We start from the raw sequence: 66316 nt of genomic DNA, 5'->3' as shown, positions 1-66316 counted from the left end.
TGTGACTCACTGTTACTGGGGCACAGTGTATGTGACTCACTGTTACTGGGGCACAGTGTATGTGATTCACTGTTGCTGAGGTACAGTGTATGTGACTCATTGTTGCTGGGGTACACTGTATGTGATTCACTGTTACTGGGGTACACTGTATGTGACTCACTGTTACTGGGGCACAGTGTATGTGATTCACTGTTGCTGGGGTATACTGTATGTGATTCACTGTTGCTGGGGTACACTGTACGTGACTCACTGTTACTGGGGCACAGTGTATGTGATTCACTGTTATTGTGGTATACTATTTGAGGCAGTCCTAGTGCGTTCTGCTTATTAGTCTATGAGTGGGAATTACCTTTTCTACTCTGCAAATGAAATGAAAACAGGAACCATTAAGTAGCATGTTACTGGCTTCCCAGTGAGAGATGGCATGGGACTCGTCCCCAGGCCTTCTGGACCCAGAGCCACTTCTGTCTCCACAGTAACCCATTTTCCTTTCATTTTTATTAGTTTTGACTTTGGACACTTTCAAGTGGACACAGTGCACAGAGATAGACTATTGTGACTTCATGTGTGACCACTAAGCCTCTGCTTGCTAAAAACAGTGAGTGAGGAGAGGCCGGGAGGGGCTAGAGGGCATGGGAGTGTAAAGAAACTTCCCCTGTGGCCACTAATTCAGAGCCAACCTTGGTTCCTCTATTTGCAGCCGCTCCTCAACCTGCAGAGACAGCCCAGGCATCTGTCACCCCACAGATGCGACATTAGTGTCTATTTTCAGATAAAAACTCTTTTCTGAGACACTGTCTCCTGTAGCTCATTGTAGTCTCACAACTCATTCCGTAGCTGAGGATGAACTTGAACTTCTGATTCTCCCACCCCTACCTCCTGATGCTGGGATTGCAGGAGCATACCTCCACACCTAGGGATAGAACCTAAGGTTTCATACATGGTGGGTAATCCTATTACCTGAGCTACAATTTCTAGGCCCATAAACACCAAGGCATTTTCACACCTAATGACTTGACAATAAATCGCTTCTTATCCCTACTATATCCCACCTGAGGCTGACTAACCGTCCTGATTTTTCTGGGACTTTTGACGTTGGCACTATAAGTCCCATGTGCCAGGCAAACATGGATGGTTGGTCACCCCACAAGGAGCCGGAAACCCGGAGCCCACCCCAGCCTTCCCTACCCCTCCTAGCTCCAGTGTGGGGTCCACTGAGAGAAGACGGAGCCTACCATTGAATTTCAAGGACCCTTGAAATACCAAATAATTTACCGAAACCTTTGAGGGGCCCTGATGTGCCCAGCTCAGCAAAGAGAGCCCTGAGCATCCCCCCACCCCCTCCCACACCACCGCCAGCCGCCAACACCAGTGGTATATCAGGGTCTTTTCACACCCAGGAGGCCAGATTCAGCGGACTCCTCCCTCTGGCTTTGGCCGTCTCCAGATCTAATGACAATCCAAAGAGTTCCTGATAGGGTTTTAAAAGATGCTCCCCCATTCACCGTCCACCAAGCATGAAAATCCAGCTCATTTGTGTCCATTCTTCATTGCTAAAGGCCTAGCCGGCCCAGGGCCTGCAGCTCCAAGCTTGTCACTCAACTTTTTACTTGCTTTTGTTGGATTCGCCTTTATTTCATTCTTCTGTCTCCTCAGCACACCCTCTTCTCCCCTCCCTCCTCACTCCATCCCTGTCCGTCCGTCCCCCCCACCCCGCCACCGCCCAGGACTTCCCCAGTCCCTCTCTGCACACAAAGCAATAAGGCCAGTCTGGGAATTTTTTTTTTTTTTTACAGACCTAGTGTTCCCGCCCCCACCTCTTCTCACTCCGTGCTTTTTGGAACATTGGTAGCTAAAAGTCAGCAGTGGCTAAAAGGGACTCAGGGCCCAGTCACAAAACAGCCTTGTGGCCTGGCTGGGAAATGGCCTTGGGGGGTCTTAGAGTCCCCAATGTTGACTTCAGGGCTGTGCAAAGTGAAGGCCAGGAAGGGGAAGGGACTGGTCTAAGGTGACAATGGAGTTAGTGGCGTAGCAGGGTCCAGCGCTAAGTATGCAATCTCTCAGCCTAGACTCTGCCATTGGGAATTAATGGCCACTCAGTCCCACTGCAGAGAATTCCTTAGTCTGGCCTCTGTGACTGGTGTGGTAATAGCACAAGTTAGTAGCCATCCTAAACTAGATGGGTATTACCTTCACTAGACCTAGTGGACTCTGCCTTGAAGTTCCTGTAGAGGTTGCACAGTCTTCCTCTCCCGCACAGTCTTCTCCATTGACTCTCGACTGCAAATGATCCCCACCAGAGAAAGCCCTGCATGGAAACCCCTGCTGCCTCTTCTTCCTGTATAGCATGCACAATAGAGCCCAACCTGTAAGCTCATGTCTTCCCTCTGTACAGATGGTTCCAAAGCAATTTACTTTTGTTTTTAAACGACTGTAATGGCCAAGGACAGGGGATTTGGAGTAAGGAGACAGACCTGCTCTCTACCCACTTGGTGGTCTCAGATAACACCTTTTAGCATACTGCTATTGTAAGCCATTAGTACTTCTCTCATAAAATGAAGGCTGAATATGGAATGTATAGTAAAAATACTGGACAGTCATCCTCCAGTAAGCCCCATGGATATCAAAATCCAAAGACACTCAAGTCCCGCATACAAAATACACAGTGATGATCTTGAAAAATGGGCTATGGAGATGGCTCAGTCTGTAAAGTGCTTGCTAGGCAACCATGGGGATCTGAGTTGGGACCCTCAGCACTTCTGTGAATGCATGCACCTGTCACCTTAGTGCTAGGAGTGTGGGGAGGGCTGAGACAGGAGGATCCCTAAAGCTTGAGGGAGTCAGTCTAGCTAATCGGAGAGCTCGAGGTGGATAAGAAACCTTGTCTCAAAAAGTAAGGTGAGGAGTGGCAGGGGAAGATGTCATACATCCATCTCTGGCCTTGACACACATGTGATCACACACACCACCGACATAGTCTCCTCCCGCCTCTCGCTCTCCCTTAGGGTTGGGGAGATATCTCAGTATGTAAAGAGCTTGTGCACACTCATGAGAACCTGAATTTAAACCCCCAGAAAGACAGGACTACTAAATTACTACTATAGTTTCTTTGGCTCAACACCAAGGTGGTACTTTTTGTTTTTTTAATTTATAGCTATTCTAGTTTAGAGCCCTTGTGGGGCTAGAGAGAGAGCTCGGTGGGCAAAGCACTTTGTTGTGCTGCTGGAGACATAGGAGGGATTCTCCCTTACAGCCTTTGGAGTTCGCCCTACCTGCTGCTCTCAGTTTCAAGAGTTTAGAGCACTGGTTCTTAACCTTCCAAATCTGTGACCCTTTAGTACAATTCCCCTCAGGCTGTGGTGACCGCCCCCAGCCATAAAATTATTTTCATTCCTACTTAATAACTGCAATCTTGTTACTGTAATGAATCATAATGTAAATATCTGTGTTTTCCGATGGGTTTGGAGGTCATGAGCCACAGGTTGAGAACCACTGGTTTAGACGCACAGACAACAGTGTGAACTCAGCACAGGTTGAGAACCACTGGTTTAGACTCACAGACAATGGTGTGAACTCAGCACAGGTTGAGAACCACTGGTTTAGATGCACTGACAATGGTGTGAACTCAGCACAGGTTGAGAACCACTGGTTTAGACGCACTGACAACGGTGTGAACTCAGCACAGGTTGAGAACCACTGGTTTAGATGCACTGACAACAGTGTGAACTCAGCACAGGTTGAGAACCACTGGTGTAGACGCACTGACAACAGTGTGAACTCAGCACAGGTTGAGAACCACTGGTGTAGACGCACTGACAACGGTGTGAACTCAGCACAGGTTGAGAACCACTGGTGTAGACGCACTGACAACGGTGTGAACTCAGCACAGGTTGAGAACCACTGGTTTAGACTCACAGACAACGGTGTGAACTCAGCAGAGGTTGAGAACCACTGCTTTAGACTCACAGACAACGGTGTGAACTCAGCACAGGTTGAGAACCACTGGTTTAGACGCACTGACAACGGTGTGAATTCAGCAGAGGTTGAGAATCACTGCATTAGACGCACAGACAACGGTGTGAACTAAGCACAGGGCACAGAGCCACACGATTCCAAAAATGGTTCCCGTGTGGGACACAAGCTTGATGTCTGAGGTGTGGGGCCCTTGGGAGACGAGACAGTTTCTAGAACAACTGAAGTGACATAATCCAGGATAGGGGACAAGCAGGCTGTTTGAAAGAGGTTAACACTTTCAAGGTGAGAAGAGTTAGTGACACACGGTGACATGAACACAAATGTGAGCCAAAGGCTGGTAAACTCCCAGCTCATCACTGTAAACAGCGGCCACCTCATCTTCCCAGCTTTGCACATAGAAGAAAAGAATTCAAACCCCAGTGTGCTTTGGTGACAATACGCTTATTCCATTTCACTTTTTACATATGAACATCTATCTGTCAATCTCAATGAAACACAGGTCATTGATCTGCTTTGTCTTTTTGTTGTTGTTGAGACAGTGTCTCATGTAACCCAGGCTGACTTTGAACTCCTGACCTTTCTGCCTCCATTTCCCAAGTGCTGAGATTACTTGTACACCTCATCAACCACATCTACCTTGTAACTTATCATTTTAAAAAGGTACCTTTTTTGGCATTTTATGTGTATGGGTGTTTTGCCAGTGTGTACATCTGTGTACCAAATGCAGAAGAGAGTGTCAAATCCTCTGGAACTGAACTTACAGATGGTTGTGAGCTGCCATGAGGGTGCTGGGAACTAAGCCCGGATCTTCTGTGAGAGCAGTCAGTGCTCCTAACCACTGAGCCGCCTCTTCAGCCTTTAATGTGGCATTTTAATTGCTAGACTTTTACTTTCCCACTAATAAAAAAGTGCAATGGGTTCTCCATGTCCCACGGTTCCATGTGCAGATTCCATCAACTACCGACTAAAAATATTCACAACAGTAAACCGCCTCTTTGCAGATCCTGTAGGGACTTTTGGGGGGGGGGCTGTTGTTCCCTAAATGATATAATGGAAGAACTATTAATGCATAGGTAGCATTGAATATCCCCTTCCACTTTCAGGAGCCTTTTCTCTTTTTCTTAACGCACCTATTTCCATCCTGCACTAAAGCTATGTACATGGTGTGGCAGACCATGTCATCTAGAGACGGTTATGACTGCGTGGGAGGATGCATAGACATGGCATGCAAACATTACTCCACCTTAGGTTAGGAACTCAGATTGGTGCCTCGGGGAAGCCATAGCACCAGTCTCTGATGGCTAGATACTGAGAGATGGCTCTATCTGGTTCTCTGGGTTGGGGCGAGGTTAAAGAGAGAGAGGCTGTAGTGCTTACTGCAGATGTATGTTAGGTACCAGGTCATTGTGCAGTTTACTGATCATGACTGCAAGAAGAACGTGGCTTGGGCCCTGGTAGTGCATGCCTGTTATCTCCGAACCTGGGAGGCAGAGGCAGGTGTGTCTCTGTGGGTTCGAGGCTAGCCTGGTCTACAGAGTGAGTTCAAGCCAGCAAGGGCAACATGCTGATATTCGGTCTCCAATTAAGAAAAGAAGGATGTGGCTCCTTTGGTCAACTATCCTTTCTAGGGACTGATGCTGGACCAGGGAAGTAGGGAGCTGGGGGCAGGAGAGAGCCTCCTGCCTGTAGCTCCTAATCCATCAGCTGCTGACAATCAAGGCCCCCCACAAGGGCTCCAGCCCCAGCTGCTGGGCAACAGCAGGCACTAAACAGGAGCTGCTCCCTGGGCCTCCACCCTCGTGCTCCCCTCCTAGGTCAACAGACAGAAGGGGCTCTGTCAGCCAGGTTAGGACAGGAAAGATTAATGGAGCAGGTGCAGCTTGCGGTAGGACAACCACCTGGCCTGACAAAGTCCCTCATAGAGATTGAGAGCCTGACCCAGGCCAAGAACCCGGCCAGATATCATCCAGCTGGTCTTGATCTTGGCAGAGATGGCCTCTGCTGTCCACTGTTTCCTGTCCTCACCTGGCCACACCTGGTCACATCTGGCTGCACCTGCCCTCCCATAGGAGGCCTCAGAGAAGTCCCTGTAACACTCAGCTTTGAAATAAATATCTTTCTTGTTTTACCAAGGTCCCAAGTAACTCACTACTGAAAAGTGAGATTTTTTTTTTGAGACAGGGTCTATGTAGCTCAAGCTGACCTGAAAGTTACCAACCTCCTGTCTCAGCCTTCTGAGTTCGAATGATCAGCTTGGCAAAAATAGTTACAGTCACCAAGTGAAGCCACCATTCCTCTTCGGTGGATTTTAACTGTGAGCAGCGGTACAGCGAGAGATACAGACCAGCACTGTCACCAACCTGTGGAGTCTTCTTTTTCTTTAGGATCCCCTCTCAAGAAAAGCTAGACCCTTGACTTTTCTGTGAAAAAAGTTTCGCGGGGTTGGAGAGATGGCTCAGCGGTTAAGCTCTCGCGCCGTTCTTATATAGCATCCATGTTCTGTTCCCAGCACCCATGTCAAGTGGCTCATGGCCACCTCTAACTTCTCTGGCCTTCCCAGGCATCTGCCCACCCTGTCTGTGTGTGTGTGCATGCCTTCAGAGGCCAAAAGAGTGCATCAGATCCTCTGGAACTAGAGTTAGAGTTGGTTGTAAGCTGCTACGTGGGTGCTGGGTATGAACTGAGATCTTCTGGAAGTGTAGACAGTGTTCTAACCCCTGAGAAATCTCTCCAGCCCCTAAACAGACATTTTTTAAAAGATGCAGATTTGTACACAGAGGTTAATAGAACGATAGGTGCTCAAGGAAAGAATAAGACACGTCTGAGAGTGTGGGTGTGGCCTTCTTAGAGCAGGCTCCGTTGTTCTTTACAACAGCTATGTGTGTGCACGCGTGTGCGTGTGTGTATGTGTGTGTTGCAGAGAGAGGAGCTGCTTGTTCGTCCCAGCCGCCTGGCTAGTTTAGCCCCGAAATAATTACACAGAAATTGTATTCATTAAAACACTCCTTGGCTCATTAGCTCTAGTTTTTACACTCATGGAGACACACCTACGTCTGCAAGAAATGTCTTTATGCCAACAACCTTCACAGCAAATGCTATTAACTGTGCTATTATTTATTTACTTATTTATATATCTATCCATTTATCTATTTAGATACAAGGTCTCACTATGCAGCCTGAGCTTGCTTGGAATGTGCTATGGAGACCAGGTTTGCCTTAAACTCACAGAGATCCATCAGCCTCTATCGCCTATGAGCAGGAGGTTAAAGGTGTGTGCCTTCCACCTGGCTGTGCAAAAAATCTTGTTTCTCCAATGGCAAAAATTTGACCACACTCCAGAGCATGAGGCAGTGTTTCTTCCCATAATTTTTTTTCTTTCTACCCTGCCTCAGTGGCCTGAAATGCGCCATCCTCCTGACTCCACCTTCTGAGTGCTAGGATAATACGTGTGGGCCACCATGCTCAGTTTGGCAAAGTTGTCTTTTGTTTGTCTTAAGACTTACTTATTTTTCTTTTGTGTGTCATCCTGAGAGTCTGCGTATTTACTACAAGATGTACAGTGTCTGAGGAGCCAGGAGCCAGGCAGTGGCTTTAATCCCTGCACTTAGGAGGCAGAGGCAGGCGAATCTCTGTGAGTTCAAAGCCAGCCTGGTCTACAACAATAGTTCCAGAATGGAACCAAAGAAACCAAGTCTTAAAAATAATAGAATTATCGTAGGGGACCGGAAGAGAATTGGCTCCCTGGGAACTGGAGTTACAGATAGTGGTACATTACCCATGTGGATGCTGGAACTCAAACCCACATCCTCTGCAGGAATAGCCAGTGCCCTTAAACACTGAGTCAGCCCCATAAATACTATATACACAAAGATGAGCTCTTGGGAGTTTTGGTTTTGGTTCAGGTTTTGGTTTTGAGACAGGGATTCAAGCAGCACCTGTAAGAATGGTCAAGATCAAAACTCTGATGACAACTTATGCTGGAGAGGTTGTGGGGTAAAGGGAACACTTCTGCATTTCTGGTGGGAGTGCAAACTGGTACAGTCACTTTGGAAATCAGTAGAATGATTTCTCAGAAATTTAGGAAACAACCTACCTCAGACCTAGCAATACAACTTTTGGGTATATACCCAAAGGATGCTCAATCATACCACAAGGACATGTGCTCAACTATGTTCATAGCAGCATTATTTGTCATAACCAGAACCTGGAAGCAACCTAAATGCCCCTCAACCAAAAAATGGATAAAGAAGATGTGGTCCATTTACACAATGGAGTACTACACAGCAGAAAAAAATAGTGACATCTTGAAATTTGCAGGCAAATGCATGGATCTAGAAAATGTCATATTGACTGAGATAACTCAGACCCAGAAAGACAAATATAATATGCACTCATTCGTAAGTGGCTTTTAGACATAAAGAAAAAATTCAGCCTACAGAGAACCCAGACAACAAAGAGGACCCTAAGATATACATACATGGATCTACTCCATGTATGTAGAAAAAGACAAGATTTCCTGAGTAAATTGGGAGCGTGGGGATCATGGGAGAGGGCAGAATGGGAGGGGGGAGGGGAGCAGAGAAAAATATATAGCTCAATAAAAACAATTTTTTAAAAAAGAAATGCCTCATCATGGAATTTCTGGGTCAGACTATATTCTGAATGGCTTGTAACAGACTAAACCTGTGTTTCTTGGGGCCTGAAAGTCAGCTGTTCTCTCTATGCTAGAGCCCAGGGTCTGTTGGAATAGGTCTGTGCATTCATGCCCAGAGATTGGAGTACAGGCCAATAGAAAATAAACCTCAGCCTCTGGGCACGAGTCACCCAGCTTGGGAGAGACAGATCTGAGACCGTGGAGATAGAAGGCAAGGACTCCCAAGGTCCCCTGCCTCTGCCCTTCCCCTGGCCTCCTCTGCATGGGGCGGCCAGCTGGTCCCTGACCTTGTGCCTCTGACAATGATTTAACCACAAGGTGGGGGTGGGGAGGGATCTGTGGGGTTGTCAGTAGTGGAGGGGACTCAGCCTGGCTCCTCTGCTTGGGCCCCTAGTGAGTTACAAGTGAATTAGGACCCAGGAAGAGGCCAGAGGGCCCTCTGGGAGTGTCTGCTGGCTCTGCCTCCCCGCCATTCCCCAGCAACATCCTAGGAACGCACTAAACCTACCATATCCTACATCCATTCTCCTTCCCTTGGTGCAAACTCAGGCAACTGAAATATCGTCATCCTTCTCTTGCCCTGTGATGAGGAGGCACTGGTCACAGCCTATAGGAGAAATAGTGCTTCCTAGAAGTCCAGGAACCTTGGTTCATACTGAGACTGCCCTGTGTCTGTGCAGAGATGCCAGTGCAAGGAGGACGGGAGAGCAAACACGCTTGAAGAAAGCAGCCATGTCAGGGACAGTGGCCACCTGAAGATCACGTACTGCTAAGTCACACTATTTCTATGCAAGAATAAAGATAAAACCTCTCTCTCTCTCTCTCTTTCTGTTGCTTGGCTTAATTTTGGTTTGATGAGACAGAGTCTTATGCCACACTACATAGCCCTGGATGACCTGCTTCTACCTCCCATGCCAGAATGGCAAGTCCACATCACCATGCTGGGCAAGACAGAATCTTCCAAGGGAAGCTGGAGGCTCAGATTTGTAGGTGATATCTCCCCAGTGTTAGCAACTAATTGGAGCAACAGCAAACTAGGCAGAGTAGCCTGCACCCGCAGTTTGCAGTTCCACCACCTGAGGAGGAGAGGCAGGAGGGTCAGCAGTTCAAACTCAACTCTGGTTACACAGGACGTTTGAAGCCAGCCCATGCAATTTGAGACTTTGTCTAAAAGGGGGCTGGGTAGCTGGGAGAGATGACTCGGTTAGTAAGGTCAAGCACGTGCACGTTTGAGGACCTGGGTTTGGATTCTTAGCACCCATTTCACAAATTAAAAACCCAGGGACAGCAGCATATGCCTGTGGCCCCAGCACTGGGGGCTGCAGTGACAGATTCCCTAAGGCTCATTGGCTGGCAGACTGATCAAAGCAGAGAACCCCGAAGTTCAATAAGAGACACTTTCTCAAGAAATAAGACAGAGAAAGTCATCAAGACAGATTTCCCCCCCCCCATCAACCTCTGGCCTACACACACACACACACACACATGCACACATATACATGCATACACATGCATGCACACATGCACAAGCACCCACTCACACACATATGTGCACACACATATACACACAAACAAGTGTATGCAAACAAACGCACACAGAGAATTCAAATGCAAAAAATAAATAAATAAAAATTAAAAAGCTGGGTGTGGTGGTACATGCCTTTAATCCCAGAACTCAGGAAGCAGAGGCAGGCAGGAGGATCTAAAGAATTAAAATTCAATCTAGGCCAAACCAAACAAGTCCGTATGCAACTTTGGGCTGCAATCTAGAACCAGAAGCCACTATGGCTACAAGGGACAAGTGTGGGGGATTACTTAGCAGAATCCCTTTGGCTTGGTTGTGGAAACTGAGTCTGGAAAGCAGGTAAGGAAAGGCACACTCTGGTTAGTGGCCCGCCTGGGCCCAGAACCCACCTCTCCTGCACTAGCCTGTGCCTTTACCCAGCTTTCCAGGCCGAGGGGCTCAGTGGGCAGACTTTGACCATCCTGAGGAGGGACCCTGACACTGGGCTCACTTGAGGCACCTGGAGTCCTCTTCGCACACAGAGGCCCTCATGCCTTCGTTCAGAGAGCACCCTCAAATCGTTCACTTGTACCACCAATGCCCCCTCTTCTAGGATCCCATGATCAGGCTTCTATAGTCAGCCACACAAGACAGAGGGGGCAGGACTCTGGTGTCCTGCTTCCATCTAAAACTCAACAGAGAAGTCACCACCCATCACTGTGTACGGCTGCCAACGTGGTGGTGGGCGCACGGGCACGGGGAGGGCAAATGTGCTGGCAAACACTGAGTCTCAATTTATTCTTTCCTTTTTGCCATGATGAAAATTAAATCCCAAGCCCCATGCATGTCAGGCGAGAGCTCACTAATCAACACCATCATCTTCATAAATGCTAATTTAAAATATTTTATTACATTGTGCGTGTGTGTGTGTACCCAAACCCAGAGAGGTCCCTAAGTGTCCATGTTTTGATGGGTATGGCTTGATCTGAGCTCCGCCCCCAACAAACCCCACCCCTTCTTTACGTTGCCTGAATGGACCAGTTGGTGGGGCAGGGTCACACAAACACACACACACACACACACACACACACACACACACACACACACCGTTACCCCCGACCAAGCACTCAGTACTCGGTCTCTCAGTTCCTGTGCCCTGTAAGAGTCCCATTTAGTCTCCTCTGGACAGGAGAGTTCAGGCAGGGGAGAGGGAGGTGCTGGCGGGCCACAAAGGAGCTCGCTGTGTGGCCTGAAGGCTCAGAGCTTTTGAAGACCGATTTGCTCTGGCTGGGCCAGAGGAAGCCGGAGCTAATTTCCTCCCGAGGGGGTCTGTAGCCCTTCCTTTCTAGGAGGGGAAGGAAAGCGGGAGGGGGGGGGCGGCTAGGCTAGCAGGTCCGGTGCCCCGGCAACTGTCAGTCCTCTGTCTCCTCAAGCTCTTGACTCCTCCTGGGAGCCCCGTGGCTCCTTCACGGAGAACAAAGTAGTTCCACAGAATAACACAGAGAACCCCAGTTTGTCGCTGTGTTATGGAGCACTTAGCTACAGATAAGCAAAGCTAAGAGCAACCTTGAGGCAGAGACACCCGCTGTCCTGGGGAGGAGGACTGAAGCCTCCTTGCTTGGTGCAGCTGTTTGGACCTCTGGAGAAATGCTCTTCATTCTGTCCTCTCTGCAAGGAATGAGGGTAAAGAGATGCCCGGGTCTGCTAACCACTCCAGAGAATCCCAGATTCCACTCAGGTTCTTGACCACCCCAACACCTGCTGAAGCTTCCAAGTGTTGGGCAAGTCAAGTTATCTCTTTTTAGATTTAGTTTCTACTTTTTTCTTACTGCAGCTAGGATGTAAACTTAAAAAAAATCTTTATTACATTTAATCAATTAATTTAGTGTGTGTGTGTTTCTTCACACACATATAGAGGTCAGAGGACAACCTGTTCATTCCTTCTACTATGTGGGTCTTTATCCCAGGATGGGACTCAGGCAGCTAGACGCGAGATAACGTGCCTTTACCCACTGAGCCCTCTACCTGGCCTTTTTATTTTTATTTTGCATGCCAAGTTCAAATAGTAGACTTTCAATAAAGACAAAGAAAGGGCAAAGGCCAGATGTGAGGAGCTGTGGGCTGGCACTTGGTGACAGAGGTGGTGACAGAAAGTGATGACGAGGAGTGCCCTCAGCAGCCTGGAGTCATGTCTGCTCTGCTTAGATGACTCTGGAGGGAGGGGCCTTGGGTCCTGAGCTTTGGCAGATGGCACAAGTTTCACCTCCCTGCCCACATACAGGTCCCCAAATCCCCATAGGGGCTTTGTTCCCTTTCAGTTCCCTACACACACACACACACACACACACACACACACACACTGAAACACAGGCTCATATACTTTCAACACAAGCTCACACTCTCTTACACATACATACACACTCACACACAATTCATTCACAAATACAGTCATACACGCTCTCACACACACGCACACATTCACTCGTGTGCACACATTTTACACACTTGTACACAAGCTCATACACACTTTTACACACCCACTCTCTCACACACACATAATTCACACACATACACACTCAGTCACATACACACTCACAGGTTTGTTCTCTCTGTCTCTGTCTCTCTCTCTCTCTCTCTCTCTCACACACACACACACACACACACACACTAGGTTCCTTTCTCCTTCTCCCTCTTCCCCTCCCCTCCCTCTTTCTGCAGGCCCCTCAGGAGCCCCTTTGTGAGGTAATTGGATTTCTCCCCTTGTTAGCTTGCAATGAAAATGTCATCTATTCCAGGCCACCGCCAGGGAGGGGCCAAGCCCCCATTCAACAACCAAGCCCAGAGCTGTGAAGCTATTCAGGCCTCCCAGCCTTCCAGTGGGGCAGCTGCAGGCTGTCTTCCCTGACAATGCCCCTCTTCCTCTCTGGCCTACCAGCGTACCAGCCTGAGAGGAGCCCTGGCAGGGCCGGACCTGGGTGCCTGGATTCTGGGACTTCTGGGACTCACTTTGGTCAGGAAAGAAATTTGATTTTAAGCACAGCCCCCGATACCACCACCAACGTAGGGCACAAGGGATGGAGAAGGAGGGGAATGATAATTCGGTGACACTGGGTGCGCTAGAAAAGCTGAGAGACTGCAAAGGACAGCTGCCGTTTGGGGAAGACGGGGATCGGAATAGTCAGTCATTGTCAACTTCACTGGATTTTGAATCACCATGGAGATGCATGTCCGAGTGATTGTGAGCTTTCCAGAGGTTTAACTGAGAAGGGAAGAGCTACAGTGGTTGGAGGTGGAACCATCTCTACAGTGGATGTAGTTGGCACCATCCCTACAGTGGATGTAGGTGGCGCCATCCCTACAGTGGGTGTAGTTGGCACCATCCCTACAGTGGATGGAGGTGGCACTATCTCTACAGTGGGTGTAGTTGGCACCACCCTACAGTGGATGGAGGTGGCGCCATCCCTACAGTGGATGGAGGTGGCGCCATCCCTACAGTGGGTGTAGTTGGAACCATCCCTACAGTGGGTGTAGGTGGCACCATCCCTACAGTGGGTGTAGGTGGCACCATCCCTACAGTGGGTGTAGGTGGAACCATCCCTACAGTGGGTGTAGTTGGCACCATCCCTACAGTGGATGGAGGTGGCGACATCCCTACAGTGGGTGTAGTTGGCACCATCCCTACAGTGGATGGAGGTGGCACTATCCCTACAGTGGGTGTAGTTGGCACCACCCTACAGTGGGTGTAGGTGGTACCATCCCTACAGTGGGTGTAGATGGTACCATCCAGTGAACAGGGGTCCTACACTGAATAAAAAGGAAGGTGGGGCTTTAGTTGATGACTCGGTCTGCAAAGAGCTTGCTGTGAATGCAGAGCTGACCTGGGCACGACCCAGATCACTCTCCGCTTCCTGACTGTGGGTATGCTGTGACCAAGTGCTGTGCCCTCCTGCCAGCTTCCCTTCCCAGCCAGGATGCACTGTAACTTAGAAATCTGAGCCAGAACTAACCCTTTCTCCTTTAAACTGCCTTTGTCGGGGTATTTTATCAAAGCAACAGGGAGAGCAGCTAAGACGGTCTCCTGGTGGAGCTGAGCCTTCTGCCTGTCAGGAGGGCAAGGATGTTTCTAGCAGACTTTGCAGCTGGGGCTCAGGTCAGGGGGTGGGGGAAGACTGCAGTCAAGCAGCAGGCAGACCCTGTTTGCTGAGTCCCCTTGACTTAGTCAGCACCTGGTGATACCGCGTCAGGCTTTTTCCTTTCCTGGTGGTGATGAGGCTAGGGGATGGACTCAGTCTCTGGCCTTCCCTCCTACAAAGTGTGCCCAGGTTCTGAGAGGCTTCAACGCTGACCATCTTGGACCTTCCACTGGGCTTGGTCCAGCACACAGGACAGGTTTGCCCCCTGGGTTCCAGAGCTATGTTTTGTTTCTTAATATATTTTGTTTTTTAATTGTAAGTTTCTTGTCTTTTCTTAGGTATGTCTTTCTGGCATAGTTTTATTGTCTGTCACAATATTTTTCTTTCTGTTCCTTAATCTTATTAAGCATCTATTTGTGTGTGTGTGTGTGTGTGTGTGTGTGTGTGTGTGTGTGTGTACATAAGAGCACTTGTGGAGGTCGGAGGACAGCTTGTGTGAAATCAGCTCTTCCCTCCCATCCTGTGGGTCCTAGGGATTGAACACAGAACCTCAGGCTCAATGGCAGGCCCCTTTACCTACTGGGCCATCTTGTTGGTTCCTAGTCTTAGTTAGCTTTCTATTTCTATTACTGGAATAAAACTCCATGACCAAAAGCAACTTGGAGAGGAAATTATTTGTTTCAACTTATAATTTAGAGTTCAGGTGAATCAGGACAGAAACTCAAGGGGGGAACCTAGAGGCAGGAACTGAACTAAAGCTGAAGCCATGGAGGAATACTTCTTACTGGCTTGCTCCCCATGACATGCTCAGTCTGCTTTCTTAAAGAGCCCAGGATCACCTACCTAGAGATATCACTGCCCACAGTGACTGAGCCTTTCTACATCAATCATCAATCAAGAAAATGCCCCACTGGCTTGCCCACAGACCATCTGGTTGGGGGCATATTCTCAGTTGGGGTTCCCTCTTCCCAGATGACTCTAGTGTGGTGAGAAATGGTAAAGACTGATTTGCCCACCCCTATTCCCCGAAAGAATTCCACTTCCAGAGGCTCCCATTGGACCTGCTTTTTCTGTATTCTCTATTCTTTATTTTCCTGGTGATTTCCTCCTCTCGTTCTTGATGTTTTCCTTCTCCTCTCTCTCTGTTTTCCCTTACAACTTACAGACCCCAGCAAAATCTTTCAAGCAATATAAAAATTACAGTATGGTTGCATTTTATATTTCAAGCGAATGATTATAAAGAATACAGTCAGGAAACAGCATGTTTTCCATATCATTTACATGATTAAACATTTTACGAATTATAGGTGAAAAACAAATTATCCCAAGAACCCACATATATTCATACCCAAGCAACTTGTTATAGATTAATGGTATAGGCAAGCAAGGTATTCTTCTCAGTCAGGTCTTTTATTGGCAGGCTGTGTTTTGGCTGTTACAAAGAAAGGACCAATCACTTTATTGTTTATCTTGAAAGGTAATCTTATAAGGAATCTTAAAATAATCACAAACCTATTTTACACAGATGGAAGCAATTCTCAGAAACAAAACTTCTATTAAATAAGGATGGAAGAGAAGACAGAGACGGAACGGAATGTTACCGACCAGATAGGGTCTTCGTTTTGCCTTATGATATAGGCAGCAAATAGGACTTTTAAACACACTTATCCATACTCAGGGATCCCCAAAGAAAATGGACTGGAATGTCAATAAGAGAAGGCTGTCATCGATAGAGCTTAACAACAGAACAGTTGTGGGTTAGAAGACGCTCGGCTGGTAAAGTACCTGCCATGCAAGCCTGGGGACCAGAGTTCAATCCCCAGAAATGACATTAACAAAGTTGTCCTCTGACCTCCACACATGCTACGTGGTGTGAACGCCCCCTACCCCACACCATGCACACCGTATAATAATAAAGTTTTATAAACACAATAAAATAGTCAACAAAACAAAAGCAAAAGAACCGCGTAATACAAATGAATAGAAAGCCATTGGGGAAATTCTCATTTCTAAGTAGTTCAAACGGGCCAGAATTCACATTTAAACATCTTGTTTTTCTTTCCTGTTTTTAATTTTTATTTATTTATGAATTTTGGCTTTTTGGACTCATGCAACCCTGGCTATCCTTGAAATGACTATGTAGCTGATAGGATGACCTTGACTTTCTCGTCCCCCCCCCACCTCCATGCCCTGCATGCTGGGATTGTAAGCACAGGCCACCACACCTGACTTATGCAGGGATAGGGATCAAAGCCAGAGCTTCACGTGTCTGAGACGAACATTCTATCAGCTGAACCATCCCAAGCTCTGTCTCCAATATTAAAATAAAATAAAGAGTTGGAGCCACTGGAGAAGCTGCTCAGCGTTTAAGAGCACATAATGCTCTTCCAAAGGACCTGAGTTCTGTTCCCCATGCCCATGTCAAGTGACACAGAGCCACCTGTGACTCCAGCTCCAGGGCTGACCTCACACCATCTTCTGACCTCTGCAGACAACCGTGTACGGACACAGACACTCATACATAAAAATCATTCTTAAAAGAAAGAAAAAGGAGACTCAGGAGTTAAGAACACAAGCTGCTCCCCCCAAAGTACCTGGGTTCAATTCCCAGCACCCACATGGCAGCTAACAACTGTCTGTAACTGCCCTCATATCCTCACCCTTTAGATCCTGGGAATGTTTCTTCAGCCAGCCCTCTACTAGATTTGCAAACATTTAGGTCTACTGTTTTTATATCCAATTGTATTTCATTGGGGGTGGGGGAGGGTTCACTGTGCACATGCCCATGCATGTGAGTGTAGGTGCAGGAGGAGGCCAGAGGAGGGCAGCAGATCCCCTGGAGCTGGTGTTACAGACTGAGGTGGACTGCCTGCCATGGGCACCAGGAACTGAACTCGGGTCCTCTGCAACAGCAGCATATGTCTTAACCACTGAGCCACCTCCCCAGCCCTTATCCAATTTTAAGTGAGATATTATACTTTTGTTGACTATTGTGCCCTATGATGAATTATCTCTGTGTGCTCATGCATGCATAAGTGCACATGAACACTCATGCTGTGTTCATGCGTGTATGTTAATGTATATGAGGGTGCATGAGTATGTACAGATGCATGTGCGCACAGAGGTGCGCGGGCACACACACACACACACACACACACACACACACACACACACGGCACATAAAAATCCTGCTGTAGGTGGGGGATACGGAGCCTGGCAAGCAATGCGGTAGCAATGTTAGTGCCAGTGTGCTATGGTGTGTGTGTGTGTGTGTGTGTGTGTGTGCCCGTGCACGCGCGTGTGTTGCACCCTGCCATAGGCAGGAGTGTGAAGAGAGTAGGTACTTAGCGCCCTCTCAAGAGCCCTTCCACGGCTAGTCTCCTGTCATCCTGGCAAGGTAAGGGTGGCTACCCTCCTGTCTGTAGGTGAACAAGTGGGCCCACAGGCTCATTCTGGCATAGGCTCCTGTCCCTCTCCTCAGTTTCCTCTGGCCTTCATGGATGCCCAAGGCCCAGACTTCCCTCTGGTGGCTACGTAATGATGGGGGAAGGGCTGTGCCAGGGAGAGGAATTTCACTCATGAGGAGAGAGAGCCTGAGAGATAAATAGGTGGCCTTAGTCCTTCCGTGTCAGTGAGACACAGGCACAAGGCCTTCAAGTCCTCATCCTTCTGCTTATTCTCCCCACTGTGTGATTTTGGTGAGTCACCCGGTCTCCCTAAGCCCCCAGTGTCCCGGCTGACACACTGTCCCGTAACAGCAACCAACCACAATAACCTTAGTTTCTACTGCCTCCCTCCCCTCGTCTGTGCCATCCATTCACTCAACGATTTGTTTGAAACAGGCTCTCATCTAGCCAAGGCTTGTTTCAGACTCAATGTGCAGCTGAGGCAAGCCTTGAATTCCTGGTCCTCCAGCCTCCGTTTATTTCCCAGTGCTGGGATTACAGGCCCGTGCCAACACACGGGGTTTGAACAGTTATTTATTAGGAGAAGCCCTTACACGCCAGTGGCTGTGGTGATTTTAGCCTACCTCACCTGTGGCTGCCCTTCTGGGTGAGGAGGTGGAGCCCAGAGCTCGCCCCACCTGATTCCCAGGTGAGGTTTAGCTTCTGGGGAAGCAGAGTTGCAGAGCGCTGGGCTTTGAGGCGTGCGGGGACAGCGCCACCTAATGGCTATATGCTTTCATTGCTGCTGTTTGCCTTCCTGGGCTCTCAAGACTGCAACTCTGGCTCCCCCTATGGGCTTCTAGGCATGATTGTAGGATACTGTTAGGTACAGGAGAATTCACCGCCTGGCAGCATGAAGGCTCTCTCTAAAATTCCTCCCCAGAAGGAGACATAAATAACATCTAACCCTTCTCCTAAAACGGCAAGAACAAACCAAGGCTCAGTTCTACCAAAGTTCAGTCCGGGAAACCAATGAATTTACCGGGCGTTCTTACAGAGGAGTTCCTTACAGGAGTGTGGGTGCTCCTCCCACAAAGGGCTGCACCTGGAAAGCCTTCACCCTGAAGGAATGATGGCGCACCCATAGCTGCATAAATGGAGCGCCAGTGCCCAGCCTGTATACCCTAGCCACTTCCAGAGGCCTTTGCAATTAAGGCAGTGCTGCGTATAGCAGGTGGTCGGGAGTGGCTGGATTCTCAGGTGAGATTCTCCTGCCCCTTCCCCACCCCTCCATTAGGGGACATAAACAGTCAACAAGCCCAACTCGGATAATTGTTCTGCAAGGAGGCACGGCAGAACTTCCCCAGACCACGGTTGATTGGCTGGGAGGACAGTCACTCACAAGGGTACTCTTCTTTTTCTTAAGAGGCAGGGCCTCAATATTACCCAGGCTGGTCCTAAAGTTCTAGGCTTCAACACTCCTCCTGCCTCAGGCTTCCAAGTGCAGGCATGTGCCACGTGGAGAGACTCGTTATTTTTATGTAGGTGTATGTGTATGTGCCTACGCACCACATATGTGGAGGTGCCTGTGGAGACAGAGAATGTTAGATCCCTGAAACTGGAGTTACAGACAGCTAGCTATAAGCCAGTAGGTGGGTACAGGGATTGAAGTTGATTCTTCTGCCAGAACAGCCAGTGCTCCTAAATACTAATATTGGGGAGAAAAAACATTTGCATATTATACATGTGCAATAAAAGGCTTACATAGAATATAAAGTTCTCCAAATTTAGTAATATGAAAACAAAAGGTCCAGTTTAATTATTATTAATTATTATTGTGTGTGTATGCGCACATGTGCGCATGATGTATATGTATGGACGTTTGTGCCATAAAACAAGTATAGAGGTTTGAGTGCAAATTGAAAGAACTGGCTCTCTCCTGCTATGTGGATTCCAGTGACTGAACTCAGGACATCAAGCTTGAAATCAAGTGCCCTTAACTACAGAGCATTCTTGCCTCACCAGTTACATGTTTTTGCAAAGACGTGCAAATGTTCACAGCCTTGCAACAACAAAATAAAGTTGTTGCTGAACATAGCAGCACACACCTTTAATCTCAGGAGCATCTCTGTGAATTTGAGGCCAACCTAATCTCCACAGTGAGTTCCAAACCAGCCGGGGCTTTATAAGACTGTCTCAAAAAAAAAAAAAAAAAGTAAACAACAAAGTCCATTGATTGGTAAATGCATAAATTAACTATGGCATGTCGGTACCATGGAGTACAACTCAATCACAGAAATGAATGACTTTCAAAATAATATTATAGGAATGTATCCAGATCCCAAAAAGAGTGCATGTGAGCCTAGTCTTGTAAACGCTTTAGAAAAGACAGACTGATACAGAAATCTTTTCTTTAGAAAAGACGGGCAGAAAGCAGATAGGGGTTGCCTACGTGGGGAGCAGGCAGTGCCGAGGAGTGAAGATCGACGCTAAAAAGAAATCCCACACCATCTCAGAATTGTGTATAATAAAGGGTTATTTATTTAGGGGTAGACTCACAGATCACAGTCCTCTGCTCAAACGGGGAGCAACCTAATCCAGCAACCCCAAGAGAGAGCTAGCATGCACACGCACGTTACATCAGCATTTTATAGTATAAGAGGCCACGCCCAAATGGGCTGGTATATTAAAGACTACTGGCTGAAGGATTTCCTACAGCAGGGGAGGGCTAGGAAGAAGGGATTAGGAGAAAACTGTAAGCAGAGACCCACGTTGGGCACTGATGATCAATGAAGTCAAATGATTACCATTTATTATCGGCAAAATCCGAGCACAATTATCACAAGACAGAACGGAGAATGAGCTGAGTCACCAGACGCTCCACTGCTGCTTTTCCTCGTTCCAAAGGGCGCACAGGGCCCATGCATCCCTCAGCTCCACCTGTCCATTCCCAATGCTAACCCCGCCTCTTAGACCAAAATGCTCCATACAATTGGTTAGCGGACCAGTGACAGAATTCCTGTAACAGAACGTTCTTTAGAGCAATGAATGTGTTTATTATCTTAAATTGCACGGATGCTTCCATCTGCCCCTTTAAACACTGGAGTCCCGTCTCAGTTACTTTTCTCATTGCTATGACAGCATACCTGAGAGAAGAAATTTAAGAAAAGGTTTATTTTGACCCACAGAAGGAAAGGCAAAAGGTGGCAGGGATACAGGACAAAACTACAGAGGTGTTTTATTTTGAATACAATCCTCCTGCCTCAATCTTCTGAGTGCTGGATTTCAGGCATGTATCCCCCATGTCTGGCAAATTTGTATCCTCTTGTGTATACTTTAAAAGGAAGTTTCCAGACAGTTTTTGGAATTTTCACATGAAGTCAGTGCCCTGGGCTTGAGAAGTTTAGAGTAGGAGGCTGAGTTTGCGAGCCAGGAGGACCCTGTAACAGGTAGGGGCTGAGGGATGCTGGGAGAACCTGGCAGCCAGCAGCCGCTTTGATAGGTCAAGTAGGCACCTCAGCCATTGTCCCAGGTTTGAAACCTAATTGTCAGCATTCCCAAATGTATTCTCCTTGTAACAATAAACTGTCAGACAGTGGTGGTGCCTCCCAGCACTCGGGATGCAGAGGCGGGCGAATCTCTGAGTTCGAAGCTAACCTAGTGTACAGAGTGAGTTCCAGGATGACCAGAGCTACACAGAGAAATCGTGTATCCAAAACAAAACCAAAATCTTCAAAACTGTAGCCCACGTGGGTGGGTTAGGGTCTAGTCTTGGGAGATAAGGTGACATTGGGATCCTTGACATAGAGTCACAGAAGGGGGCCGTGGCAGAGGAGTCCCCTGAAACTGGCTGGCAAAGTTCTCTTCGTGTGCTTTTCCTTGAGAGGGACGAGACAGGTTTGGAGGTCTGAGGGCACATGGGGAACTCAGGCTTGGGAGGGCAACAACTTCCAGCCCTGGTGGTGGAAAGAGTCACCAGGCTCGGGGCTGTGGAGTAGCAGGTTTTTATAAGCAGGCTCCAGAGTAGTCCCAACGCCCCCTCCCCCCGCGTGTCCTGGCCATGTTGCTGTGCCACAGGTGTATAGTGGCATTTCAATTGTATTTTAATAAATAAAGCCTGTCTGAAGATCTGATAGTAAAACAGCCCCACTGGTCAGCCTTACAGACCAGGTAACAGTAACACATCTTTAATCCCAGCAGACACACTAGTTGCCATAGAAACCAGATGGTGCATGTCTTTAATCATCATGGTACACGCCTTTAGTCCCAGCTGTAGAGAGGATTATAAAACAGGATGAGACAGCTCTCAACACAGTCCCACTCTCAGATTCCTGGAGGCAGGATCGCCATTTCGGACTGAGGTCAAGGGAAGAGCCAGTAGCTGGCTGCTTTGCTTTCCGGATCTTCAGGTTGAACCTTAGTTTCTCTCCCTGAGTTTTTTAATTAGTCGTGCCTCACAGGTGTCTGCCCTCTCCTCTGGGCACAGAAGAATTCTGAGAGCAACCAGAGCTAGAAGGCTCAACAGTCAGCCCTGTGCCCAAGTCAAAGGGGCTCAGGATATAAAGAGCCTCCAGCCCCAGCATTCCATAACCAGGGTGTGGCGGTGCCAGCCTATGATCCCAGCATTCATGAGGATGAAGCAGGAGAGTCTAAAGTTTAAGGCCATCCTCGGCTACACAGCCTGGACTACATGAGACTATCTCAGCAACTAAAGGGGGATGGGCAGAAGCATCCATAGCGAGCATGGGAGCCACAGCCCTGGTCAAGTCTGGTTTCGCACACCGAGGAGAATCTATGGACAGACACAATTCAAGCAGAGATGCTCCATAAGCAGTCCCGTGCATCCGCAAGTTACTTAACCACTCTGCCTGTTTCCCATCAACAAAACTGAGATAACAGGAAGGACTAAAAACAGCTATGAGCATTAGCTGCCTTATCATTTATGCCAGATGGTTAGGCCTGGCCTCATGTGGCCTTTGATGTCCTTGTTGTCATAGCGCTCTTTTTAAAGCCCTGTGCCTACCCTTCCCCATACCACTGGTATTCTCATTTTATTTCTACTGACCCATCTACTGAGAACGTCCCGAAAACCTAGAACCCAGGTGGGGATGGGAGTGACACGTTTGTGTTGACGCTTCCTGCAAGACCTGCCATTTCCAGCAGGGGGCGACCAGCACCAAGCTTTGCTTGGCGTGAGTCCCTGGATACAACCTGCGGATTCCTACTAAGGTTTTTCAATGTAACTCGGGTAGATTTGCCGTCGCAGATCTCCTTCCCGAGCCCTGGGCTCAGCTACTTCTCCGTGTGACCATTTCTCCACCTATGGCGTTCTATGCCTTACCATTCAGCCTCAGTTTCCCCCAGTGTGTGAAATACTAGCGTTGTCCATGCTGCCCCATGCCTCAGTTATACCAATCTTCGCTCCAGAGCAGCTTCTCCTTCAACCCCTGCACCAACGAGAGACTTTCAAATAATACAAATGAAAGACCACCATCCCCCCAAAAATCACATCTTTATTGTTTGATTAATGAGCTGACTCAGAGGGAAGAGTGAACTGGGGAGGGAGAGTGGGGGTGGCCAGTTTTGAGTAGCCAGAAACTTTTGTTAATTGTGTACAAAACATGAATGTTATAAAAAACCACGTAGAAAATAGGTGGGCAATGCAGGAGCCTTACAGAGGGCTCAAGGCACCTGGAAATTTGAGACATGGTCCAACCGCACATCTGGCTCAGGGACTGGGGCTGAACCCAGCACTTCCTGCCCTGCGGAACAAACACATCCTCCTCTCTCCTGAAAACCACCACAGAACTGCTCCTGAAGGGGCGGGGCGTAATGACCACTGTCAGAGGCACTGCAAGAAACAAACTGAGCCCATCCTGAGCCCTGAACTTCCTTCTTTGGGGCCCAGAACTGGAGCTGGGTCATTCCTATCCCCTGGGGTTCTGCAGGGTTCAGCCATTCCCTGGGAGGAGTGGCCATTGGACACTGTACACGGACACATACACCCTGGGCTTTGGTCGGCGCCTCAAGTGGGCAGGGGAGCTGGAGCTCCTCTGTCCGGCTTGTGTAGACTGGGATGTGCCGTGCAGTACAGTCCTGCTGAGGCTGCTGTGCCCAACCAGGTCCTAACTGGGATAGCACAGACAGCACCCAGTGCCCGCCGTGTCCACGCTGGACTTGGCACCAGGTCCCAGCAATCCATCGGTGACCGAGTGCTCCAAGATAATGTCCTCCACTCGGGTGATGTACAGCAACGTCAGCAACACACCAAAGAACTGAGGATGGAGAGGGGGCTGGTGAGAGCCTGCTGACACACGGGCATCCCTTCCAGATAGTTCCCCCATGACACTGGGTAGCCGGGGAAATTGAAGCATCCTCGCACCCACTGCTCAGGCAGCTCCAGGCTAGACCTCTTCTGTCCCTCCCAGGAACATGGAGACTTCCCTGTGCCTCACTATCTGGGCCTTCTGCCTCCAGCCCAGCTCTGTCACACTTTATTCAGGACCTTGGAAAGTCTTGCCACCTCTGTTAAGTGGATGTGGTAACCATACAACCTCACTGGTGGGCTGAAGCCAGAGCCAATACTAAGTGAGCAGTTGAGGCTATTCCATTTGTCTCTCCTTGCAGACTCTAGCCCTCTCTCAGGGGCTCTAGACTTCCACCTTCATCACCCAGCCTTGCTTCATCTGACCCACAGACTACCTACCTGAGGAAGCAGGATGCCCAGTAAGAGACCCGCCATGATCGTGTAGTTGTCCATGAACCATATCAACACGGCGTTGGTGCAGCCCCGCACGTGAATGACGTTCTGGGCACTCAGGCGCTGTGCAGGAAGAGGGTGGTGTCAGCACGGGACCCTGGGTTTCCTAGTACTGCTCCTGAGACAGCACTGGGGACACTGGGGTCAGTACTGCTGGGAACTGGGGGATGGCAGAGTATACCCACATGCCTCTCAGATGAAACCCAGCACTGCACACTATCTCCTCAGCCAAAAGTTAAATCCAGGTATATGTGGAAAAACAACAACAAAACTCTATAACTACGTGGTTTTAATGTACAGGGAAGCTTCTAGAATTACTGTTAGATTTTTTTCCACAAGTGAAACATTCCTCACCATGAAACTTTGCTTCATCCCATAATTATTAAACAACATCATTTGGGGGTGTGGCTGCTGGCAGGCTGCCCCTCTTCCAGTGGATGGTCCCACCCTCACGCATATATGGGCAAAACTAATTGGACCCCGTGGGTTATTTAAAAAAAGAAAAAGACTGGGCACGGTGGTGTACACCTTTAATCCTAGCACTCAGGATTAAAGTGTACAAGAGACCCTCCATCAGCTGGGGGGGGGGTGGACAAGAGACCCTCCATCAGCTGGGGGGGGGGACAAGAGGAACACCATTTCTGGGGACGGAAGGTTTTCAAGCCCTTACCTCCTTGTCAATTGTTTTGTAGCCGCACATGGTGTTGACGACATCTGTCTGAAACAGAAACATCACAAATCACGACTCTAAGGGCTGTAATCCGAACGACATGCCTTTTACAGGTGAAAGAGCCGAGTCTGGTGTGGAGGGAGCTGAGATTTCCCGCCTCCAGCAGCCGGCTCCAGCCTGTTTCTTAGTTCCCTCCTCAAGAAATGCCCAGTGGAGAGCCAAGGGCAGACTCGCCGCCCTCCCTGGGGGTCCCTGTGGGAGATAACCCCTCCGCCAACTGCAGTCCAGCTCTTTAGCTAGAAGCACTCCTGAGGCACCCCCGCCCCTCTGCTTGACCCATCTGTATTTCCCAGTCCAGCTAGGCTGTTCCTACTTGACTGACTCTCAGAAAGGAAGGAACTGCTCAAACCACAACAGGGCCCCCTGCCAGCTGCGGTTTACCTGAGGGCAAGGCTAGGCCACTGGCCACGCTTCCCTGCCCTTTCAACACTGAGTTCACCACCAGGGTCATAGAAGTTCCTCTCTGAAAAAAGGGCCATGCTCCAGGGCTCCCTGCTGACTGATTTACACACGGCAACCCTATGGCTGGGCTCTAGCCCCCATCAAATTCCTTTCCAAGTAGGCTCCATGACACTTCCCATCATTGCCTGTGCCCTGTTTGGTCACATCTTCAGTCATAAGGGGAGAGGTGGAGTCCCAGGTCCAGCCTGGATCCAGTTTGGGTCCCTGCATATGTAAGTGAGGCATCGCTTCCGGGATCCAACCCCAAGAGGATGGAGAGGAGGCGGCACTTGATAGAGTCAGGGGTGGGGTGGGGAGTGGATGAGACGGTTCCCCGGGCAATTCTGGAAAGTCAGGGGACTGTGACCTGGGAACCTGATGTCACAGGGACAAGTGCATGGAAGGGCTCTGGCCAGGGTGACACTGCTTACAACCCCAGTCCCAGATGTCATCAGATCATTCAAAGCGGCAGGACCTGGTGTGGGCACAGAATAACCTTTCTCAGTTATGACACTCCCCCGGGTGCCCTCAGACCCAGCAGTGCCCAGCGCTCACATGGCACCGACCCCGGAGGGAAGGGCCAGCCATTCACTTAATGAACAAAGGTTAGCTGGTATTTGTTGCTATCAGTCTCCATTTTAGGGGCTTGGCGCACAGTGGACAAAACGAAGCCCCCGCCTCGGCACTGGTAGCCTAGAGAGAAGGCGATGGATGCGACTAGGGAATGACGTAGCTGAGAAAGAGGCGGCAAGAGAGACCTCGCTGGGCAGCTGGAGGTGGGGTTGCATGACGCCAGAGGACATGGTAGTGTGAGAGCCTGACTCCCTTGCCTCGGTGCGAGTCAACTTGGAGGGATCATATGTATAGATTCAGTGGAGACTCCCACCCAAAGGGCACCGAACCTCCGCCACTGCTCACACCCCCACTCTCCCCCTCCCACTTGGTGTTTGCTTGCTTATGTGTGCCCTGCAGTCTGCCCTCCTGCTGCGGCTGCTCCACTCCCACTTGCTGCCAGCACCTCAGCGCTGACTTCTGTCACTCATGAGAACACCACCTTGTGGTCTTCAGGGTACCACCTTGAATCTCCCCTACTCCCTGCTGATCTCAGTCTGATATCTGGTCACACAGGCCTTCCTGCTGGTTCTCAAACACACCAGGGCAATTCCTACCCCAGGACCTTTGCACCCGACACTCTCTCTGCTGGGGGTTCCCCTCGCCAAGAACACTTGTGAAGCTTACTCCCCCACTCCTTCGGGTTTTCCTCACAATCCACCTCTGTATCTAAAACTGCCGCCTCCCTGAATGTTCCTTAGTGTCTCCTTCAATCCTCTGTCACTTACGTTGTCAGTTTCTCTCACTAAGTCGTCCCCATTTGGGAGAGACTTCTACGTGTGCCCGCAGTCCCTCCAGAGCCTAGCAATATGTCTGGCACACAGTAGGTCTTCAGTCAATGGTTGCTAAATGAATAAGCAAATGAAGGAAGACACACTGGGCTTCCACAATTCATCTTGGACACCCAAAGTGCACTCATGGGCGATGAAGTTCAGGGTCACCTTCCGCAGTTCTCTGCAAACCCGGGGAACCTTCCACAGCACTCATCAGCCGCAGAGGCCTGGGGTTTCCAAAGTCCCTCCACCCCGCCTTTCACAGGGCAAGTTCATTTGGCACTGGTCCAGACTTTGGGCAGAAGCCCCGCCCACAGCCACTCTGTTCCCATGGTGACTGGCTGGGGTGGTAAGCACAGCTGTTGGAACCATCAACAAGAGACTTTGCACGAGGGTGTGTGCATGGGGGGTGGGGGAGTAATTGTGCGGCTTTTGTTTCAGGCTCGGTCCAGAAACGGGGCAGTGCCTGATAGACTTGTCATACATCAGGACTGATGTCGTGGTGACGGCACAGCTCAGCATCCCAGATGGCTGGGGAAACAGCTGAGAGGCTCCTGCCAGGGAAAGGTGGAGGCTGGCGTTTACATCACCACGTCCCTGCTGGCCACAGCACTGCTCACCACGCCTGCACTGTACGGGGTGGAGCTGGCTGCCCCTGCCGGGCGCCTGGCCTGACACAGCTGCATTCCATGCCAGCCCTGCCAACCTTGGGCAAGTCTTCTAGAGGGGGTTTGTAACAGTGCCTCTGGTCTCCCCAGGTCTCCCTTTGCATCCCTGCTGTGGATACAAAGAGCCTGGGCCGGGCCATGCACATGCTCCAGCGATGCTCACTGACACACCCACAGAGGAGGCTGCCCACCCAGCTCCCCTCTGCCAGAGCCCAACCAGCTGGGGGATCCTGCACCCAGCACCCCTGCGGTTACCGTGTTCCTGATGCAGCAGGTGTAGGGTACCCCGCAGGCCAGGGGCCCGGGGGCGCTGCAGTCATGGTACTGGTTTTTGCTCCAGTCTCTGTAGTCCTCCCCGCCGCAGCACTTGAACTGAGGAGGAAAGCACACTGATCTGAGTCATTGGCAAAGCCAGGGTCAGTGTGTGTCAGGGGTGGGGAGGGGGGAGTACCAGGGAGGGGGCAGGAGGGCCAGGGTGGGGGTGGGAGGGCCAGGGTGGGGGTGGGAGTGTCAGGGTGGAGGTCTGAGTGCCAGAGTGGGGGTGGGGGCCAGGGTGGGAGTGGGGGGCCAGGGAGGGGGCGGGAGGGCCAGGGTGGGGGCGGGAGGGCCAGGGTGGGGGTGGGAGTGTCAGGGTGGAGGTCTGAATGCCAGAGTGGGGGTGGGGGGCCAGGGTAGAGGTGGGGGGCCAGGGTGGGGGCAGGAGGGCCAGGGTGGAGGTCCGAGTGCCAGGGCCTCATGAAGCCATCTTCTATTAGGCCAGAGGAATCAAGAGTGGCATGGCCATACAAAAAGGGGTGAACTCTCTACCCTGGAAAGCCATGCACGGTAAGGCAGGACTACTTCAATTGGACACCAGGTGCTGACTAGACACTAGAAAGGGAGTCTCCCTGGCAACCGATCTGCATCCTTCTCCATCTTCAAGCCCCTGGGGTAGGGGTCTTGCCGGAGAAGACAGCCTCAGAGGCCAGGTCCTATGGAATCCCTGCTCCATCCTGACCTTGGAGACCAGAATAAACTGCCATAGTCTCCCCCTCCCACCCACCTCTCCCTTCTGTACCAGGGCCAGCTTGGGGTGGGGGGTGGAGTGCAGCAGAAGGACCAGCTGGATGACTTCCTCCTGGACAAGGTAAAATCACCCTGGGAGATAGACCTACTGGCTAAGTGGTGAGAGCCACGGTCAAGCATACAGGCAAGCCTGGACTCCCAGCAGGAGGAATGGTACAGTGTGGAGCCAACCTGGGCTACATAGTGAGTTCTAGGATAGCCTAGGCTACAGGATAAGACTCTCTCAAAAGCAAAAACAAAAAACAAACAAAACTATCCCAAAACTACCTGGGGGAGGGTGTGACCAGGAAGGGGTGCTGTATACCTGGGCACAGGGAAGGCAGGGGAGGGGGGTGACTTTATGTTGGGAGGACAGGAAAGACTGCTCAAAGGAGAGGACATGTCATCTGAAACATGAACAAGGAAGAGACAGTCAACACGTATGTGTAAAGGCCCTGTACATCAGCAGCGAGTGGGAAAGTTCGTGAGTGGAGGGGATAAGGTTCAGGGAACAGAGGCCAATGTGGAAAGATCCATTATCCAGAGTAAACAGAGGTCTGGGACTGTTCCAGGAGCAGGAAGCTGAAGGAGCGTGTGGTGGGAGTCCAGGTAGACAGCATCTGGACACCCTTCAGCTGTCTCCACGGTGCCCTGGCAGCCACCAGGCCTTCCTTGGGATCCACGAGTGCCTATCTGCAGTGTTGTACAAGGGCCATGTGTTCTGTTGCTGGACAAGATACATTCAAATCCTCCCATCGACACCCCGGGTGTGTGACCGAGGGCAAGGGGATCAGCCTCTCTGGGTCTCGGATGCTTGTCTGCAATGCCGGCTCCGTGGGGCCGAGCTGGACTGTAGGAGAGGCCCTGAGGGAAGCGTTCTGCGCAAGGCCCAGTGAGCATTAGTCACCTCCTGCCCCCACCCACCGAGAAATGACATCTCTGAGCCAGCTAAGGGCTGGTTCCAACAAAAGCATCTACCAGGAGAATGACTCGGCCCTCCCAGCCTGGGATGCCAGGCACATGGATGGCAGGAAGCAATCTCCCAGAAGCTGCACCTGTTTCTCCCACAGAGAAACACAGAGCCACAGGCCCCAGGATGTGGTGAAGCTGGCCTCCACTGTAGGCTCAGGGGACCAGAAACACCCACTGCCAGGCTCGGGAAGGGCCTGTGACCCTCCAACATCACCGTCCCCACCCAGTGAGTGAGGGTGACCCCCACTGTACTGGCTCTGCTCTGAGCATTTCAGAAAGAAGTTGAGCAAGTCACAGCCACTGTGAAACGAGAGACAACGAGAAACCTGCGCCTCAGGACAAAGAAAAGGCAGCCCAGCCCCAGGGAAGGGTGACCTCACTTCCACCCACAAACTGGGCTGGGCCTCGGGGAGAGGGATAGTGTCCCAAAAGGACACACAATCATCATCACATTCAAAGGTGTGTGAGAGGGGTGGGAGGGGCCTTGTCCCATGTCCAACGGGGAGAGCTGGGATTGGGAGAGAGTTTTCTCCCCACCTTTGCTGAAGTAAACTCTCCACACCTGAGGATGGACCCTGGGGAAGGCCAGCCAGTCCCGAGAGAAGGAGATCCCTGTCTTCCAGGGGCTGGGCCCTACAAAATAGCCAGAGAGACATCTGGCCTTGTGAGTTGTTCCCCGTGTTTGAAGGACCACCCACAGTCAGCCACCTGCATTGGGACTGTATAGGTCAGCTGGCCCTTCGCCCCACTCTCTGGAACAGAGGGTCAGGACAGGGACAAGGGTCCTGGAGGTGCCCCTCAGACCCCCTGCTCCCCATGTCACCTTCTTCTGAACAAAGTCCATGATGTTCTTGAAGTCCAGGTCGTCGTAATAGTTCTCAATTCCTCTCCGAATGTTGTCATTCAGGAAGTCAATGGTCTATACAGAAGGAAACAATACCGCCAAGGAGAAGGAGCATACATCAGGGGCTAGGCCCAGATTATTCTAGAAGTCTAGGATAGCACAGCAGTGTAGCCAACGGTTCCCACCTACCTGAGTAGGTCTCCCCCACGCCCCACCCTGAACACCAGAGACTACCCAGCTCACAGATATTCCCTAGGTTTCCAAAGCCCAGGTCCTGAGAGCCCGGCTTGCCAGGCTCCAACTCTGAAGAGCAGTGTGCTAGAGCTGGGCCTCAACCCTCCTGATTCCTGGCAGGTATTCTCTCCTCTGCCCAGCAACAGGCCTGAGCTAGAATCTTCCTTTGATGCTCCAGCCCCTCAGCCACACTCTCATCACCCAATCTCTTGCTTTATGAAGAAGGAAACTGAGGCCCCAGGGGAAGAGTACTATGGAGCTGGGAGAAAGGGGAGATAGAGGACAGACTGCCCTGGGTCACAGAGCGGGCTAGTCAGGACTGGAATCCAGGTCCCCTGACCCGCCCTACATAGGCCTCTCTCTTCATCACTCTGTGCTCTGACCCTCAGGCCACACAGTCTCCTCCCAGTTTGGGCACAGTCAATCTCTACCCGGAAGGGCACTGGAAAGACACCCTCTCCCAGTCACGCTGGGCTCTCGGGATCAACAGCCGGTTGTTGTGCTGAGGTCTCCGGAATACAAAGGCTCCACAGCAGGCAGGGCTGGGGTGGGAGAGTGGGCAGCTCAGTCACAGGCTTGTTGTGACAATCGGAGCTTTCAGAGCAGAGGCAGAGTACCAGCAGAGACTGGGGACAAAAGGCATTCTTGGCTCTGGTACAGGACAGAGGAGCCAGACAATTCCTGGGGGAGGCACCATGAGGTACGCTGGGATGGCAGGGGCCAGCTTCCAGGCCCTGTTAGGGCTGAGTTTCCCATTGGTGATCAACCCTGGGGACCTTCCAGACCTAAGCATTAGCGATAAAGCTAAAAGGGCCATCAAGTCTCATGGTTAAGGCCATAGTCCCTGCTGCCACTAGGCCCCAGGTACTTCTTTTAATCTCCAAGCCTCCTTCTCTCATCCACAAAATAGGGAGACAAAGACAGTCAGCCTTCTGGGGGGTGACAGGAGTTTGAACCCCTGAAAGTGCTCATTCACGGATGCTGGGTACATGGTTGGTCCCAATAACACAGACATCTCTGCAAGTGGGAAACAGATCCTTGGGGGGGGGGTGACTTCATACGGCCACAGAGGAAGCTCAGTCCCCAGGGGAGCTAAGGCCTACCCCTTGCCCAAAGGCCCTCCTGCCAGAGCGGTAGCCCCTAGTATGAGCATCCTGGAGCTTATATGAGACACTTGCAGCCCTGAGATCAGTATGCCTTATCCAAGGTCCCCCAGCTGACCAAAATGCCAGCCCGCCAGCCCACTACACTCCAGGTTACAGGCTAAGAAGCCCGGGTTCAGGCTAAGAGAGGGCAGGGCCTGACTTGAGAGCCTGGAGGCCTTCCCCTCCCCTCCCCCACACCTCTGCTGGTGACCAGCGGCAGCATAGACCCTAAGAGAAAAGAGAAGCCACAGGCTTCTACAAGAGTTTCTGAGGTCATCAGCACACAGCCCTTCGTGGGTCTGGCACCGGATGCCAGGGTAGGGGTTGAGTGGCCCACCTGCCTGCCAGCCACACTGCATAGGCAGAAGTAGGACCAACCAAATCCTAGCCTGACGTCCCATCTAACCTTGCCTGCCTGGTCCTCTGGAGGATGTGGTGACAGGCCAGCTGGCCGGGGTGGGGTGGGGATGAATAAGAAACAGGACATGAGGGTGAGGTCTGTCTGCCACCCGAGGGGGTGAGGGAATGAGCTCACAGCCCTGACCGATGCACTGCAGGGCTTCACTGGTTGAGCTAGGGCATGTGGGTAACACCAGGGTCAGGGACTTGCCTCGGCCACGAGGGTGGAAATGTGATGTGACGGCCTCTTTCCACTCTGGGCACACTGGGGACACAGAGCTCACTCACCATGGTCCTTCCTTTCCACCTCAGCCATTCTAGATCTCCATGGAGGCCCTTCCCTCAGGGCAGGTCATGGCGAAGATGAGGGCAGGGGGCACAGTGGCCAGGGTAGACTGGTAGCCTGTGGGGTCAGTCGGTATGCCACCTATCTATCTATCTATCTATCTATCTATCTATCTATCTATCTATCTATCTATCTATCTATCTATCTATCCTCTCTCTCTCTTGCGTTCTCCCTCCCCTGCTAAGGATCTCCCTCCCCTGCTAGGATCTGAGGTATGTGCTGGCCCCACCAAGACAGACCAACAGACCAGGAAATTCCATATACCCATATGAGGACCATCTTCCCATCCAGGAAGCTGTACTGCTCCTGTTATGGGGGAAGGCCCTGCAGGAAACCTCCCTGACCAGACATGGGGGAACAGATAGTCCTGGCCCAGCCAGCTCAATGAGATGGTTGTTGGCATTGTTTTGGCTGCTGCAAACCTGCACTGCTCCTGGAATTGTGCATGTGGTGTATTTCCTGGGAACATGAACAAGACACCAAGGTGGTCCCTTGGCTGTGGCCATTGAAAAGATGTAACAAATTCCCATGGTGCACTCGGGTTGTGCAGTTTCCAAATCATAAAGTGTTTGCTAGTGTCCACAACACCTATCACGCACGATTCAAGGGAGCTGGGGTCAATCAGAAGAGGGACAAGGCACAGAAGAGGAAACTCTAGCTTCTGCAGCTGCTGCCGGCGGCCAGCCACACCACACCCAACTCTCAACCAGGTCACACCAACAGGAGCTACTTCAGCCCGCAAGCTGCCTTTCACCAGGGCTGGCACATACCACAACGGGCACATGACCTGGAGCAGGCAAACATCAAAGGCCACGTGACTTCTCGAAGTGTGTGTTGCCACCAGAGGAAGCTGTGCAGACCTGTCCTTTCCATAATTCTCCTTTAAATCTGGATTTCTAGCCTTGGATGCCCCCGCCACACCCCAGGGAAGTCTTAGACTATTTTAAACGGATGGAGGTGTGTGTGGTACAGCTCCCTGTGCAGGAGCCAAGTATGAAGGAGTCCAAGAGCATCTCGCAGGCTGGCTGCTCCAGGATACAGCCCCTCTAGGGATAAAAAAAAATGTTCTGGGCCTCTCTGCAGGCTGTCCAAAGCTCCTATCACTTTCTGGACAGTGCTTGAGACCTCAGGCAGTTGTATATATGTCCAGGTGCTTAGCCAAGGGGACCATAGAGCCACCAGCTTTCTCCTGCCCCTGACTTCAAGATATTCTAAGTGCCAGCTAGTATGCTATGCCAGGATGAGATAACCAAGGGGATGCTGCCTGCCAATCTCTGACCTGGCATCAGGAATGACCAAGGCATACTCTGATCAAGACAGAAAGCCATCTGAAGTCATCTTGTTCTGCTGGGAGAGATGGCAGGGGGCCTGGGAGATGAGTACAGACCTACCAGATATAGTCCAAGACCCTCCAGTGTTTATGCTCCGTTTTGCCATCTCTGACACCCCGATGCCGTCTTGATGAAACCCAGAGCAAGCTAGGCCAACAGTTAATGGAGACTATAGCTCAGGTTGTGGGGTCACCAAGTCCCCTTACTATGCTCAGGGTCAAAGCACCGGACATTTTTCTGCTGGCCCCTACTTGACTCCCCAGCACACACCACACACATGCACAGACGAGGAGACCCTGCACTCTGCTTGCTGGGTCCCCCTGTGTGCAGATACCTCACCTAGCACAGGGGCAGTTTCTTCTCATATCTAAGTATCCAACACTGAACTTCTTGTACAATGGCTAAAGAAATTTGCCTTCTCCTGAGGAAGCAGGACTTGGGTGACTTGGGCACCCCCTCCTCCTCTTCTCCATCCCCTCCTCATCACTGGCCCCTCCCCGACCCAGCAGCATCTTCTTCTCCCATGCTCAGCACTGGCCTGGCTCCTCTCTGACAAAATCATTCGCAGAGAGCCAGAAGGGGTGCACTGGTTGTTTTTTTGTTGCTGCTGTTTTTGTTGCTTAATGTAGCATTCCCCACCAGCACCACAAAAAACGAGAAAGAAAACTTTAGGAGCTAGAAAAAAAATAGAGAAAAATCAACTCACCCCACCCCTCTGGTTCCAGCAGTTTCTCCAGCTTTTTTTTTTTTTAATTTTTGAAATAAGAAATTACTGTGTAACCTACATATGCCTCAAAGTTGCAATTCTCCAGCTTCAGCCTCCAGAAGTTCAGGGATTACTGGTGTGAGCCGCCATGTCTGCTGTGTTCAAACAACCTTAAATATTATATATCGTGATTTTTTTTTTGTAATTTTGAGGCAGGGTCTTGCTATATACCCCTGGCTAGTCTGGAACTCACTATGCAGCTCAGGTTGGCCTCAAAGCCTCAGCCATCCTCCTCCTGTTTCAGTCTCTCCGGTAATGGTCCCATGGATATAGGCATGTGTCACTATTTTATATGTTTATTTTCTTTTGTTCCTGGTTCCTTGCTCATGACCCCATTTCCCAAGGCAGGCAAAACAAACAAACAGAAACAAACCTAGAAGCTCTGTTCCCCAAGGAGGGTCACAGAAGTGGTCACCTGCCCCACTTTCGGGGCCACAGAGACCAGCTCTGAGCCATTCTCATCTGGTAAGGTCATTCCAGAGGGATCCATGGCAAACCCACAAGAAAATGCTGAAGACTCTTCACACAGGCTTCCCCGCCTGCTTTGACAGTCCTACCTACACAATGGTCTTCATAGCCACCCACAGGGACAGTTTGGGGAACTGAACACAGGGTGGTCCTACAGGGTAGAGCATTGGGAAAGGCGCTGACCAAGAGAACATCTCTTCTCGTCCTTTAGAATGGTTTTGACATGGTTGGTTGTTGTTATTTGTTTGTTTTGTTTTTTGAGACAGGGTCTCTCTAGCTTTGTAGCCCTGGCTGTTCTGGAACTTATTATGTAAACCAGGCTGGCCTTGAACTCACAGAGATCCACCTGCTATGTGCCCTGGGTGCTGGGATTAAAGGTATGTGCTACCATACCTGGCCTTTGGCATGTTTTGTTTAGTTTTGAGACGGGGTTTCAAGTAGCTGAGGTTAGCCTCAAATTTACCAAGTCGTTGAGGGAGAGCCCTGAACTTCCTCACAAACTATGAAGCACACATTTTGTGGTCATGGAGCCCATAGGGTGTGGGGATAACTAGAAAATCATTCCTGACCCAGGCCTTGGCTTCCTAAGCTGTGAGGACTGAAGGTCCCAAGAGGCTCCCAAGGCAGTGGCCTTCACTCAGCTCAGTTCCCTCATTTAAAAGAAGGAAGTGATGTCACAGCCATGACTGACCTTTAAAGCACTGGGAAATGACAAACCTGACAGACAGCCTTGGAGAGGCATGCTGGAACCAGGACTAGCTCTCTTGGAAAGGACAGGTTTATCAAAGCCACGAATGGCCCTGACGATGAGTTGGCCCTGGGACTCATCCAGGAAAGTGCTAACCTAGACCCCTGCAAGACCACTGGCCAACTGAGAGACCTGCTGACCACACAGGAAAGCATAGACAACTATCAACAGCTGGAATAAACACCTCTCTCTACTCAAGACTGCTGGGGCATGAACTAGTACCAGCTCAGAAGACATGCTTTGAAAAGCAGAAAGAAGAAACAGCTCAAGGGGCCTGGGGTGTGGTGGCACATGTCTGCAGCTCTGGGGAGATGCAGGCAGTAGGCTCAAGGTCATCCTTCCTACACAGCTAGTTTGAGGCCACCAGATTATGGAGACCCTGTCTCAGAAAACAAAACACACACACACATACACACACACACAAAATATATACACATACCTTTCTGTTCTTGGAAGGGCTTCTTAACCTCTCTGGGCATGGATGACTCTCAGGGTCAAGAAAGCCATGTGACCTGACCAAGGCCCCCAGATAGTATGAGGCACCTGAGTGTAGACTGTGAAGGCACCTGGGGCCCGGAACTATGAAACTTGTGCACCTGTGGACACTGCTGGGCTTGGGTATCAGGCATCACTCACTCAACCTGTCCCTTCCCTCAGTCCTATATGCAGTACAATGGCCCAAAACACACAAACATCAAATCCCACTGTGTCAGACCTGGGCACATTTGCCTCCACTTCCATCTGAGCCACCGTCCCTTTGCCTCTGGATGACTGTCACAGTCTCTGGGCTAGACTCCTATGTTGTCCTTACTTCTCTACTGCCCGTTCTCCACTTGGCCAATAGCCTCTGAGCACCTATGTACCCCCCACGCCAGCCTGCCAACTTCACCTTCCATCCTTCTCCCTACACCTTACTTACCCCACGAGTCAAGCAGACTCCAGTCCAGACTGTTCTCTCAGTGTGCCCAGCGGTTCCTCCCACCTCTGCTCACCCAGCCCCTTGCCATGATACGGTGCTGTATGGCCTGGCCTATCCCAGGTCACCCAGCTTCATAGAAACCATATGTCTATCCTGTCCACAGCAGCACCCTGGGTAAAGCCCAGGACACACACAGTGGGTGTCCAATACACACATAGCTGACGGCGAACCCACAGGCCTACCTGGTTCCGGAAGATCAAAGCCACTATGCCGCCGATAAGCTCCATTATGAGGCAGATCCCCAGGATGTACATAAACTGGAAGACAAGATTCAGAGATTCATCGGGGGAGTCAAGGGAAGGCTCAGAGAACTCCACACCTGCACTAAGATCAAGCACAATAAGGTGGGGGTCCTCCCTGACGGGGCCCTGCTGTCCTCCTAGAGAACACAGGGCACTGCTCAGGAAGGCTTGACTCTAGAGAGTGAATGAGATGCCCCAGGCAGATACTCCTCATGTTTGCCCCAAGAATCCTAGTGTGTGTGTGGGGGGGCAGGGTAGACAAACAGTAGGCTCCTCCCCCAATTAGACTGGTGTCCTCCCTCTAACACAGCCAGAGGAAGCAGCCTGGAAGCACTTCCTGTTCCTGGTACTCCACTGCCCCCCTAAATAGCTCAGAAGTGGCTTCCCAGTCAGCCAAGTACAGAAGAGGCACTTGAAGTTTAAGGACACACACTCCACCTTTTGTTTGAGGAAAGATATTGACCAGATTGATTCTAGCAAGTCCCAGCCTTGGGCAGTACCAAGACCCTGCTTGTGTGTGACTACAAAGCCACCCATCAGAGGGATGATGGGGGCAAAGAGGGGAAGACACACATGCATCAGAGGACAAGGGCCTGCACACCCAGTGTTCCCAGGATTGGGTGTCTCCCCTCAGCTATCAACAAGGGTTGTGTGGACTACAACTCTCCACCTGATGGGCACGTGATCTGAGCCAGGTGCTCCAGTGTACTGGGACTCTGGCCAGAGTGGCCAAGAAAGACACCCTGGGCTCAGAAGCAATCAAGATTCTGTGCCTGTAGACGGTAGGCAGGAGCAGTCCTGCTGGAGGTGGCAAAACAGACTGCCCCGCCTTGCCTGGTGGTGCCGCGAGGCCCCTTGGCCCCCATAGGTTTGCTGGCTGCATGAGCCCATGATTCATCCTCCCATCCCCCAGCTTTGCTTGATCTCAGATGACCGCCATCTCCCCTATGACAGCTGGGAATCCAGAGACCACAGCAGTATCCAAGTCAGATGTACATACAGGCTGATATGAGGTCGCTGGGGTGGATATGGATCACAATGCTACAGTGGCTGATTCAGGAAATGTTCTGGGACAGCAGGATGGTGTGAGAGACAGAAGGAACCCAGCTGGCCAAGGCAGAGGAACAGGCTCTTCAGCTTTCTTGGAGACACCAAGAACAACTCCCTCCATCTTGGGGCTGGGAGGAGCCACTTACCGACTGGAGAAGGCATAGGTTGTCCCGGAGGGAAGCCAGCACCCCAATGAAGGAGACAATGAACATGACTACCCCCAGGAGGATGAGGATGATGGCCGGGGCCAGGAAGGCGCTCTCCAGGGTTTTGTATTTCTGCCGCTCGACCTCTGCATAGATCCCCACTGACAGGACCAGGCCCCCAATCAACTGCAAAAAAAAAAAAAAAAAGCAGAGGGTGAGGGGCTGTGGAAGGGTGATAATTCAGTCGGAGCATCCTTGCCTAGCAGGAAGGAGGCCCTCCCTAGGTTTGACCGACTACAGAGCATAAACCAGGGGCAGCGGTGCGCACCTATAATCCCAGCATTTAGACAGTGGGGTCAGGAAGTTCAGAAGTTTCAAGTCATTCAGACAGGAAGCTTGGAGACAGTTTAGCGAGATCCCGCCTCCAAAGGTGGGTGGGGCAGGGAGGAGGAAGATGTCAGGCAGCTCCTTGACTTTACTCAAAGGGTATCTCTGAAACTGTGATCCCAGCCCCAAGACATGGGCTCCCCAGGGAACTGCACATGAGGGCTGATGCTGTGGGCTCAACTATGCATCCCCACAAACCAATGCCTCGGAATGTGACTATATTTGGACTTGGGACCGTGGAAGCAGTAATTAAGTTAAAATGAGATCATTAAGGTGGCTCTAGTCCAATATGAGTGCTAAGTTGGTTACAGGCGGGAGGTAGCTCAGTTGGTAGAGTGTTTGCCTAGAACGCAGATGCCCTGGGTTCAAGTCCCAGCACCACATAAACCAGGTGACGGTTTTGCACTTGAAGGGCGGAAGCAGGAGAATTGGTGTTTAAGGACATCCCTGGCTACATGCAAGCTTGAGGCCAGCCTGGGATACATAAGACCTTGTCTGAAGAGGAAGGAGAAGACAGAGGTAACAACACAAAAACGCACAGAAGGACCACACGAAGATGCGTAAGGAGGACAGCCACCTGTAAGCCAAGAAGAGGGCTTGGAAGAAAAGAACTCTGCAAACAACTTGATCTTCTTAGGCTTCAACCCACCAAACTATGAGGAAAGAAAACTCCGTGGTAGTGTATGTTCTAACATCCCTGAAGACGAACACCAACTGCAGCGGACAGTGCTGGCGGAACGGGGAAATGCCACTTCCTGCAGCGTGCGTCAGAGAATGCGGATTTGTCTCAGGTCTGGGACAGGCACTGGCCAGGAGTCTACATTCTCATCTGAATAATGGGTATGAACACACTGCTGTCCTGCTCACCCAGCAGCTTTTAAAAAGGTTTTAGTGAGATAGTGAAGATGAGCGTTCTAAAAACAAGGGGCATGGGGTCACTCTCATGCACACTCAATAGGCGGGCCACTCTGGGGACACTTCCCAGCTGCTCAAGGGGCAAACGCTTCACTCAGTCTCATAAACAAGGAATTTCCTTTTAGAAGGACCATCGAGAAGGCCGAATGTCAGAACAGCTGAGATTTCTAGGGCATTTAAGTGCAATCTCCTCTTATTGACATTTTAACACAGAGACATGGTACATATGTGAGCCGCATAGGGTAACTTCCTACCAGGAAAACCAGGCTGTCATTCACACACAGGCTCACCCCCACGGCCTTCGGCTCTCCTTTGGCAGAACATGCTTCCCTCATGCTAGACATCCTATGGTACACTCCCCCAAATCCTCCGGAGTGTCCAGTTGTCACCTGCTCCATGAAGCCTTTGGGGACACATCACTAAAAACTGGAAATCCCTGATTGTTGTGGTCCCACATGCTTGCAATTTCACCTCTCAGGGATCTAAAGTGGGAGGGACTGAGAATTCCAGATCTGCTTGGGCTACATTAGAGACTCTCACCCCTCCCTTCCTCTCCCCCGCCTCTCTTACACACACACACACACAGTAAAAAATATTGTTAATGGAGTGGGGATCCCTCCCCATGAAAGTCCTTACATCTTTTTTCCTGATTTATTTCTTCCCATTTGTGCTTATTAGTATGTTGAAAGTGGGTGTTTAACTTGTTTGTTTAGTTGATATAGGGTCTCACGTAGCCCAGGCTGGTCTTGAACTTGCTGTGTAGCCCAGGATGACCTTAAACTGCTGATCTTCCTGCCTCTGCCTCCCAAGTCCGGGATTACAGTGTGTGTCACTGCTCTTGGATTTGTATTGACTAGTATTAAATATGCATTCATTATTTTTTTTAATTTTTTTACATTTTTTTTAATTGGGGGTGGGAAACATGTGGAGGTCAGAAGACAACTTTTGGGAATTAGTTCTCTCCTTCTAGCATGTGAAACTGAAGACTGAACTCAGGTCATCGGGTTTGGTGGCAAGCACCCTTGCCCGCTGAGTTATCTCATCGGCCTTTATTTTTTTCTTTTTTAATTGTTTATTCCCATGCCCCCCTAAGACAGGACATAACTCCAGGACAGGTAGGCTTTCAGCAGTTCAGGGCACCCCCATTACCCTGGAAATCCCAATATGAGGAAGTCTGGCCAGTGTTTACAGCCTGTGTCTGCTGAAGGAAACCGGGCTGCGCTTTCCCACAGACCTCAAGGTTTGAGTTAGACATCACTTCCCCCAAGTGTGTCTAAGCAAGGACTTCTATAGATTCTCCAGTCCACAGAAAGCAGCATGGACGAGTAACAGATGCCACGTCCAAAGTAAGACCAGTGAGGGACGTTACTGACTGTTGGCGAGCTATGCTGAGAAGTGACAGAGATCTCAGGAGTCACACCGACAATGACACAGAAACAGCTGACAGGATGACCAGGCCTCTCGGACCCAGTGTCCTCTTAGACTTTAAGCTGAGTCTTCCTGGTTTGCGAAGATGGCTGAGACCCACCTCCTGGTCTAAAATGGTCTCTCTAGTACGCATGGCCAGGAGGCTAACAGCATGGACAGAATCAGTCAGCAGTTCCGTATGGACAAGTTAGCCAAAGCAGGGAAACTGTGGGTAAAGGATCAAAATGATCCATTTGGGTAAATTTTTTAAATGATCAGGGCAACAGATATAACACAGACAGACAGATAGATAGACAGACTCCCCCAAACACACACACACACACACACTACCTCCGTACAAGAAAAAGGCATCCACAGGAATAAACTATACTCTTGATAGAGAAAGAGTAACTGTAGGTTGTCTGGTGAGAGGCATTCTAAAAGCCAGAGCAAGGTCTAAGCAAGACTGGCCTCAGCTCCTTGGGTTCTCTGAGACATACAGTGGGCAAACATTAGAAAGCCAATTCTTTTTTTGGTTTTTTGAGACAGGGTTTCTCTGTGGCTTTGGAGCCTGTCCTGGAACTAGCTCTGTAGACCAGGCTGGTCTCGAACTCACATAGATCCGCCTGCCTTTGCCTCCCAAGTGCTGGGATTAAAGGCGTGCGCCACCACCGCCCGGCTCAGAAAGCCAATTCTTATGCTGGGCACAGTCGCATACCCTTAATCATTGCACTTGGGAGGCAGAGGCTGTTGGATCTCTGTAGACCAGCCTGGTCTACAGAGCAAGTTTTAGGACAGCCAAGGCTACACAGGAAAACCCTGTCTCAAAAAACAAACAAACAAACAAAAAGGAGGAGTCTGAAGTAGTTGGTGATGTAACTCACTGGTTGAGCACCTGCCTAAAAAGCCAGACCCCCTTCTGAGTCCACGTCCAAGGGCTGCTCACTGCATCCCAGCCTTGGAAGGGTCAGCCCTGAGAAACCTGTACCTTGGGGCTTTGGATGTTTTCTTAGTCACAGCTCTGTTGCAGTGAGAAGACACAGCAACCATAGAAGAGAACAAACCACTGGGGACTTGCTTACGGTTTCAGACGATGAGCCGGTGACCGTCATGACAGGGAACGTGGCTGCAGCAGGGCAGGCATGGTGCTAGGGTAGTAACTGAGACTCGACAGAAAGAGACTGAGACTAGGCCTGGCACAGGCTTCTGACCCATCCCCCAGTGACCCACCTTCTCCAGCAAGGCCACACCTCCCAATCCTTCCTAAACAGTCCACCGACTGGGGACCAAACGTTCAACCCACCACGGATGACGACATCCCTCAGAGCAAAGGGGTTGTCAGAAGCCACACGTGGAAGGAATCAAATACGCAGGGATCCAGCGTTCTGAGGGCAGCAGGGGTGGGGCTTCATCACGTCCCTTGGTGAAAAGTTTGATTCTCACCCTGTCCCTGAACCGTATGGCTCATCGCACTAATGTTTTCAGAATTGATTCCATATGTTCTTGAAAGTTGGAAGCATCCTGTCGTTAAAAGTTCATCTTTCCGACAGGATGGGCCCTGAGCCCTGCTATCTCCCTCTGCTCACTGCCCCTAGCCCGTCCCAGCCCCCACCCCTCCTTCCAGCCTGAGCCCCTGCTCAGCCTTTGAATCCATCCCTTAAATCCCAGAGCCGTGGGACAATTTCAGACATAGCCAACCTCAGCCCTCTGCAGAAGGACAATGGGTGGATTCTTTTACTTTTATAAGCTCTCTGGAGCCCTGGGACCACTCCAGGACAGTCTTGCTGGAGGTGAACCAAACTTCCCTTGGTCTGATCACAGTCACCCATCAGACACCACTACCGGTTCCTTGCTAGGTTAGCCAATGACAACTCTAGCCCACCAAAGCCTGGACAAAGCTCCCACATGGATGCCAAGGCCCGGGCCTCGGGATTCCCTCACCACCTCGCACCAAGCCATCATAGGCCCATCTCTGCTGGTCAGTCAAAGATGGCATCGCCGTTCACACTGTCCCCACGCTGACCCAGGCCCCTCCAGCAGGTGTTCAGAGCAGTGCTGTTCATGGCGAGAAGCGGGCATGAGTCTTCCCAGGAACTTAAAAATTTCCAAGTGATATCTACATCTCTGATGACATCAGTTTATCCATCTGGGTACAAAGTTATCGGTCAATGCCAGCATGCAATCCAGTCTGCTCCTTCGCTAATTATAGCCCTGCCCCAGGCAGCCAGCCATCCCGGCCCCAGCGCAGGAAGCAAACGGCCCATTTATCAAACGAGACAGCTTCAGCTCAACAGGCATAAGGGTAGGGGCACGGGCCATGCCCATTTGGGGACACGGTGGGAAAAGAATATACTGCAGGCAGTCTGTGGGCAAGGCCTCACACTGTGGGACCAGGCTGCCTCTTTGTCCTTCTGTGGGGGAGCTCTGTTGTCCAGCGTGAACTCGGTCCTTTGAGAATCCGCCTGGAGCTCAGCTTTCTCGTGGGCAGAGACAGGCCCAGCTGTGCGAAGCTGCCGGGAAACAAGCCATCCTGTATGGTGCCCCAGCACCTGTGCGTGCTCAGTATGCATCTGGTTAGTGCCTGGCTGGTTCACCCTGAGCTGGAACAGCTTTCTACTTAGAGAGGTCCATTTCCAACCCTCAGGCACATAACAGGCTCCTGCTGTGTTCCAGGCGCTTCCTTAGGCTCCACGAGGGCACAAGGAATCAAAAACAGATAGGGAGCAAGACTTGGGGAGGAGAAGGTGAGAAAAACATCTGCCCTGTGGATGGATTCAGGGAGTCTTTGAACTCGGGGTGCAGGGAAAAGTCACATCTTCCTTTTTTCCAACCAGGTATCTCTTAGAGGCCCAAGTTTACTCTCCAGGGTGGGGCTGCTGGGAGCTGATGGAGTCTGAAGGAGGTAGACCGAGTCAGAAGTCCTCGTTCAGCTCGCTGGGGGCATGACCTTGAAGGAAACAACTGACCCCCAGCCCCTTCCTCTTTGTTTGACCCCATAGCCCCTTCCTCTTCCTCTTCACCACTTCCCTGGCCACAGGTGTGTGGTTTTTCTCCACCATGTGCTTGCTCCATGCGGGACTGACTTTTCATAGTCCCCAAAGCAACCAAGCCAATCATGGCCTGGAACTCCCGAAACAGCAAATGAATGGACCTTTCCTCTTTACAAGCTGATTAGCCCAGGTAACTGGTTAAAGAAGCACGGACTAATACTGCCTCTCACTGGAGTGTTCTCTCTGGTCCTACAAATGGAGGTGGCTAACAGGACTGGTGACTGATGGATACAGCGGGTCTCCCCAGGCTTCTAAACCAGGCTCTCTTCCACAGAGAGCGGGAAGGAGCTGTTAGAGACAGGAGGCAGGAGCTGGCATTCTGGGCCTGCCGTGGCCATGGCATAGCCTCACTTTGAACCTTGCCAAATAGAAAAAAGCCTGCTGCTATAAACAGCAATCTTTTCTTTTTATGCATACGTGTGTTTTGTCCACATGTGTGTCTGTGTACCACTTATGTGCCCGATGGTGGAGCATGCCAGAAGAGGGAGTCAGATTCCCTGGCAATGAAGTTATAGATAGCTGTGAGCTGCCGTGTGGATACAGGCAATCAAACCTGGGTCCTCTAGAAGAGGAGCCAGCGCCCTTATCCGCTGATCCATCTCTCCAGCCTCTTATTTGACTTTGAGGAAGGGGCTCAGGTGGCCTAGGTTGGTCTAGTGCTAACAACATAACTGAGGGTAACCTTGAACTTTTGTTATCAGTGGCTAATGGGTTCTTTGCATCATTATCTAATAATTGAAATTAAAAACAGACTGCAAAATAGGAAGGAAATGTCATTCAAAAGCAAAGGAATAGAACAGACCAGGTTGCTGTCAAGTGTCATGGTGGGCCACCCGAGTGAAATAGTACTCAGAGGCCCTGGCTTTCTTTTGAAGTTTCCTTTGATGGGGCCCAAGAGAAGGAGTTTAGTTGTTAAGAGGGGCAGCCCAGGTAGTCTTCTGTTTTGATTGACAGGCTTGGGTTTTATAAGCCTTTGCACACTGCGCATGTCCATTTCCAGGGCACGTATGATTTTAGTCAACATGCACACCCAAATACGCATAAGCATAATATGGTCAACAGGGGATTCTCCTAGAAGTTCACCAGAGAACACCAGTTTGACTCACTGTGAATGCACCCAAAACTAGCTCAGGCCAGATCCCCACCTCCACTCCCACCCCCACCCCCACATTCCCTTATCTAGTTAAGTAGAAACTCTTCTCAAAACTCATCAGTTACTGATGGCTGTTAGGGATGGAGAAACTTTCTTCCCTGGGTGTGCATTTCCATGCCGGTGGGGGGTCCCTGGAGCTAAACTAGTCCCTATGCTAGCCTTCCTCATCCCTATGCTAGCCCGCCTGGTCCCTATGCTAGCCTGCCTCATCCCTATGCTAGCCCGCCTGGTCCCTATGCTAGCCCGCCTGGTCCCTATGCTAGCCCGCCTGGTCCCTATGCTAGCCCTCCTCATCCCTATGCCAGCCCGCCTGGTCCCTATGCTAGCCCTCCTCATCCCTATGCTAGACCTCCTCATCCCTATGCTAGCCCTCCTCATCCCTATGCTAGCCCTCCTCATCCCTATGCTAGCCCTCCTCATCCCTATGCTAGCCCTCCTCATCCCTATGCTAGCCCTCCTCATCCCTATGCTAGCCCGCCTGGTCCCTATGCTAGCCCTCCTCATCCCTATGCTAGCCCGCCTCGTCCCTATGCTAGTCCGCCTGGTCCCTATGCTAGCCCGCCTGGTCCCTATGCTAGCCCGCCTGGTCCCTATGCTAGCCCGCCTCATCCCTATGCTAGCCCGCCTGGTCCCTATGCTAGCCCTCCTCACTTTTGATCACTCTGCCCCTACCTTGCAACTGCTGGAATCACAGGTATTTACAACTGCTGGGCTTGTGCTCTCTCTTTACGGACATCTTACTTAAGAGCAGGGTTCTTTTCTTCCCTCAGGCTTTTTCCAATGCTGGAGAAAGACTTCAGGGGACATTTTGTAGCCTTCCTGAGTTGGCCCATGAGTGGGCCATCGTGTTTGTGAAACAAGCAAAGCCCGCATCTGGGACATTCTCTACCTTCCTGTTGGCAGGAAGCTGACTTTGAAGACTCCCTATGCACAGGGAGCATTCCAGGCAGTGAGGGAGCTCTGCTCAGAGGTTTGTGAAACCAGTTTCTCAGTCCAGCCAGGGCAGAGTGGAATTTCTAATCACAAACCTCCATCGACAGCCGGCTAAGTGCAGCCAAGACAGGCAGGTGGGAGTCATAAAACCCACCAGGATACTGAGACAAGACTCAGGATACTGAGTCCAGGGAGGGTCCGCTGGAGTAAGCCTGGAAGGAGGCACTGAGTTTGACGACAAGCACCCGAGAGGGATGAGCCTGAGAGATGGCAAAGCAGGAGATGTTCCTTGCCCGGAAGTCCCCAGGCTGGACTGTAGCCCTGGAGGCTTGTGGATGAGGGTGACTCAGCCGTGGAAATGGTTGCGGGAAGGAGGAGGAGGGGCAAGAGTAAATCACCTTCCCCTATGGCACCCTCCCCATTCCTTTTTCTGCCCTCTCCAGCCCGCTGCCTGCCTCCCTGGAAGGGTCCCCATGGTCCTTGGATAATAGTGGCTGCCAAGAACTTATCTCCTCTCAGCCTTGGTAGCTTATTGTCAAGAGGCCACACAGCAGAAGGTCATGTTCCCTGGGGTGTACCCTGGACATCAGGCCCTGGGGACTGAAAGTCCCCACCCAGGCCACTGTAGGAGCATGAGTTGTACTGATGGTAGGATGAGGAATGGCGACTTTTGGGATAGGAGCTTGGGGACTCTAGGGATCAGAGCCTTATAGGGTGCGGGGACCTGGTCAAAGACACACCCCTGGGCCAAACCACAGCTGCTCAACCCTCTTCCTTCTCATCCAACCCATGACCCGTCCCCCTGCAGCCCAGGGCACCCAGGCAGTCAGAGACAGAAATAGTCACCATGAGCTAGAGACGTAGCTCAGTTGGCAGAGTGCTTGCCTAGCAAGCATGAAGCCCTGGGTTCGATCCTTGGCCCTGCCAAGTGATGATCAGAAGTTCAAGGTACCCTGGCCTTTTCTGAAAAAGCAAGCAAACAAACCGATTTAAAAAAAAAAAAACATACTTTTTTTTTTGCTTAGCTCTGAGCGCTCCTCCCCTGGGAACGCCTCTTAGCTCACTGGGTAAAAGGGATCTCTCTGCTCTTCTCAAAGTCTATGGTAGCAACAACGGGAAGCCCTCACTGGTGACAATATGAACTGTTCTCACTCTGCCCTCTCTGCCCACAGATATGTGTATAGCGTGGTGGCAGGAACCAGCAATACCCACCACTATGACCTCGACACAGCCTGCACATATATCGTAAATGTACTCGCATGTCCCAAAAGTCTGCGTACAGGAAGTTGGTTGGCTTCTCCACACACCACGCTCTTCCCACAAAAGATACATGGAGAGTGGTCAGCGGTGTCAGCTCACAATGCCCAAGTTACCACAATGCCCCAGAAGCAATTGCCACTCCAAAGTTCTGGGCATCCAGCAGGTGCTCAATGAATGTTACTTCTTTCCTGGAATCACCCAGCACCACCGCCATGCACACATCTCAGAAGCTAAGTCAAACGTCAGAAAAACAAAAGAAAATAGGTTTCCATTTATAGCCACTTTGTAACCTTTCCAAGTACGCCCAGGAAGAAGGAAGAACCCTGTGGGTTTGAATAAGATGTCCCAGTAAGTTTCAGGCATCTGAATACTTGATCCCCCTACTTGGTGGCTATCTGAGGAGAGTTAGGAGACATGGCCTCGCTGGAGGTAGGATATCACGGGAAGAGGCAAGGTTCGGGGTTTCGGGAGACTTTGTGGTTTGAGATGTGAACTCCCAGCAGCCGCTCCTGCCTGCACTCAGTCTCCACTCGGCCATCATGGACTCTAAACCCTCTGGAACCATAAACCCAACATAAATTTTTCCCACTAGGAGCTGCTTTGGTCACCGTGTTTCATCACAGCAGAAGAAAATGTATAATGCGGAAAAAGTCTGAATGTAATTGGTCCGCATAATCTCACAGGGAGTGGCACTATTAGGAGGTGTGGCCTTGTTAAAGGAAGTGTGTCATTGTGGGGGCGGGCTTTGCGGTTTCATGCACTCAGAATACCACCCAGTGAGTCAGTCAACTTCCTGTTGTCTGCAAGATGTAGGACACGCGGCTATTTCTCCAGCATCATGTCTGTCTGCATGCAGCCATGCTCCCCTTCATGTTGACAATGGACTTGAGACTCTGAAACTGTAACTGAGCCACCCTCAATTAAATATTTTCTTTATAAGAGTTGTCGTGGCCGGGCAGTGGTGGCGCATGCCTTTAATCCCAGCACTTGGGAGGCAGAGGCAGGCGGATCTCTGTGAGTTCTAGGCCAGCCTGGTCTACAAGAGCTAGTGCCAGGACAGGCTCCAAAGCTACAGAGAAACCCTGTCTCGAAAAACTAAAAAAAAAAAAAAAAAAAAAAAAAAGAGTTGTCATGGTCATGGTGTCTCTTCATAGCAATAATAAACCCTAAGACAAAAAATAACAAAGACAAATCTTATTCCACAGCCGTCAACCACCACAGTGTGCCTGGCGCTGGGAGTGAACAGGGGGGGCATCAGCAGGGTGACTCACTGTGCTCCTGAGAGGCCTCACTCCGCACCCCACTCTATTCTCAATGTGACAAGCTAAGGAGCTCGCTTAAAAGTCACAATGGGAGGAGCCAATTAGCTATTATAGCCAGGGAAGGGGGCATTTGGGTAAAGAGAGGGCCCACGCTACCTTGGATGAGCATCCAAGCAGGTACCCAGGCCTTAGAATTTATAGCTCATCAAGGATGGTGACTCAGAGCCATGGCAAAGCGTGCCTGTTGCTCGGAGCAGAGGTCAGAGGCTCTGAATGTGCACAGAGATGCTCTGAAGGGCTGTTTCCAGGTGCTCTGTGACCCTTCAGTCAAAGGGACACCAGTAGCAGCTCAGGACTGTGATGCTGGCTTCTGAGTTTTTCTTTTTTTAATGTCTTAGAAACATTTTAGACACAATTGGAGCACTTTTTAATATGGAGCTGAAATGGTGTGCTTAGACCCAAGAACAGTTTAAAATACATCCTTGCGGTCAGGAGTAGAGGTGTATGCCTTTACTCCAAGCACTCGGGAAGCAGAGGCAGGAGGATCTCTGTGAGTCTGAAGCTAGCCTGGTCTACATAGCAATTTCCAGGACAGTCGGGACTACATAGAGAGGCCTTGTCTCAAAAAATTAACGACAACACCAATACACCCTGGTATACTTGGAATGATTTGTCGTGGTATGTACAACTTTTTCTGTAATGGTCAAATGTCAAAATTCCTGCCTCTGGGTGGTGGTTCAAGCTATATACTACAGCAATCTGTCACCTTATGCATAAGTTCGATTATTTTACAATAAAACATTAAGAAGGAAAGCAAGGCCCTTGCCCCACGCTCTCCAGGAAGTCTCTCGCAGGCCGCATGCCCCAGAACATACTAGCACTGGCAGGGAAGTGTCAGGAGTAACAGCCAGGAACCGGAGGTGGGTGGCCTCTTCTGGTCTGAATTAATGGCCAAACTGAAGACTTCACCAATTGGAGCTGAGTACAGGCTATCACGGGAACCTCCCTATTACACATCGGGCTGGAAAACAAGGCACTAAGGCTTTAGGGGAGCCAGGGAAGGATATTTGCAGGAAGGCAAAGGGTTGGGGGATGGGAATTGAGAGGGGATGGCCTGGTACCTTAAATCCTTCCTCTTCCGCTCTGAGCTCTGAGGAAATTAGAGCGAGCTGGAGATGCAAACACAAGGTGGGACTCTGAGCAAAGGTGGCACAGTCCCCAGAGAAGAGCCAGAGGCAGTCACTACCACATATCCCAAGTCCAGCCAGTCTCCTATCGCGTCCACATGGGCCAGCTGCTTGTACTTATCGATTGGCTATATTTGTGTGTGTGTGTGCACTTGTTGCTATTATTGCTTTGTTTTATGTTTGTTTTGAGACAGGGCCTTTCTCTCTGAAGCAGGCTGAATTGGTAATCCTGCCTCCCCAGCTTCCAGAGCACTAGGATCACAGGCATGACCCACCTCTCTTCTGAATGGTCCCTTCCCTAACCCAACCAACACCTATGAAACCAAAGACTCAAGGTACTTAATTCTTTTCTTTAGAGAGAGAGAGAGAGAGAGAGAGAGAGAGAGAGAGAGAGAGAGAGAGAGAGATTTGTTTGATGTGTATGTGCCTGAATGCATGTTAAGGGCTGTGGGGAGCCACCCAGTGTAGATGCTGGGAACCAAACCTGGGTCCTCTAGAAGAGCAGCAAGTGCCCTTACCCACTGGACCATCTCTCCAGCCCCTTATTAATTTCATTTTTATTGTTCATTTTGGTTTTTCAAAGCAGAGTTTCTCTGTGTAGACCTGGCTGTCCTGGAACTCACTCTGTAGACCAGGCTGGCCTCAAACTCACAGAAATCCGCCTGCTTCTGCCTCCCAAGTGCTGGGGTAAAAGGTACACACTACTACCTCTCAGCTTTGATTATCTTTTTACTGCACACCACACTTCATACACATGGACCACCTCACCAAACACCGCGGTGCAGCCTCTAGCGGTAGGCAGACAGACCTATCTGGCCCAACCCCCTCTTCTGAGGTCAAGAGAGGCACAGTGACCACTCCCACAAGGTCACACAGTGAATTAACTACTGGTCAGCAGCTGTGACCAGTTCTCTCTGCTCCCAGGCCCAACTGTCTCCACTGAAGGCTATCCTTCCTCCCCAGGAACATGAGTTCTCACGCCCTGGCATATCCTCTTTAAAAAAAAAAAAAGTAAAACGGGAAAACCATTTTCTGTAAAAGCCCGTCAAACTGGCTCTGCGTCTGCTTCCTGCAACTCAGCAACTCTGGAGAGCCTGCCGGGACTCAGCTAGGGTACTCTGTCAGTTGGGCTCTGCTGGCTCCTTCCTCTCCCACACTGGACTGGGGTCAGTGTGCCTCCCTGGTGGGGCTGCAACCCCTGCCCCCAGGGGGCTACCACTCCTATTCCAGCACCCAGCTTCTTCCAGCCGAGCTTCCAGAGGACTCCAAAACTCCCAGATGTCAAAAAAAAAAAAATGTGTGATGAGTGACTGAGCAACCAAGCTGAAGGAGTGGCCCACCCACCAGCGCCACCTCGAAGAAAGAAGTGTCCCCTGAAGAACAAAAGCTTCCACCTGCAGCAGGCCAGGCAGTCAACTGGCCTCCCGGACTCCTCTTCACAGGAACAGGGCAGGGACAAACATCTGCTCCCAGAGGGCTGCACATGCAAGCCTGTCTAGAAAGCGGCTGAGCTGGGAGCAGCGGGCGGAAGAGCTCCTCATTGTTAGCCGCACAACGACAATGGAGGAGGATGGGACCTGAGCAGAAGCAGCATGGGGATTTCCTGGCTGCACACGGTCAAGCTTAGGGGCTGAGGACAGAGCTGCATTGGGCGAGCGCTTGCCTAGCGTGTAAGATGCCCTGGGTTCCAACCCTAGCACCCAACAAATAGGCATAGTGATGCACACTTAGATCCCAATACTCAAGAGGCGCCAGCAAGAGGGTCAGGTGTTCAAGATCACTCTCAGTCACAAAGCAGATTTCAGGGTAGCCTGGGCTACATGAGACCCTGTTTTTTAAAAAAGGAAGAAAGAACCAATCAGAAAACCAGGAACAGAAACAGGTCCTTGGCTGGTCTGGTCCAATGAAAATTTACGCACACATCACCCAGGGAGTGTTAAGAGTTGAGTGACCGTGACTGTGGCTACTCCTTTGGGTCCCCAAGCCCAATTCTGACAAATATCTCTCCAGACATCAGGGCTCCTGACCTCCACTGGCCCCACCTGAGTCACCCAAGTCCACAGCTGTCTCAGTGTGCTGCCAAGTTCACCCGCCTCGCAGCGGCTCATCACAAGGCTGAGCCCAGAGCAGTGGCCCCAGGCCAAAGGCCGAGTCAGAACCAAGCAGAGAAGTGAGCTAGAGACGTGAGGTAGGCAGGTATCGGAATCACCTGGAAGCAAAGAGGGAGCATACCTGCAATCCCAATACAAAGGAGGTGGAGTCCCACAATGTTAAGGCTAGCCTGGGCTACAGAAAGAATACTGTCGCAAAAATACCAAAAAGGAAAAAAAAAATCACCTAGAGAAGTTGACCTCATGCCCTGGAACCTGTGAATATGAATGTGGCCCTAACTGGAAGTGACAGGACCCAACCTGTTGGCACCCCAGATCCACTGAGTCAGCAACTCTGACGATGGGTGTGGCTGTGTGGGTCTGTGAAACTTCTAAGGGCAGGAGGTCTCTAGACAGGAGAAGGTCCCGACTTCCGACCTTGGTAAGTGACCTTGTCTGAGAAGCCAGCAGCCCACTCCACTGCACCCAGCAGACTGCCACCGCCACATCGTTCTTAGGCTCTCAGAGGTCCTGACACAGCACCAGGGCACACGGCGGGTGGGTCAGATGTGACTCTGACCAGCCATGGGTGAGGGCTTCCCGCTGCACCTGGCATAGCTGGAGAGTCTGAAGCACTGACCCTCGGTGAAGGCCGGTAAGCAGCAAAGACGGGCCATGTGACCATCCTGGAAGACACATGAAGCACCCATTCCGGAGCGCACATGCAGCTGGCCTGGGCAGGAAGTGGAACAGCTTCTGCACGGAAAAACAGACTCCCTCTGCCAAGGCTGTTTTCCTTCTACTCCCAGAGCCCAGTCAAGACACACATATGTCTCTTGGTGAGAAAGTCCCTTCTGGGGGGAAAAAGGAAACACACAGTGGGCATTGTTTTCTCGATATAAAAGATAGCTACAAACAAGTCACTTACTTCCTCCTCTCAGGCCACAGTCTTTCTGTGTGTAAAACGGGTACCTTTCCATTCCTATCCAGCTTACATGGTTGGTCCAAGAACCCAGAGAAGTGAAGAAAAGTTTAGGGGGCTGCAGTCATGATATCTAGTGAGAGTCATGGTCATTGGCCATACATCCTGGGGGGGGGGGTCACCCTATCCATGCCACCACCACCCTGAGGCAATAATTACCTCCTTTCAACGGGAAATAAAATCTAAGTTCTTTGGCTAGCAAGGGGGCTCAGCAGTTAAAGGTACTTGCCAGGCCAGTCTGGCCCGGGTTTGATCCTCAGAACCCACATAAAGGAGGAAGACAAGAACTGGATCTGCAAGGCTGTCCTCTGACCTCCACACGGGCATGGGGGCACACACACAATAACGACGTTTTAAAAAAAATGTTAAAGAGGAAAGGAGCCAAACATAGTGACGTACTTCTTTAATCCCAGCACTCGAGAGGCAGAGGCAAGTGGATCTCTGTGAGTTTAAGGCCAGCCTGGTCTACAGAGTGAGTTCCAGGACAGCTGTGCCTAAGTAAAGATACGATAGATAGATAGATAGATAGATAGATAGATAGATAGATAGATAGATAGATAGATAGATAGATAGATAGATAGATAGGTAGGTAGGTAGGTAGGTAGATAGATAGATAGATAGATAGATAGATAGATAGATAGATAGATAGATAGGAAGGAAGGGAAAAACAAACATCAAGACAGAGACTTGTCCCCAACTTGTCTCTGGTCATACAGCTAAACAGACTCTCTTCCTCATTCTAACCTAGCCCCTAGCAGAGCTGAGCCCTCCCTCCTCCCTTCACATCCTAGCCGTGCTGCAGGGCACCTTGTCTGTTGAAAGGGGGATCTATTGCCTTTCACAGTGGTGAAGCACGGGTGGGCAATGCCTTTTCACACACTATCCCTCCCAGGCTCACACCCGGACCCTTTCTCCAGGCTTCCCAGCCCTACAAGCCCTTCATCCCTGAGGACTCCCGCAGCTCTGCCCAAGGGGACCAGCTCATACTGGCTACAAATCCTATCTTCTCTGCAGATGAACATCAGGAACCCAAGCCTGCCTTCTCTGCTGAGTCTGCCTTCTCTATCGGGCCTGCCTCAGCCTACAGCACTAGCATAGAATGGTACATGGGTACCATATTGACTCTTTTTCTGTCCCGCAAGGCAGCTCCCAAATAATGACACAGAGACTTCTTACTAATTATGAAAGCTCAGCCTATAGCTTAGGCTTGTTCCTAACTAGCTCTTATAACTTAATTAACCCATTTACATTAATTTATGTTCTATCGTGTGGTGCTACCTTTCTTCTATCTTGCACCTCTTGTATCCTCTCAGTGTCTCCTGTGTGCCTAGCTTCCTCCTCCTCTTCCTTTCTCTCCCTGGAAATCCCACCTGTACGTCCTGCCTAGCTATTGGCTGGCCAGCTTTTCATTACACCAATCACAGCAATACACCTTCACACAGTGTACGAATACCCCACAACAGTGTACCATGTTGACAGCTACCTGTCTGACACTCCAGGTCTGTGCTGACCCTGTCCTGGACCCCCAGAAACACCACGCCCATTTCTCTAGGTTCCAGGGCCAGCTATCAGAGCCTGGCGGAGTATTCTTCACACAGCCTGACTCACATGCCCCTTGTGTGACCCGCTGTCCCTGCTGGCACACGGCAAGGCCCAGGGACTAAGGGCAGTGAGATAGCTAACACTGACTCTCGACGTGCCAGGGTCTAGAATCACCTAGAAGACAAACCTCCAGTCGTGTCTGTGAGGAAGTTTCTAGACTGACTTAACTGAGGTGGGACCCGTCTGACTAATGTGGGCAACAGCATCCCGTTCGCTGCGCCCAAGGCTGAGTGAAATGGAGAGAGAGAGCTGAGCACCAGCATCCATTGCTCTCCTCCTTCCTGGCTGCGGCTGTCATGTGACCCACTGCCTTTAGCGCCTGCCAAGATGGGCTACACCCTCGAACTCCTTTGCGTCTATAAAACTAGCTTTTGTTGGATGGTTTGACACAGCAAGAAGGTAAGTAATACACACAGGACTGGCCAGTCTCCTATAGCCTGTAACCCCTGTCAGGCTGGACCTCTCAGCTAGAGGCCACACCCACACCACCTGTTCCAGAAGACAGAAAGCCACCTTCTCCAACACAACCGACTCCACAGATCCTCCCCCAGCTCTCTCTGAGCTAGACAAAGGGTGTGAGCATTCCTGGTGCTCTTGAAGCCTTTATTTTACAGGAGCCTCTCAAATCTCAAAGCCCTGAGGCCTGTCATGGTTGAGGGGCCACAGCGGTGTGGTTCTTTTCCCAGGTCACACAGAAAAGCTGACCTTGACCTAAGTCTCCCTGGATGCCCCTGCCACCATCCTGACAAAGAATCCTCTCCTCTCAGTGACTCTGACCCTAAACTCCATATACAGTCAAGTCCCTGTCGCCCTCTTGACCCACTCTGGCTTCTTCTAGGCTCCTTCTGCGCCAGCGGTGGCCTTGGCCTGCCTGCCTCGGGTGATCTTTGCACTATCACCCTGTCTGCCTGGGATGCCCTAGTCACTTGCAGTCTTGGCTGAAACAGCAGATCCTGGCTAAGACCTTCCTTGATCACACCATCTAAAGTGGGACTGTTAGCCCTTCCCACTGACTCCCCAATTCCCACCCCCTGGCCCAGTAAGTATATCCACTTAGGGTCTGTCCGAAAGTCTTTCTTGGTCAGTTGTTTCTTGTACTATAGTGCCTGGCATACAAGAGGTGTCAATTAGTTGTTGACAGAATGAATTGCTGTACCACTCTGACTTACCCCTAGAAGGAACAGCTAGCTGGTCTAGCCTAGAGTCTCCTTCCCCCAACCAAGGTGTCATCCCAAACCAGCAGGAGACCAAAGTCCCCTCTGGGAAAGCCTCTTCCCGATGCCCTGTGACCTAGCTCACCCGGAAGATAGCTCTGCCTCAGGTGGAGCAAGCTGGCACAGGAATGTCAAGACCAGTCCCTTATCTGGTTTCCTCTGAGCTCCACCCCTGGGTGTCCCTGTGAGTCACCTACAGAGAAGACAGGGAACCAGTGGCTGGCTCTGCCTGCTTCTTCAGAACCAAAAGTCACAGGTGCTAGGTAGGGTCCTACAGGTTGAGGTGGCCACTCCTCTGCAGGAAGGAGAGGGGTCTTGTGTAAAATCCCGGAGCCTTTGCTGCTCTTTTGTGCAAGGGGGCGGGCTGGAGGGCGAAAAATCCCCCAGGCTGTGGGCCATCCCCCCACTACCCACTAAGCTTAGCACGCTTCTCCAAGGTGAAGGCCACTGGCTTCCTGCTGGGGTTTCACTATGTTCACTAAGCACCTTCCTGGACCGTGAAACTGGCCCTGCCCAAAGAACCACGGAGAAAAAAAAATTAAGTAAAATATCTACTTATGTACAAGATGTCTACACAGACACTAATTGATAACATGACAGAGGTCAAAGGTAAACTGTTGTCTTCATCATGTGTTTCTAAATTGCTTGATTTAAAAAAAAATCAGGTATGATTTTCTCAAAAACAGAGCTCTTTTCAAGATAAAAACCTGCAAGAGACTGGAAGTGCACACAGGAAGCACTCTGCAGGCTGAGGCAAGGATATCCCCGGGAGCTCCAGATACATAGAGACTCCCAAGACCAGCCTGGACTACATAGAGACTCCCAGACCAGCCTGGGCTAGATATACTGTCTCAGACAGCAATGAAAACCTGTCAGAAACCACTTTGCTTTCAGTCTGACTTCACCGACGTCACAGTGGGAGGAGGGTGACTCCTTCCCGAGAGGCCACCTCCCACTCTTACCCTGGAGACCTGAGCTACAGGAACCGGGAGGGCATGAAGGTGGTGGGCGGGCACCTATTCCTTGGTCTGGCAGAGCGTTCTGAAGCAGCCTCCCCCCTTCACTCCAGGCTCTGATTTCTTCTGGATCCTTCTTGTTCTCCCAGGGTGGCTGTCAAGCACCTGGCAGGGAGCAGGAAGGAGGAGCATGCTGGGCAGGAGTGTACGAGGCAGTGCCCTGTGTGTATAAGGAGTGGAGTGTTTGCGGTGCCAGGCCTGGCTCCCTGCTCGTTTACATATCAGTCCACTTACTCTCGGCCGCTCTGGGCGTGCTCTGTTCTAATATCCACTTTACAGATAAAGCAACAGGAGCCCAGGGAACTCTGCAGAGGTGTAGCTGGGTGCAGAGTTCATGCTCAATGACGGCAAAGCAAAAGAATCCAAATGCTGTAGAGTGGGGATCCAGTTTGAGTGATAAAACTTTTACTGGGTGTGCACAAGGCCCTCCCTGGACTCAATCCCAAGCACCACATAGAAAACTGGGCATGGGGGTGCATGCTTGTAATGTGAGTACTTATGAAGTGGAGGCAGGAGGATCAGAAGTTCAAGGCCACCCGCAGCTACATTAGGACTTTGAAACCTGAACTATATGAGACCTTGTCAAGAAAAAAAAAAGTTCAATTAAAAAAAAAGGGGGGAGAAATGAAGGGGGCTGGAAAGACGGCTCAGTGGTTAAGAGTATTTGCTGCTCCCAGGTTGTTCCCAGCACCCATATTGGACAATTCACAACTGCTTGGAATTCTAATTTCAACGACTCTAACACCCTCTCTGGGGCCATGTGCATAACTCACGCAGGTACACACACACACACACACACACACACACCATAAACAACTACATAAACTTTTAAAACCAAAAAAGAATCAGAGGCATGCCTTGGCAGACTGGCCCATCCTTAAAGAAGACAATTTGTTCCTATTTCCTCCTGCACTCATGACGCTTGTCACCTATCCTCCCCATCTGCCACCACCACAGTGCGTTCTTCTCTGCCTGATTCCTCAGCGACACCACACAAACTCCCTGACCCCAGTGGAAACCCAACAGGCTTGGCTTTCTAGACAGCCAGTGACTTAGCCCACTTCAAGTTCAAAGCCTCGAAAGCTGACCAACAGCAGGGTTCCACACACAGCTGCCAGGCTCAGCTCCAGCCTCAGTCCGATCCTGGCCTTGGGGGCACAGCTGAAACTCCCTCATTCTCTCGCTCTAGGCTCTCCTCCTCCTCCTGCGTGCTCAGCCCTAACCCAGCATGCAAAGCCACACCTGTGACCTCCCAGAGCCCAAAGCTCAGAAAGAAAAGGCAGTGTGTAAAAGGATCTTCAGGACATTATAGGCAAAGCTAAAATTAGAGGTGTGGCCCCTTTGGTCTCAGGGCACACGTGTTACAATAATTCACCCTTCATATGGAAGAGGAGCCTCTGGGTGCCTCTGGATGAGACTCATGGTGACAGCTTGGGGAGATGGCGAGGAGAAACCTGGGAGCTCAGGCCAGCTCCGCAGGGGTGATTCTGAACACATCTGTTCAAGAAGCACCCTCATTGTGAGCCAGGGGCACCAGGATAGGTGGCTTAGGATCTTATGTTTAGCACATGTGCCCTCAGACTGCAGGCACTTTTGAACCTGCCTTTGATCACAGAGGGAGCATGGAGGTCCTGACCCTCAATAGCCACCACCACATCAAGCCAGGATGCTGAAACCTTGTCCGCCGTTTCCCTGAACTATGTGCCTTTATTGCTGTCTGCTTTTGTGATGGGGTACTGGTATTCCACAGGTAGTAGTCATTGAAATGTCTTCTTTTAAAATAAATCGAAGGCTGGTGAGGTGGTGCGTGCCTGTGACACCAGCACTCTGGCAGTGGAGGCAGGAGGATCCAGAGTTTAAGATTCAGAGCAACTTCAGGGTCAGCTGGGACTACAGCAAAACCAATCTGGACTACTACATAGGATTCTATCTCGAGACATAAATAAAATTGGGCTGAGTGCTGTGGCACACATCTTAATCCTGGCACTTGGGAGGAGGGAAAGGTGGGAGGATCTGCAAGTTCAAGGCCAGTCTAGTCTTCAGCCAGGCCATCAAGGACTACACAGTGAGACCCTGTCTCTAAATTAATTAGTTAGTTAGTAAGTCAGTTTAAGCTAGGCATGGTGATACATGTCTATAATACTAGCACTCAGGAGGAGGAGAGGCCCAAAGATTGTCCTGAGTTCAAGGGTAGTCTGGGCTACAGAATATAGCCCTGTCTCAAGAAAATACAAAGAGGAAAAAAATATAAGTAAATAACATTATAATTAACATTGTTTCTATACAGGGCGATTTAATAGCATCAGAATTGAAGGGCTGCAGGTCTAGTTCGATGGTAGAGTGCAAAAGGGAAGGGCGAAGAGAGGGAGGAAATCTGCCAGTGCCCAAGCCAGATCAGCATTGCTGCTCTCCAAGGCTCTCGCTAAGTTCTAGAAATGACTGTGGCAGTATAAGGTGTGGTGACTGAAGAGGGCAGGAGGGGAGTCCTGGCTTCAGCTGTCCTTTCTTACTGGGAAAGCATTGACTACAGGCACACAGCTAGCTTTTATAAAAGAATGGAAGCACACATGTGTACATATTTCAGTACCGAGACACGCATCCACATGCCCTTCACCCCAGCAATTCTCCTGAAAATTACCCCATACACAAACATATTCAAACTTAAATACAGAGTCGAAAATTACCATACACACACATATGCAAACTTAAATACAGTTACCCCCGTATTACCCACAACAACAACAGACTGGAAACAAGCACAGAATTCCCCAGCTTTGGCCAGATTAAATAAACTTTGGCACAGCCTAGAGTGAAGTCTCTAAGACCATCAAACAGAAAGAGGCATCCCCTTCGGTCTCATGAGATGGTTCAGTGGGTAAAATCTCTTGCTTCACAACTTCAACAACCTGAGTTGGAGCCCCAGAAAAAGTAGAAGAAAAGAACCAATTCCATAAAGTTGTCCTCTGACCTCCAAAATGCAAGATGGGGTGCCTACAACGCCTAACCACACATGATAAAAAATAAGACAGAGGTGGACAGTGGCAGTTAACTGAAATTTACAAAGATCTTACTTTGAGCAAAGTCCTGGTGATTTGGTTCTGTCGGCAGTGTTTGCCTAACACACGCAAAGCCCTGGGTTCAATTGTTAGCATCATATAAGCTGGGTGTGGTGGTGCACACCTGTAATTCTAGCACCCAGGAGGATCAGGAAGAAGTTCAAAGTCATCCTCCAGTACTTTGTGAATCCCATGCCAATCTGGGATAGCTGAGATCTTCCTCCCCGCCAAAAAAAAAAAAAAGCATTAAATAAAAAGGTGAGGAGGCACCCCCCCCCCAGTTCTCTATGCGGTGTGAGATGTATACATATATAATGTGTGTATACATATATAAATAAATATTATACTCTGCATATGCATATTTGTGCCTCAGGAAAGAAAAATTACTATAAACTTGTAGCAGAGGTCTCCTCTGTTTAAAACAAACCAGGAGGGGACAGCTGGCTGCCACTGGTCAGCTGCTTCATTTTTTATTTTTAAGACAAAAAACCCCCCACTCCTCTTCTATTTGTGTGGGTGCCCGGATCATGGGGCATATGTGAGGCTAGGGAACAACTCTGTGGGGACGGTTTTCTCCTTCTACCTTTAAGTGAGCTCCAGAGACCAAACTCAGGACGTCAGGCTGAGCCATCTCCCTGACCCTCTGTGATAGTTTGAATGGAACTGTCCCTCATAATCGCATAGGGAGTGGCACTGTAAGGAGGTGTGTCTTCGTTGGAGTGGGTACGGCCTTGTTGGAGGACGTGTGTCACTGTGGGGGCAGGATTTGAGGTTTCCTATGCTCAGGATACTGCCCAGTGTCTCAGTCCGTTTCCTGTTGCCGGCAAGATGTAGGACTCTCAGCTCCAGTACCACATCTGCCTACTCGCCGCCATGCTCCCTTTCATGATGATAATGGACTGAACCTCTAAAACTGTTAGCGAGTCACCTCAATTAAATGTTTTCTTTGTAAGAGTTGCTGTGGCCACGGTGTCCCCCAACACAGCAATGAGAACCCTATGACACCCTCCCTTTTTACTTTTAATCAGTGCATGGTTGCATGTATTTTCTGTCAATGATCATTTTTATAGACAAGCATTTACAAGCTGGGCATGGTGATTTATGCCTGCAATCCCAGGATTTTCAAGGTAAAGACAGGAAGATTAAGGATTCATGTTCAGGGGCTTGAGAGATGGCTCATAAGAACACTGACTGCTCTTCCAGAGGTCCTGGGTTTGATTCCCAGAGTCCACCTGGCAGCTCATAACCATCTGTAACTCTAATTATGGGCATCTGACATGCTCTTCTGGCTTCTGTGGGCACCAGGCACACATGTAGGACACAAAACTCCACGTAGATAAGACAATTATTCACAAAATAAATAAGTCCTATTTTGAAAAGAACTTAGGAATCAGGCACCTTGCTTTTGTTTGGTTTTTTGTTTGTTTGTTTTGTTGGGTTTTTTTTTGTTAGTTTGTTTTGAGACTGGGTTTCTCTGTGTAACAGCTCTGGCTGTCTTGGAAGTCGCTCTGTAGAGAAGGCTGGCCTCACAATCACAGAGGTCCATCAACTTCTACCTCCTGAGTCCTGGGATTAAAGCCACGCATCACCACCGCCTCCCTCTTTATAGACAGAGATGCGAGCACTTACACTTCTGGTTTATAAAGTGAGTAACCCTTGCCCCCACTCATCCTCTTGCCAGGGGTGAGGCAGGAGATGGCATCATCGAGATAATGGGTTTTTCCATAAATGCTTTCCAATTAGCAGTAAACTCAATCCAGACAAATTACTTAACCTGCAGTCGCCACCACCCTGCAGTCACATTCTGGCACCTGGAGCCACCCCAGCCAGCAGCCTTGCCCCACAGCTGAGCTCCTGGCCTGGGTAGGGAGATATTTTTAAGTAGAAATATTGCCAGGGATGGGAGTACAGCAAGCTGTTGGCTAAAGAGGAAAAGTTCCAAGTTCTGGGTCCTCTTCAGCCTCAAGAAAAGCAAAGCAAGAACCCATGCGGGTGTCTACGGGGGCTGCAAGGGGCAATGACTCTGACCTTGCAGGTTCGTTTGCTTTCATGTAACTGTGTCTACCTTCGGTTTTGGTGAGGTTTCGGGGGGGGGGGGCGGTGTTTCTGTAGTGCTGGGGATTGAACCCAGAGCCTTCCATGTGCTAGGCAGATTCCCTACCACTGAGCCACACCCCCAGTCCTTATTTTCAGACAGTCTCACTAAGTTGCCCAGGCTGCCCTTAAACTTGCTCTGTAGCTTCAGTGGGCTTTGAACTTGGGATCTTCTGGCCTCAAGCCTTCCTGAGCGTTGTGAAGTCCACCACAGTTTCTCTTCACATCGCCCTTTCCTCGTTCACTCCCTCATGGCTAGCCCTAAAAGGGATGCTATAAGGTGCAAGGCAGGTGTAACACATTTTTATATTACAAATGAAGAAAGGAAGGCATGACGAGATTGGGCCAGGGCTCACACACTGAAGAGGAGGAGGAAGAGGGACTGGGACCCCTGCCTTCCCACCCTTTACCGTAGTCTTTCCTTTTATCTGATTTATAGGCAGGCAAGACTGAGAGGGACCACCGTGTTCTCCAGTGCTGGCTGTTTTCAGCCCTGACTGCACACTGAGTGGTGGGAGGAGCCGAGGTACGAGTGTAATGAACACTTGTGCCCCGGCATGAGGATCTGTAGTGCTGGAAACCACAGACTTAATTCTCATGCAACTTGGGGTGAGAATCACTGAATTCTAATTCGAATCATCTACCCCCACCTTCAGCCTCCCTGCAACTTAGATTCCATGTCTCCATCTCCACTCCACCCTCCACCCTTGGGGCCCTAGCGATGCTGCTTATCTTTCTTTCAGGGTACCTGGAGTCAGAGAACTCGGCTGGAAGCTAGCCACAGACTAGAATGAACAGTTCTGAGACCCAAAACAGAGATATCATTTGCCTATGATATGCCAGTGAGTCAGAGATATAGCAGGACCAGAATCGAGATCTGTTGGCTGGAGCAGGGTGGCCTCACAAAGGGGTTCCATTCAAAGTCAGCCTTGATGGCCAACCCAGCAGCTCCTGCTGACAGAAGAGATGCGATGGGAAGCTGAGGAAGAGGGGGAGAAGAAAGACAGAGGAGGAACTTATTTTCAGGGGACCCTCTGGGATCTCCAAACAAGCCTAAGTATACACTGGTGGCAGGGGCCTATTTTCTAAAGGTGAGGGCAGAGCCAGTCTGTGGACAGATATCCTCATGTCTAGACTAAGGTCCGGTTATTCTAAAGTGCCCAAATAAGCCAGGTGTGGTGGCATACATCTGTGATCCCAGTACCCAGTGTGGTAGAAACAGGAGGATCAGGAATTCAAGGTGACTGTCAGCTACACAGAGAGTTTGGGACCAGTCTAGACAACATGAGACCCTATCCAAAATAAAAAAAAAATCCCATGGGATTGCTTATACCATTCATGTCTAGATTCCTTGCTCATCATAATATTGATAGTGCCAGACATGGTGTCTTGCAATTGTTATTCCAATACGTGGGAGGCTAAGGCAAGAGGATTACTATGAATTCAAGATTATCCTGGACTATATAGTGAGTTCTAGGCCAGCCAGAAATGCATAAGACCCTGTCTAAAAAGAGAGAAAAAGAGTGCATGGGTGCTCACACGCGCGCACACACACACCACTACCACCATCACTACCAGCCAGACTGTAGCTCACTACAGTAAGACAACAGCAACAATAACAACGGTTACGTGTGGTTGCACATGACTTCAATCCCTGCACTTGGGTGACAGAGGTAGGTACATAGAGAGACCCTGTCTCAAAACAACAACAACAACAAAAATAATGTTATTATCTCCCATTTTTGAGCTATGATTTCATCTTGGACTACTTCCATTTTATTTCCAAAACCATCCAAAGGTTTACTAATTACTCTCCCCAATTACAGATGAGAAAACTATGATCAGAGAAATAAGGAACTTATCCAGACTATTCGGTTAGAAAGTGCGGACAGTCTTCAAAGTCTGCTATCTTGATCTACACCAGAACTCGTAAAGACAGTGGCCTAGGAGGCACACGGTGGAATGCCCCACTCCAACAAAAAGGCAAGTGCATCCTCCTCCCATCAAGGAGTAAAGCAAGACGCCCAAGGGAACCATTGTTGGCCGGACAGAAGGCTCAGGCAAGTAATAGCAAGGGCCACAAGCACAAAAGCTGACCTCTTGCAACGCTTATGGGCAGTCACACCCTGCAGGCGTGGTGGGCGCGGCCAACATCGTACCCAGCGCCTACCGAGCAGCCAAAGGATGAACAGGGGGCACGGCTGACAACAAGATCCCATCAGGTAGGTGCTCATAGGTGAGCAGCAGCACAGGTGGACAAAGTGGTGTCCTGGGACAACCGCTCTAAAGCAGAGGACTGGACGGCTGAAACCGAACAGAGCTGGGGCCGCCACAACATCCCGGTTCCCAGGGAAGTGGGAAGAGGAGCCGTTGCGCACTCCCGGCGACCTCCCTGGAGGGGTTAAAGCTGGACCCGACCCCAAATAGGGTGTGGGGACCCTCAAAGGAGCGTGGGCCATCCCATACCCTCCTCCCCCAACCCCCGGTCCTTTGACTCCATCCCGATCGACTCACCCAGAAGACGGTGGAATAGACGATGAGCGAGAACTTGAGCCAAAGGTAGGAGAAGCGCGCGCAGTAGCGCACCTGCTCCGAGTCCCCGCGGGGCATCGTGGCTCCCGCGCGGGGCTGCGGGGCTGCCCCTGTCCGGCCACCGCTCCAGGCCCCACCTGCGGCTGTCCCGCGGCCTGCCCCGCCACCCGCGCTCCCTTCGGGGACTGACACAGGCGAGCCGCAATCACCGCTCGGGCCAGGGAGCGGACAATGCCGGCGGCCAATGGAAGCGAGGGGGCGTGTCGGGGGCGTGTCTTCAGTGCCAGACAGAGCCAGACCCCGAGAGGGGAGGGGGCGAGCCTCGTAGGAGCGAGCGCTCCCGAGCCCCGCGCGGGAACATGTGGCCTGGAGAGGCGCGGGAGGAAGGGTGAGCGTGCCCACTACCGTATTAGAAAGCAGGCTTTCGGGCGCTGGCGCCGTAGTTCAGTGGTAGGGCGCTTGCCTAAGAGCCTGAGTTTCTTAGCACCCTCCAAACAATAAAGCGTGCTCTCCACTATTGTGGATGAATAGTGTGAGAAAGAGGTAGGGACTAATGGCGCCGGTGTTAAACGTGCAAGTGAAGCACTTGGGAGGCAGAGGCAGGAGGATATTTGTGAGTTGGAGGCTAGACATCGTGAGTTCCAGAACAGCCAGAAGGACACTGCGAGTTCCTGCCTGGAAGACCAAAACAAAACAAAAGAAACGCAAGTGAGTTAGGGTTGCAATTGTAACCTAACAACCTACTGCGCTCCTTTAATCCCTGCACTCAGGAGGCAGAGACAAGCGGATCTCTTGAGTTTGAGGCCAGCCTCGTGTATATAGTTAATTCCAGGCCAGCCAAGGCTACATGTGAGACGCTGTCTGAATGAAACAAAACGAAAACATGCAAGTGACTGTGTAAGAACGTTGCTCTGCGTCCTGGAAAGTCGGCAGTCCAGGGTGGAACTCAGGAGCAGCAGTCTGCCAGACACGGATGTGCGCCAGCCTTTCCCCGCAACTGACTGTGGAAATTCCCCTTTGGCACCCAGCCCTGCTCCTAGAGCTTCTTCTCCCACTAAATCCTCTTCTAGGCTCATCAACCCCGTCACCAGAGCCAGTGGGGTCTGACCAGCCTCCGGCCTGACCTTCCTGGCCTAGGCCACGGGTGACTATCAGTCCATTTTCCTCGCTAAGTGGCCCCAGAGGTACTCTAGACTTTGTTGTTTTCCTGTCCCTCGGCCTAGCCTAGCTCATCCCAGAGCCTGAGAACCAGGCCATCTGTGTTTGTGGCATTCAGTAATTAAATGCATGGCTGCCCTTCAAAGCTCTCGAGGTGCGAAGTGGGATCTCTGGTGGTGAATCTGGGAATGGCACCTTTAGGCAAGTTCCTTGAGCTGGATTGAAGAACAGGAGGGAAATGTCGCGGAGGTGGACTGGCCAGGTGCTAATCTTTGTATTTCCCCCTCTCTTTAAAGATTTATTATTGTTATTTTATATGAACGCCGTGAGTGTGTGGGTACCACTGGACCCAGAAGAGGATGTTGGTTTCCTTGGAGCTAGAGTTAGAGGCAGTGGTGAGCCAAACTTAAATCCCCGGTAAGAACAGGAAGCCCTCTTGAGGGCTGAGCCATCCATCCAGGCCTCTTCTTTTTGTTTTGTTTTGTTTTTGGAAAACATGTAAACAAATTAGGCATAGACTGTGGAAAGTATCTCAAACATCACCCTTCCTGATCCAAAGAGTAAAGACTTAACGGAGGAGTCCCGTCCAGACAGTACACTGGGTTAAACCCTGGAGGGAGCCTCTGGTGGTGCACATGACTGTCAGTTACCTGGATCCTGTCTTTCCT

General features: G+C 50.6%; 1 protein-coding gene and 1 non-coding gene across 2 annotated transcripts; one reads left to right on the top strand and one right to left on the bottom strand.

The window, feature by feature from the left end:
• Nucleotides 1-23147: 23147 nt before the first annotated feature.
• Nucleotides 23148-64697, bottom strand: Tspan15 (tetraspanin 15). Its single transcript, XM_075980149.1, has 8 exons — nucleotides 64473-64697; nucleotides 38351-38536; nucleotides 37095-37169; nucleotides 30476-30571; nucleotides 27892-28008; nucleotides 25083-25130; nucleotides 24359-24475; nucleotides 23148-23927 (listed from the first exon to the last, which is right to left on the bottom strand). The coding sequence occupies exons 1-8, from the start codon at nucleotides 64566-64568 to the stop codon at nucleotides 23778-23780; spliced, it is 885 nt and encodes a 294-aa protein (XP_075836264.1). The 5' UTR covers nucleotides 64569-64697; the 3' UTR covers nucleotides 23148-23777.
• Nucleotides 39051-39118, top strand: Trnas-aga (transfer RNA serine (anticodon AGA)). The gene has a single exon. It is a non-coding gene; the product is annotated as a tRNA-Ser (tRNA).
• Nucleotides 64698-66316: the final 1619 nt, after the last annotated feature.

Source organism: Microtus pennsylvanicus, chromosome 7 (genome assembly GCF_037038515.1).
Source record: "Microtus pennsylvanicus isolate mMicPen1 chromosome 7, mMicPen1.hap1, whole genome shotgun sequence".
Classification (NCBI taxonomy): domain Eukaryota; kingdom Metazoa; phylum Chordata; class Mammalia; order Rodentia; family Cricetidae; genus Microtus; species Microtus pennsylvanicus.
Note: the sequence above shows the minus strand (reverse complement) of the source record. Positions and strands in the feature narration are given on the sequence as shown.

Coding starts and splice junctions, on each gene's coding strand:
- Tspan15 (XM_075980149.1), bottom strand. CDS start 64,568: ATGCCCCGCGGGGACTCGGAGCAGGTGCGCTACTGCGCGCGCTTCTCC. Junction 25,131..27,891: donor CCTGCTGCATCAGGAACACG/GTAACCGCAGGG, acceptor TTTCTGTTTCAG/ACAGATGTCGTCAACACCAT. Junction 24,476..25,082: donor ACAAAACAATTGACAAGGAG/GTAAGGGCTTGA, acceptor CTTCCTGCACAG/CGCCTGAGTGCCCAGAACGT.